The 72089-nt window shown below is 40.8% G+C and overlaps 1 protein-coding gene and 1 pseudogene across 2 annotated transcripts; one reads left to right on the plus strand and one right to left on the minus strand.

Moving 5' to 3' along the window:
- Positions 1 to 26150: 26150 nt before the first annotated feature.
- LOC308414686 (zinc finger X-linked protein ZXDB-like) lies at positions 26151 to 29883 on the plus strand (the record flags this gene model as incomplete). Its single annotated transcript, XM_080909925.1, is given in 2 exon segments — positions 26151 to 26343; positions 26346 to 29883. Coding segments are annotated over 2 exon segments (2871 nt in total). The 3' UTR covers positions 29024 to 29883.
- Positions 29884 to 32987: 3104 nt separating this feature from the next.
- LOC308415619 (uncharacterized protein NKAPD1-like) lies at positions 32988 to 33828 on the minus strand (annotated as a pseudogene). Its single transcript has one exon. The product of its transcript is annotated as an uncharacterized protein NKAPD1-like (transcript).
- Positions 33829 to 72089: the final 38261 nt, after the last annotated feature.

The following is a 72089-nucleotide window of genomic DNA, read 5'->3' on the forward strand; positions in this document are numbered from 1 at the left end:
AGAGATCGAGAGAGAGAGAGAGAGAGAGAGACAGAGAGAGAGAGCAAGTGAGAGAGAGAGAGTGAGAGAGAGAGCCAGAGAGAGGGGGTAAGGAGAGAGAGGGAGGGAGGGAGGGAGAGACAGATAGACACAGTGACAGAGAGACCCAGAGAGACAAGAAAGAGACAGAAAGACATAGACAGCGAGACAGAGAGACAGAGACATAACAGAGACATAGAGACACAGTGACAGGGAGAGAGACAGAGAAAGGGAGAGAATGAGTGATTGTATATGAGTAAAAATATGTGATTCTTGCTTTACTGAGTCTGGTTTATTTTCTTTAACATGATACTTGCCAGTTGTATCTTTTCTGGAAATCGCACATTTATTTCTTTATAGAAGAATACATTTGCATGTATAACGATATCACACTTCATTATCCATTCTTCCTTACATGAAGAACTAGGCTGATTCGATGGCTAGATATAAATAATTCTGTGGTTAATATGAGCACACTTGTCTGTCTGTCTGGTAAGGGGGTTTGTATACTCTTTGGTATGTTCTCGGGAGTGCTACAGCTGGATTTGATGGTACTCTTCCTCTTAGTGGAAATCCAAGACTCATGTCCAGAGAGACTGGCCTAGTTGACATTCCCATGAGTAGCACAGAAGCCTTCTTTCTCCAGCATTCCTGCTGTTGTTTTGTTACCTATTGTGCCTTACTGGCCAGGGTGAGATGGAGTCAAGGTGTGGTTTTGACATCTGCATCCCTGATGGCTACGCATGCTCAGTACTTTTTTATCTACTCAGGTCATTTATTCTTACCTACTGTAGAGTTGGTCGCTATCGTCATTTATGCATTTATTGATTGGAATATTTTGGACTTAGGGAGTCTAATTCTATCAGTTCTAATTGTAAATACAAACTCCTCTCAGATGCATAGCCAGCAAGGATACTTTTCCCCTTCTTGGAGTGTTTCTTGTCCCCATGTTAAGCAAGGCACTTTCCTGAGCAGGAAATGTATGATTTCATGTAACTCCCCTTTATCCACATTTGCTTTCATTTCTTGAAAACTTTGGAGTCTTTCTCAGGAATTCTTGTCTATATGGAGACCTTGAAATGTTTCTTTTAGAACATTCACAGTTTTGGGTCCTACTTTAAGTTCTTTAACCAGTTTGAACTGACTTTAGTACAGAGTGAGACATGGGGGAATCCACGTTCATTCTTCTACACGTTAAAATCCACTTTGACAGCACCATGTGTTGAGAGCTCTGTAGTCCCTGGAATGTTTATGGATTCTGACTCTGTACAAGTCAGCTGGCTGTAGCTTCATGAATCTATTTCTGGATATCTATCCTGTTCCATTCCTCTACATGCCCTAGGTTTTGATTGTTTTGTTGTGGTAATGGTGATGGTGGATGTGGTGGTTGTAGTGATGGTTTTTCACCAACTGTCCTCATTTTGTCACTAAGACTCTGGGGTGTAATACTGAGGTCAGCTCTAGTGATTCCTTCAGGATTCCTCACTTCAGGAACTCACCGTCTACTTTGAGTCTTTGTACCAGGGCATGTATCATAGACCTGTTTCATTTCCTTTGTGATTAATAATGCCACTGAGAATTTGAAGGGTATGACAATGTATGCTGACATTTGAAATGTAACCAATTTTACCATATGAACCCTGCCTATCTATAAACATGGAAGGTCTTCACAACTTCTAATGTCATGTCCAACACCACTCTCTATTTTCTCACACTCTCTCTCCCTGTCTCTCTCCCCCTCCCTCCCTGTCCCAATTCCCCTCCCTCTGTACATTCCTCCCTCCCCCCACAGGGTGTGTGTGTGTGTGTGTGTGTGTGTGTGTGTGTGTACTAACTGGGTTTGAACTCATACCTAACATGAGATGAGTGAGATCTTGATCACTCACCTATATCCTTCCTAATGCGTTTTTCCTTTTATTTTAGTCATTAAGTCTACCCACCTATCAAAACCTGGCATTGAACTTGGGTTCGACTCCTCTAGGCCTCAATAATCACAGAAATTGAAGTCTATACCATCCAACAATGCTCCACTATTTTTAATGCTGTCATGGTAGAGGTCTTTTTCCTTGGTTAAGATTATGTCTGGATGTGTGTTTGTGGAACGCAACCTACAGTCTTGGAACCAGCCTGGTTGCTTTGGGGATTTGCAGGGAACCCCTTAGTCAAAGCCTCACGTAGACACAGTCCCGGTGCTGGAGGCTTCATTTGGTGACAAGAGATGGCCTGCCTGTTGGTGTTCTGTCTCCTCCATAATTTGGCGATTTCATTTAGAATGACATATATATATGTATATACTTGAAGAGCTATTTATTGTATTAGTTTTCTAGACTGTGCCTCCAATGCACCTTAATTTCAGTGCCTGTCCCTGAGGAACCCCACAAAACAGGAGGCAAATGAGTGTAAGAGTCAGAAGTCAGGGGAATGACAGCAAGGACACGGGGCCCTCTTAATGGATAGGAGCAAACTCATAGGTATTCATATAGACCGAGGCAGCATACGCACTGTGCCTGCTTGGGTCAATACCAGGTCCTCTGCATATAAATGATGGCTTCCAGCTTAGTGTTTTATGGGATTCCTGAGTGTGTGCAAGAGTGGGTTTCTGACTGTCCCGCCTACTCTTGAGTCCTTTTCCCTCTTTTGGTTTTTCTTGTCCAACTTTAATGTGATAGTTTTTGTTTTACTTTATGACATTTCATTTTGCTATAATCTTTTAAACTGAATGAATGATTGAATGGACGAATAGGAAAACCTAATCACTAGGCTGCCTGTTAACAGTCAAACTGTCACTTATTCACGGGATAGACTGAGAAATCAATGAACCCCAATGGAGTAACTCTAGGTTTATGCAGGGCAGGTCGCATCCTCAGGAGTCCTTCACCAGTATACGGTGGACTCTACACATTGTTGTGTTGTGGTTTTGTGTTTCCTTTTGTTGTTGCTATTGTTGTTGTTCTGGGGTGGTTGTTTACTTCATTTTCATGTGTTTGTACATTTGTACTGGGATTATATTATCTTGGTTAGATTTATTTTTGGAGAAGGAAAGAAAAGATTCAGGTATAGAGAGGGAGAGAGGTTCTGGAAGGAGTTGAGGAGATAAATATAATAAATATAATAAATCCTAAATGTACGATCAACATATATTTAAATTTAAAAAATGCTTTTCAATAGTAAAAAATCTAACAATGCAAAGACAACCAAGGAAACAGAAAAGATTATAGCTAGGTGGTTTCTTTCATTTAATATTTATTTATTTATTTATTTTGAGATTATTTTAATGGGACTTATCCCTGACATCTTCCTGTTGTTTTGTTGACTGGTTATCAGTTCATCAGGTCTAAGCATTTTGAGGTAGAAACTTTATAGTTTTTGAAATAAAGGATTAGATTTACCTCCAGGAGGGATAATTTCATGTCCTCCTTTTCCAATTCTATTCATTTTCTCCTTCTTCCTGGCTTTCTTTTTTCTAGTAATAATTCAAGCACTGTACTGAGTAAGAGTTGTTCCTTGTCTCATTCCTGGTTGTAGAGGATATGTTTCCAGCTTTCCAGCAGCTAGTACAAAGTCTGTGGTAGGTAGCTTTTTCATGAAAGGTCTCTTCCCACTTCGAGACTTGTAATTTGTCAGACACATTTTCTGCATCTATTAGGATGGTTTCTGTCCTTGAGTCTATTTATACTGATGTCATTTTGGGAGATTTCAAAATATGATCTGCAGCTAAGGTCAGACAGTACCAATGGTCCAGAAGATGAGTCATTCAGAGTTACCTCTAAAGTAAAACCGGCTCATCAGGGCTTATTTTCAGGGTGCTGTGTTTTCCCACCATCACCCACAAGCCTCCAACCTACCAACAGCCTCTTATCAGAACCCTATTTCATGGGACTCCAATTCCACAGCAGAACATATACAAGACTAACTCCAATATCTTGTTTAGCATCTTAAGCAGTAGAAGTGACTAGAGGCTCATCTAACAGAAAGCAAAGAAAAAGGAAGACTTTGGTGATGTCCTTTTCACACATTCACCCTTCTCAGAGATTCTCCACTTTCGATCTTGGGAGATGCTGCTTGTTTTGCTACTGTTTGGTACATAGAACAGCAAAATGATGGCCTGACACAAGATGGAATATGGAATGACTGTAGGTAAAAGTGGAGGGGGACCTTCTATATGCATGTATTGTTTCACATTTACTGACACACTCACACACACACACACACACACATACAAAAACACTCACACCAGTGAAGCATCCTTACATCCCTATGTCTCAACTGGGTGTAGGATCTGATATACCACATGATTGGATTCAATTGACAAGAATTTAGTATTACTGTTGTTATTAGACTTTATTATTGTTATTAGTAGTACTGTTAGTAGTAGTAGTAGCAGTAACAGTAGCAGTAGCAGTAGCAGTAGCAGTAGCAGTAGTGGCACTAGTACTAGTACTGGTATTTGTACTTACTCATGAGGTAAATACGTTTCCAAACTATGTTTCTTTCCTAATGTAGTTTGACTATCAGGCTAATATTACTTCTCCTCTTTTTAGTCAATTTATTTAAACAGCTGACTTAGGCATCTGCAATGGTGACTTCAACGTCCCCTCCTGACTCAGTACTAATGGAAGTGATCTGCTGAACAATCTCAGAAGGACAATGTAGGTCAAGGAGTCGCTTGTGAGTCCTCATTGGAAAAGATCTCATGTCTTGGAACCTTCACCACAAGGTGTTTTACTGGTAGTGATGCTCAATGTCTTGGTAGGCATGCGCACTGGTCCTTTCACATTCAGATTCATTTCCTTAGCACCTCTGGTCAAGTCAGCACAAACGTGCGGCTGCTGAGCATGATTCAGATTCGGTGAATCGCCACTTCAGGTTCCAAAGGCTTCTTTCTGGTATTTTGAACTGCCATGGCTGAGGTTCAGCTTCCTGAGTGGTTCTCAACAGGAGCTAACAGAGGTGAGTCAGGACAGAGCAGACTGGAGGGAGCCCCACAGCAAGCACCACCAGGTCTCAGAGGGCACCAGTGTCACTTTTAAAAACTGACTGGTGGTGTTCCTTCCGATGCAATTCATGGACTGATCGCAGCAGCACTGTGCTTGGTCAGACCTCCTGTGTCCTGGTAGAATGCGGAAGTTATCCTATGTAGTCCTCGGTCTCTCAGGGCTGAAACATCTGGTCACTTTGTTCACCCCCTCGCTTGCCTCTGACCCGTGCCCATTGATCGTCCCCCCCTCCACGCTTTTTCACTTTGGTCAGACCAATGTATGTAGATATTTACCCAGTTCTTCCAGAGTGTTAGAGGGAAACAGTTAGGCCAACCTCAGATGTTGCAGAGGGGTGGCATTTGGGACTGAAACTATGAAAATATAGCACTTATGTATCAAATTCTCAAAGAAAATAATAAATGTTGGACAACACAATGATTCTGTCTAGCACTTAGCATGGCTCACCTTTAAAAAACAAAGACTTTCTCATGTCATTACGTTCCAGAATTTACACCTGTTTTTAACTCACATTCAACTGGCTTCCATCTTCAGGGTGCCAGCTGTTCACATTTTCCACAGACATAGTTCAGTGTTCAAATTCTGAGGGACTGTGTACTTCCATTCAGATTCACAGTTGGATATCCTTCTCCCACAGATTCAGCTACCTTCAATCTGTCTGTCTGTGTGTCTGTCTATTTACCTGCCTGCCTGCCCATGTCTGTTTGTCTACCTGTCTGTGCCTGTGTGTCTGTCTGTGTTTCTATCTATCTGCCCATCAATCCACATATCCGTTCATCTACCCATCCATCCATCCATCCATCCATCCATCCATCCATCCATCCATCCATCCATCTAGATTATCATATCTGCTGTCTATCTGTATGGTGCATGCTTCTGTTCATGTGTATGGGTTTGTCAGAGTGAACATGAGCAAGTCAGACTAAAACACACCATAGTTTATTCTCTTCTTGAATCATGTTGGTCCCCTAGGATCAAGCTGAGGTTATCATGTAAAAGCCTTTGTGGCCAAAACCTATACCTGCTGGGCCACCTTATTGACTCCAGCCTGCTATTCTGCCTGGACCCTCCTCAGTGTTTGCCTAACTGAATTTGCATTGACATCACTACCAGTCCTGTACACATTGCTCCCAGCCCAGTCACTCTCTTAGTCATTGGATCGAGGCCTCTTTGGAAATCTGGAGAATCATTTCTGAACCTGATGCTGTGTCCAGCAGAAAGCCTTGGGTGTAGTCTTTTTCTCCCATGAATAAAAGTTCCAGAAATAACAGCAGTTTTCGCAAACCCAAAAGCCTATTGACTGACTAGAATTTCCTAAATTGTGGAGAGCTTGGTGTGTTTCAGGTCCACAGGGCAATGAGTCTTCAGCTCAGGCTAACTTTAGCCCCCTTGATACATACAGCAGCCTGCTCAGTCTGTGACTGACCTCTCATCCTAGTGACTAACCGGTTTCTCTGAGCTGTCGTAAGCAAACCACTGGCTTGCACCAAGCTAAGGGCTACGGGTCTCAGCAGATAACATCTTAGGCCTAGTGCAGAGATTTCTCTGCTCTCTTGTAAACTGCCTCCATGATGTCTTCAAAGGTGTATTTGAAGAATGCCATGACTCACGACTATTCTTTCTTCTGGAATTATAAAAATTTTATGGACCTGTGTCCAGAATTGAACATGGAACTTGAAGTAACCTGATTATGTGTTCAAAGGCCATCATCACTCACATTTGGGTGACAAAAAAAAAAAAAACTAGCTCTTGTCGCCTGTGAGATGTGTTTCTGCATGTACATACATCCTTCTCCTGCAGCCTAGGTGGATACTGAGCGTGTCCACTTTTCTCCTCTTCTTACTGAGTGTCCCTTTAAAAATAACAATACTTCAGAGATAGTTTGTTTTACCCATTTGATTATTGTAATATGTATGTTTTATATTCTGAGTCATATTCTCCAAACTTTTCACTTCGATGGATATACTTTTCCTTCACTGTGGACTGTGAACATCTCATACTCACTGTCCTGCCTGCCACTTTGATGAGCAGTAGCCTTCCCGACCCACATGTGAACTAGAAGTACATCTAATAGGTGATCTTCAAGTAGAACTCGGGGGTAGGCTGCTGTTGTCGAGAGAGTCCAGTGTAAAGAGCAGCAAATGCAAATCTCACTGGATGTGTCCTGTACTCGAACCAGCTTACTGCTCAGATTATTCTGTTACCCAAACTTCCCCTCCCCATTTAGATTCACGAACTTTTATTCCCTCCCTTTAAAACATACCCTCCTATTCACCATCACCTATCTTGTTAGATCTTGGTGGGTGCAGGGTGGGTGGGGGTGGGTTCTGTTTTACCACATACAGGACAGACAAGACCAACATTTCCACTGGAGAGGGGGAACCCATGTTTTCTTCCTGGTCTGTCCTTCCTAGAGAATTTGGAGAAGCTGAGGAAGAGATATGCAGCCATGTCGACTGGTTTTGAAATGGAGGCCTTGTGCCTGCATGTCTGTGATTGACAGTTTGGCCACCAGTAGCTCCAGGTTCAATCAAGGCTGCTGCGGGTCACAGGTCAAAGCTTTTCTGACTACAAAGGTTAACATCTGGATTGCCAAATGTTTGCCCCAAGCCTTGCCTTCTGACCTGACCAAGAGCACACAGATAACCTCACAGAGAAGAGGGACCTAAAATGACCATATAAGGCCCAAGACCAAGTGACAATGCCTGACCCTAGTCTAGGGCCCAGGACCATGGAAGTGGAGGAGTGAGGCTGTTTTGGAAGAAAACAGTCAACGGACTAAAGGGTGGCTAGAGAGCTAGACCTGCTGTGGTTAAAGAGTGTGTTCCCTTCGTGTATCAAGAAAGAAGACTTGATCTCCTAGGTACACATGCACCATTCTGTTAAGTTTAATATATTCTCCAGACAGGAATGTGGTGAGATTATTCACAGACATCAAGGGCGTAAACTCAGTGTCTGTACACTTGCTCAAAGGGCCAATCACTGGGACACATTTACCATACTGACCTCACTGGCAGATAGTGGGGAAGTTCCCCATGGAAGGCAGAAACCCTGAGTCCCTGTGGTGTTTTCAGGTCCCAGATAGATGCTCTTAAGAGGACCCTGTCTAAAAACAAAACCGATCATTCGAGTTCCTCTCTGAAGATTAGTTCCACAGAAGATGGAGAGTTGGGAAATGGCAGGAACCTATACCTGGACAAGCCACATGGCCTTGGGGAGTTTTCATTAAGATGGTACAAGGAGAAATGGAAAACCTCCTGACAGTAAAAAAAAGTAAAACAAAGCTTTAAGGAAAACAAGACGTTAATGCAATAGAGAAAGGGCAGCTGCTGAAATGTTTTCCCCATAGAAGTGGATACAGCCTGTGTTTGGCTAATGTTTGTTGTATAGGAGTTGCCAAGGCCTCAGAGAAAGGAACTGTGTCCTAGACAGACAATTTGAAGCACCCTTTCTGCTTATCAGCATCCCTCAAAGGGCTAGAGAGAAAGACGCTTGAATCACCAGGAGCTACCAGAAATTGGCACCAGCTATGTGACTTCTGCTGGAGCCACATAGATTATTCGGGTGGGGACAAAGAACAGCAATGGCACCTTTAAGCTGCCTTTATATTCAAGTCCAGGAAGAACCAGATTTGGAACACTCGGGTTGTGTATGCAAAGATGCCAAGTGTAGTGTATCTGTTCAGGTCTGAGCCATATGGGCATCCCTTAGAATCTTCTTTGCCCAATATATCTGAACCACTCCTTTAGAAATGCAGGTTGTAGAAATGTAGCTCCACAAAACCTGGGTATAAATCTACTTGCTCATAACAAGGGAGAACAGCTGTGTGAATACCTAGCAGAGACAGAATGGCCCAGGGAGTGGGGCCTAAGGAGATGCTCCAGGTTGAAGTTATAGGTTTCTGACTTACCACTGCCAGAGTGACCTATGTACCAGGCCAGAGCAGGTAAGAGCATCTGAAGGATTAACTCCTACCACGATGACCTCTGGGATAAGTTCCTGTCAAATGAAAGATACAGAACTCTAAGATTTTAATCTGAGAGAAGTAGTCAAGGGATGGAATCGGCCTGTGTTTTCCTTAGCCTGCCCATGTCAATGTAAGGGGAAAATAAAACAACAAGAGTATCCAGGTCTTAGTGGGGCAGAAGCAAGAGGGGGAGCGATGTAGGGAGGAAAGGAGAGAAAGAGGGTGAAAGGAGGGAGAAAGACCATGCAATATGACAAAAGAATCCCAAGAAGGGAAAGAATACCCTTTCTCCTCTTGAGAAAACTAGCTTTGGAGTTGGCAGGGTGAATGACCAGGCCTTAGGAGCTAGCAGACCCTACATCCAGCCTCCATTCCAAGAATAATGAAGACGTCCCTTGGCCTCCATCCTGTCTAGCGCCTGGAAATCTATCCTCTGTGTCCTGTTTGTGATGTGCCTTCCCTCATTTACCATGGCCTACTACAAATTCGCATATGCTTTCAAGTTTAGCTGTTCCAAAGTGTCAGCTGCAGATGATACCAGGCTACTGCTGGAAAATCTCTAGAATCCTGTAACTAGATCATGTGAAACAAAATTAAGACACATCAGTCCTATAAAACTACAAGCAAAGAAAAACAACACAGGCTGCCATGGACTTTGGTGTTCTTAGTCTGACAAAATAGGGGATATGGTGATCCCACGAGGGGTCAGTGGCACTGGGAATTTTTATAGGTGCCACGGCCTTGGATCATGCCAAGTGGTCATATTAATCCAGAGAGCAATACAGTCACATGACCCTAACTATCTACATGAAGTCACTAAAAATGTAGTGCATTGCATGTGGCTGTCTCCATATTGATGACATCATGAACCAAGATCCCGCCAAGCAACTCAGTTGCCCCCACCTTGATGAGGTCACCTGCCATGATGGTGACAGACTACATGGATACTTCTAGTGAGCTCAGCTCATCGGAAACAGGGTCCCCCTTCTCCAACAGGACTCAAGGCCCTGTGGACTCACACATCTGAGAGAATAAATGTGTGCAGTCACCCCCTTCCTTCAAAATGACACTTGAGTTAGGGTAACATGGACTTAGAAGGAGATGGCACCCAGGCAGCCCAGCCATTTAGACAAATACTAAGAAATCCTGGGGCTGGAGTGATGGCTCAGTGGTTAAGGGTGCCGAGTGTTCCTCTAGAGGTCCTAAGTTCAATCCCAGCAACCACATGGTGGCTCACAACCATCTGGAACTGGATGTTCTTTATGCGCTCTCCTGTTGTGTCTGAAAATACCAACAGTGCACTCATATCAGTAAAATAAATCAATCATTGAAAGGAAGGAAGGAAGGAAGGAAGGAAGGAAGGAATCCAAGAAGCAGGACGTGATTTCATGGACATATTTCAAGAAAGAAGAGTCCATGTTGCCACACAGATTTTAACTGTGCGTGCCATGGGGAGTCATCAGGCTCTTCTTTTGACCTCCCTTCACCTCATGAGGAACAGCCTGTTACTGGGAAAAAAGATGGAGGAACGGGAAGGGATGGTGGGAGTGCTTCCTGCCCATAGCCGGGCCTATTGCTCTCGGACCAAATAGAGATCTGGAAGGAGAACAGCATCCTGGCACCATGTGGTTCCAAGCACGCACGGTGTACACCATGTCCAGACATATCTGTGCACTCCATGTTGTCTGAAGTGTAAGACACGCAAACTTCTTAAAACTATCAAGCCAATTTTAAGGATGTGATAGCTCCGTGTGGCACTTTAAAGAATGTAGGGGAAAAAACAGCTGCCTGGAACCATGTGGTATAACTAAACTAAGTAGCTGTTGGTCTTCTCCCCTTCCTGGAAATCTGATCCAAGGTCACCCAGATTCTCTGAGGGAACTGGATAAAGAGGAAGAGTTTGGGGGTGGGAAGAAAGAGAGAGAGAGAGAGAGAGAGAGAGAGAGAGAGAGAGAGAGAGAGAGAGAGAGAGAGAGAGAGAGAGAGAGAACAGATTGGGAAGTAACTTGAGGCACTGGGGTCTTTTATATCATACAGTTTCATCCTAGTTGGGGAAAGGTATAGTGAATGAACGGGTGAGCCTGTCAGCCAACCAGAGTAACTGGTTCATCTCTGGCTCAGGGCACTTCTTTTCTTTCTTCACTTCTTCTGTGACCGCATTTGGCCAAAATACTTCCAATTCAGGCTCTCAATCCACAGAAGCTCAGACATCCACAACCCTATATTACCTTAACCTGCCCTGTCCCTAAAGGAGACATCTCATACATCCAAATAGAGTTCATTTGAGTCTCTTGGTGCTGTGGAACAGTTAGTTTCTCTTGCTGTGATAAGATGCCACAGCCACAGCAACTCAGCAGTGTCAGAGTTTAATTTGGCTGAAGGTCCCAGATTATGGGATTTCCTGTTGGAGGTGCAAAGACACAGCTGCAGAAACAGCTGGAAGTGCAGGAAGCAGAGAGCACCCTGGGAGAGGCCTGGACTTTTGAAACCCCCAAGCCTTGCCTGCAGGGTCACAGGAGGTCCAGGATGTGCACATCACTGTGCTGGCTAGTGTTGTATGAACTTGATACAAGTTTGAGTCATCTCAGTGGAGGAAACCATAATTGAGGAAATGCCTCCATAAGAGAGGGCTGAGGGCAAGCCTACAGGGCATGTTCTTAACTCCTGATTAATGGGGGAGGGCCCAGTCCATGGTGGGTGGTACCAAACCTGGGCTGGTGGTCCTGGGTTCTAGAAGAAATCAGGCAGTGCACAGCAGATGGAATGAGCCAGTGAGTAGTACTCCTCCATGGCTACTGCATTCAAACATGCCTCAAGGTTCCTTCCTCGTGTGTTGGACTTCCTGCCCCGACTATACGAGATGATCTATTGTGATAAAGAAGTCAAAAAGCCTGTATCCTTAAGTTTTCAAACCTCAGTTTTAATGAAGGTTCATGAAGGCTTTTTGACCTGGCTTTTAGCCTACCACTCACCAAAGGTAGTGGAAAAGAAAGGGCTAAAGGGATAGTGGGCCTGCTTAGAAATGATTCTCTGGTACAAATCTTATCTGTGTTGTCAGGAAATCGGCAGTTCAGTTCATAGGAGCCAGCAGAGTCAGCTCATTCCATTTGCACACACTTAATGGATATGTCAACAGTCCAGCTCGGCAGAGTCAGGATAGTGAACAGGAATCAGCAGTGATGGCTAAGGCAGTACCTCCAAGAGGTAGGCAGGCCTCAGCCTTGCTAAGAGTCAGCAGGAGGGAATCAGAGCAGCAGACCCTCAGGGGAATTTCTCAGGTGTGTCTCTCCTAGTAAAGCACAGATCAGAAAGGCTTGAGACCAACAAGTATTGCATCATGAGCTCTACCACAAGCCTAGCCCAGCCTCTGTCATTGTCCATTGAGCCCTGTTTATATCCTTCCAAACATCCCCTGTCCTCCACTGGCCTGGCCTTAGCATGTCTTCTTCCTTTGGTGGGGGAGTCTTTTTCACCTGACATCACTGCCAATCCCTCTGAGTCCTTGGGATTGGCAAGAAAGCTCAGCACACCGGAAGTTGTTCGCTGGGTTTTTCTCCCTACAAAGTTTCAACAACAGGAGCTCAGATAAGCAAAGGGAGCAGACCCGTACATGTGTGTCATTAGCCAGACTCCCTCATCACATGTCCTTTCAAGAGCTTCCTTTAGCAGAACTCCCATTTACGTGTGTCTGCTTCAGTTCAATGTTCCTTCATGAGTCTGCCTTAGCCTGTGTTCACTTGAGGAAAACACACCTTCATGTGTTTGCCCCAGCAAGACACCATTCAACCAACTGTCCAAGGAACTCTTACACTTCCACTTCAAAAGGCAAACAAGACATTTCTTCAAATGGTTGCTTTTGGCCATGTTGCTTTATCAGGGCACTAGTAACCCCAACCAAGACAGACATTGGTTCCCAGGCCATACAGGGGGCTATCACTGTGACAGAGCCCACCGTGATGTTCCTGTGAAGATTGTGGAGGGACTTTGGAACTTTGGGCTAAACATGTCATTGCGTCTTCAGGATTAAAGTGGGAAAAATCTCGGAAGAATAAGGATTGTGAGAGGAGAAATTCTCATGTCCAAAAAAAGAACAGGGAAAAACATGGAGCAGAGACTGAAGGAAGATCCATCCCAGGACTGCCCCACCTGGGGGATCTGTCACGGCTGCAGACTTCAAACTGAACACTGTTTCACTTGCCAGGAAGCTCTTGCTGACAGGATCCTGGTGTGGCGGCTCCTTGGGAGGTTCAGCTAGCAACTGACCAATGCAGATGTGAATGCTGGAGCCAAGGGTCAGACTGAGCTCTGGGACCAGGGTCAGAGAGCAGGCAGAAGGACTGGGGGAGCAGAGGGGCATTGCAACCCCAGAGGAAGAACAGCAACAGCTGCAGGGACCTTCCAGTGCCCCCAGGGACTAGAACAGCAACCAAGGAGTGTACCAGGAGGGGTCCATCGCTCCAGATACACAGATACATAAGAATGGCCTTCTCTGTTAGCAACCTGTGGGAAAGCCTTTGTTCCTGTGAAGCTTTGATGCCCCAGTTGACAAGAATGCTGGAGGAGTGGGGCAGGAGAGGGTGGGTGGTGCAGCACCCTCAGAGAGGCAAAGGGGAGAGAAGAGAGGGATGTTGTGGATCAGGGGCTTTTGGAGGGGTTACTGTGAACTGGGATATCATTCAAGATGTAAATGAAAAGACTGATTAAGGAAAAAAGGAGACTTATGATTGGAATGTATAAGATGGCAGGCTGGCTCAGATAATTTCTGAGGGAATTCTGTGAATCCCTGAAAGATCTCTCTGGGCTCCTGTGACATTCAGTTAGGAATCTGGTGTTCTGGTCAGCCGAGGCTGAGGAATCAGCTATGATCAAGAAGAGCCCAACAACAGGGAGCTGAAATCTGATGGACAAGTCTGTCCTCTGGTCAATATGCAGGCGCTGTTTTCCAGAGGTGGCCAGGGTTTACTCATGCTGGCAGCCAATCTTGGTCATGCTTAAGAGTCTGCCATATGGGACTGGGCTTTGAAGGGATGAAGGGTCATGAAGAGCAGCTGAGCCTTGGCACTGTGAGAGGCCAGAAGAGTCAACTGGAAGGTGTAGCCACAGAAGCTATTGATACCCAATTATTGAGAGTGTCTTGCAGAGAGTTGAGGCTTGGCTCCCTGAAGAGAAAGCTGCCCAGATGCATCAGGAGAAGCCATCATTTTGGAGATTCCAGTGCCCTGAGATAACTGCAAAGGACAGCAACAGGCATGGAGCCAACCTCGGCCTGTGAGACAAGCTGGGTGCTGAACAGAGCCCTGGAGGCACCCTGTAGCTCCTCAGTGAGTCCCAGTAATCTGACACTGAGCTTCACACTGTTGGTGCTTGGTCTTGCTTTGTGAAGATTGTGGCTTTGCCCTGGTTCTTCCCTTTTGGGGTAAGAAAGTCTTTATCTGTTTAGTGACTCTACAGGAGATCACATACTTTGACATTTGGAGAGACTGGAGTTTTAGAGAGATTCTGAGTATTTTAGAGAGGCTTTGATTTTAAGTTTTTGGATGTTTCAAGACTGTGGGGGTTTAAATGTTGAAGTGTTTTATATTCTGGTGGTGGTGGTGTTGTGTGAACTTAGGGATGAACAAGATAGAAAATATTGTGTCTGTAGGGATAATCTCTCATGCACTGTTTAGTGCATACACTTGTCACTGAAGGTGTGAATGGCCAATAGCAATTCAGGAGAGTCTGGACAGGGATCTGGCAGAGAGAGGGAGTAAGTTAAACTGGGAAAGAGCCGGGCATGGGGAAATGCACCAGGACCTGAAGGAAGCCAGAAATATGACACTGAGGTGAGTTAACCAACCATGTGGCACACATAGATTGGTATAAATGAGCTAATATGTGCTAAGAGCTAAGTGGGGCACAAGCCTAGCATGAGGCCATAAGGATGGTAAATAACATTGAGTCTTGATTTCCTTATCCGAGAACTGGGGTGGGCATAGAAAAGACCTGAGGTTATGTACAACTGATAAGTTTTGTGTTTGTATATGGATTTCACAAGGGGCCAATTCTAGGGGATGCTTTTGTGTCAAATGGACACAAGCTAGAGTCATCTCGGAGGAGGAAAGGTCCTTGAGAAAATGTGTCACTTGAAATTTTTTAAAGTCTAATTTTTATTAATTACTTTATTTACATTTCTAATGTTGCCCCCTTCCATGTTTTCTCTCCTAGAAACTCCCACCTCACCCCTCTGGCATCACCCTTCTCTGGGGCATCAAACCTCCACAGACCGAGAAATCCCCTCCCATAGATGCCACATAAGGCCGTCCTCTGCTATATCCTCTGCTATAATGTATTTGTAGACACAGACCACCCTATCTAATTTTTTTTCATTTTATTTTTTGTCGGGTATTTTATGTATTTACATTTCAAATGCCTCCTTTCCCCCCTCTGTCAACCACCCAACTCATGCCCAAGTTTCCCTGAAGATGCTTCCACTCCCACCTGCCCACTTCCACCTCAGAGCTTTGTTGTTCCCCTACACTGGGGACGTGAGCCTACACAGGACTTAGAGCTTCTCTTCCCATTGATGCCAGACAAGGCCATCCTCTGCTACACATGAGGCAGGTGCCATGGTTCCCTCTATGTGTACTTTTTCTTGGCATTTTAGTCCCCGGGTGCTCTGGGGAGTGTGTTGTTTTGTTGATATCTTTGTTCTAATTTTAATGATGGCCCTTAAAGTTTTGAACATACCATTTAGCCCACCAGCCACCGAAGGTAGTAGAAAAGATACAGGAGAATTAGACCTGCTTATAAATGGTCCTTTGAATATCTACAGTGTGTGTTGTCTGGTAATTGACTGTTCAGTTTACAGGTCCAGAGGGACAGCTAGATCCATTCACAAACATGTCACATGTACACTAGGAGCACATTTCAGCAGAGTTGGGATATCAGACAGGCACCAGCAGCAGTGACACTACCTAGCAGACAGGCAGGCCTCAGCCTCCACAGGATTCAGCAGCAGGAGCGACCAACAGGAATGCCAGGACCAGTTTCCAATGTGCTTCTCGGGGAAGTGAAGATCGGCTAAGCCTGGAGACAAACAAGCTTTGGAGAGCTGACTGTATGGACAAGCCTCGTTATGTCTCAGTCACCGACCATCCAGTTCTCTCAATCCTGTATACAAATACCTCTTGTCCTCCACAGGTCTGTCCTTGGAAAGAGGGCAATAGGAGGGAGAGAAAAAGGGGGTGGGGTCAAGTATGGGAAGAGACAGGAGAGAAGGACAGAGGGTCAGGAAATGGAATCTGTAGTAGTGAGGGGCGGGGAACTGGGGGTAACCACTAGAATGTCCCAGATGCCAGGAATCCAGGGACTCCCAGGACCTAACAGGAATGTCATTAGACAAAATTCCCAATAAAGGGGAGATGGAATTTCTAGAGACCACTTCCAGTAGATTGGCATGGCTCCAAGTGGAGGGATGGGGACACCCAACATATCAAAACTTTTAACCCAGAATTGTTCCCACCTAAATGAAAGGCAAGGAAAAACAATGGACAGAACCTGAAGGAAAGGCCATCCAGAGACCACCCCACCTAAGGACCCATTCTATCTGCAGACACCAAACCCAGACACTATTGCTGATGCCAGGAAGCACTTGCTGGTATGGCTGTCCCTGAGAGGCTCTTCCAGAACCTGACTAAGACAGATGCAGATCCTAACAGCCACCCATCAGACTGAGCCCAGAGACCCCACTGGAAGAGCTAGGGGAAGGACCAAAGGAGCTGAAGATTATTGAAACCCCATAGGAGGAACAATATCAATTAATTGGACTCCCAAGAGTTCCTGGGTAATAAACTGTCAACCAAAGAGTACACAGGGAAGTGGGGGGAGGGGATCCATCAATCCAGGTGCATATGTATCAGTGAATGTCTTTATCTGGCATCGGTAGGACGGGAAACCCTTTTTCTTTGAAGGTTTGGTGCTGCAGTATAGGGGAATGTGGTAAATATTAAAAAGTGTTTAACCTTTTATCCCCTGCTTTGCAGGCTTTTGCATATGTCATCTGGCACAACATGTAAGTCTAACTTGGTGCTCTATGCTACCTCTATGCACTGGGGTGGGGTTCACTCCACCGACCCTGCAGCTTCTGTCCCAAGTGGATATGACAGCCCTGGCGTGTTCCTTTTCTCCACCGCCTGATACAAACATGACTCACATCAATTAAATTATCAAACAGGTTTAGAAGTTAAACTCTCAATCCACACACCCTCTACACAATAAACTTACAACCAGCAGACAAAGATATAAACTGCCCATCCAGAAAACATAAATTAGACTCACAGAAAATCTCAGAAATAATCATAACAAACTCTTCAAGCTAGAGATGTGCCAAGAGAAACATATGCATCAGCTTCCATGTTGCTTCCAGGATCTCTCCTCCTCTGGCTTCCTCTTCTGCTCCTCTATCCTCTTACCATGTCTACCTCTCCACTGTCTAATCCTACATCACCTTAAGATAATCCTACAGGGGAATGCCAGGGTGGGGAGCCAGGACTGAGTGGGTGGTTCAGGAGCATCCTCATAGAGGCAAAGGGTGTGGGGATTGCAGGACTGTGTTGTGGAGGGGAAACTGGGAAGGGGATATTCTTTGAAATGTAAACAAGTAAAATGCTTAATTAAAAATGATTAAGCCACTAACTTTACCAGCTTGGACTGGGGAAGAGGCTCAGGAGGCCCCTATCCGTGCAGAAATCCTATTAGCAGAAAATGGATGTTAAGGAGGGGCTTCTTCAGGCCTGTGGTTTAGAGTAGATTGCCCAGGTTCGAGTAGCTGGTTGCACAGCCATGTGCATTTTGACAATATTAACAGTACTAGTGTGTGGCATTAAAAAAAAAAAAAAAAAAAACAGAAGAAGACATGCAGGTGCTGGGGGATATATGTGCCTCTGGGAGCAGCTCCCCTGAGTGGCAGCAAGCTTTGAGTGTGGATACATTCAAGATACAGTGCGAATGTCTGTATGTGATATTTTCAAAACGTAATTCTAGAATCCATCCTTAAATTTGTTTTGGAGTTTTATACCCAATGCTACTCTTAAATGCAAGAGTTCCTGTTAAGAGGAGAGTCAGACGTTAAGGATATACCTATCCTTCAGTCCTGAAAAGGAATATCCTAAACCTCAGGAAGACCAACAGAGTCCACGGACCTTCATCCTTGGGCTCTCAGATTCTGAACCAACAACAGAAGAGCACACATGGGCAGGACGTAGGCCCTCCGTACATAGGGAACAGATGTGCAGCATGGCCTTCGTGGGGGTCCGGTACCACCGGTCAGGGGATCCCTCCAATGCTGTTGCCTGTATAATCTGTATCTTCTCCAAGCTGTGCTGCCCTGTCTGGCCAGAACAGCAGAGGAAGTGCTTAGCCTCACAGAGACTTAAATCCTTGTTGGGGGGGGGAAGATACTCAGGGGCCACACCCTCTTAGAGAAGGGGCAGGGAGATTGGGAAAGGAATGTTGAGGGGGGACAGTGAGCCGTTATAAAGTGAATAAGTAAAAGAATAAAATGAATTCAATATTTTTAGAATTACATTAAATATATTTTTAAAATATAAAGTGAATAAGTAAAAGAAAAAATTAAATTATAACGTCCTAATGAGAACTGCAAAGAAGCATTTTTTCATACCATTTGAAGATGAACTGCTGGCTTAAACAGGATTGAAATGAGCCCCAAATAGCCAAGAGCCCTTGATATCATCGTTGTCACCATCATCAAGTATCATGTTTGACACTTTGATTGTGTAGCAAGTATGACGATGACTGCTTTAACCTGCATTTGCAGTGCTCTAGTTCAAAAAGGTAAAATGTCATGGCATGTAGAGAGAGCACAGCATCCGCCATCCCACACATACGAAAGTATGGGGTCTGTGCTACAGATGGTACTGTAAGCCAAGTGGAGAGGTCTGGACTTCTGAGCATGAGGATTATGAGCTGAGGGAAGTAGATATGCTCATAAAGAGAGCTTTACTCTGTATCCTACGCAAATATTATACAGGATAACGACCTGGATGTGAGAGGCCAAAAGCATTTAGAGCTTAGAAGACCATGGAGGGACTAAGGGGTGTGCATTTCTTTCCTCCCTCGGCCCTCCATTCTATCTCCCTTCTTCTAGGGACCAAACCCCCGGGAGGGTGGTTGCTTGACAAGTGGGACACCACTTTTCTGGTCTGAGGAATTGTTTCTCTTTTTTGTGTGTGCTTACCTTCTAAATTCACCAGCAAGGCCTAGGATTCACTGATGGTCTTTTGCGCATTCCTTGCTCTTGTACTTCCTGCTCCTTTCTGTTATCCTTTCCTGGGCCTCCTGCTTTCCTGCCCCTCAGTCTCCAGCCTTACACCCTTTGCCCCACTAGTCTCCTTTCTGCTTTCAGGTCACAGGTGCCAACAATCACCTGCCCTACCTTCTTCAAGATTTCTCTTTTCTCCCTCTGAATCCTGCTTTTATTCTATAAATAACTTCTTAGTACAGGTATCTTCAAAAGAAAGAAAGACCCTAGGAACCAGGAACATTTTTAAACATGTGGCTGTACAATTACCAAGTTTTTTTCCTGTTCACACAATACAGTACACAGCACCTTAAATTCAAGCAACAAAGCCAGAATATAGGGACCGACAGTGTGCACATATGGGGACTGTCACATACATTTATAAGTAATTAAATCAGCAACTATGAAATGGGAAATGGACCCTAAAGTGCTTAAAGGAGTCCAATTTGTAACATGCCTTGTGTAGAAGAGAAAAGCTAAAAGTTTCATAAGCATGAGACTGGAGTAATAGTACCCCATGTGTTGACCCCCTACAGATTGAAAAGAAAAGAAATACTTTTACGTTTACTGTACATGAGGCAACAGGATTTCTCCATGTTGCAGGTGCAATTGAAGATGAGACAGAAGACAAGCTGGGCCAGCCTGAGCTACATAGTGACATCCTATCTCAGACAACAGCACCCCATATAGTATAATAGCCTAAGTTGCCATAGTTTTGTAAAGCTGTGGATATGCATAAGACACAGATTGGCCAGTGATTCTATCAGAGATATAATCCAGACAGGTCTTTACATGTGTCTTCCACAATTAAAATACAAAATTGTCCATAATTTAATAGCAAAAACGAAAGAAAGAAAGAAAACAACAGGAAAGCCACCACCAACATCACTATCTCCACCATCACCAATAAAAAACTCCCCAAGAACTCCACCACCCATTTACTGTAGAATAGCATGATGTCATAACAGTTCTATCAACTGATGCCTGAATGCTTGTCACCAACGGCAAGACATTATGTTCTACAGCCCTTGGATCCATCTGGCACATAATACATCTCCTAAGATGGAAAGCCCGATTAAGAAGCTTGCAGTATGGGTTCAATTTCAGAGCTCCATATAATCTGTATTGTTTAGGGATGTGAAACCTATAGCATTACATAGGGAGAACTGAGTAGCAGGCTGCATTTTCCAGACTTCATTACCAATTGCTTCAGTTGCCAGTTTTTACACCCATAGGACAAAGGGTGCCAATCTGTTTCATGCCCCACTTCTTGTATTTACTCCTGAACCAGGAAGTCAAAGCCCCAAACATATGAAAGACTTTTACCCAGTCTCTGGCTCATGGTAACCAATTCTGAGGTTGCAAGGACCTGAAGGGATTTGCAACTCATTAGGAACAATACCAACCAACCAGAGCTCCTAGGGAAGAAACCATTATCCAAAGAGTACATACATGGAAGGACCCATGGCTCAGCTGTATAGGTAGCAGAGGATGGCCTTATTGGGCGTCAATGGGAAGAGAAGCCCTTGGTCCTTCCATGGCTCCATGCCTTCGTGTAGGGTAGTGTCAGGGCTGCAAGAAAGTAGGGAGTGTATGGGTGGTGGGCACTTTAATAGAATCAGGGGGATGGCTCAAAACACACATTTCACAGTACAGAGCAATAGTGGGAGACTTCAACACCACGCTCTCATTGATAAACAGATCATGGATGCAGTAACTGTACAGAGACACAGTGAAACTAACCAAAGTTAAGACCCAAATGGATTTATCAGAATGTACCATCTTTTCAGCACCTCATGATACCTTCTCTGAAACTGACCACAAAACAGGCCTCAGCAGATACAAGAAGATAGAAAAAATACCATGCATCCTATCAGATCAAAATAGACAAATATTGGTCTTCAATAACAACCAAAACGACAGAATGCCCACATACATATGGAAGCTGAACAATGTCTCTAACTTGGTCAATGAAAAGTAAGGAAAGATATTAAAGTCTTTTTAGAATTTAATAAAAATGAAAGCACAACATACCCAAACTTATGGGACATAATAAAAGCAGTGCTAAGAAGAAAATGCTCAACTCTGAGTGCCTCAAAACAACAAACACAACAAACAAAAAACTGGAGAGAGCATAAGCTAGCAGCCTGACAGCACACCTAAAAGGCATAGAACAAAAAGAAGCAAATGCACCCAGAGGAGTAGATGACAGGAAATAATCAAACTCAGGGATGAAATCAACCTAGTGGAAACAAAAAGAACTATACAAAGACTCATCAAAGCCAGGAGCTGGGTCTTTGAGAAAATCAACAAGATAGATAAACCCTTGGCCAGACTATCCAGAGGGCATAGAGTCAGTAGTCAATTTAAGAAATCCAGAAATGAAAAGAGAGCCATAACAGGAGAAACAGAACAAATTCAAAAATATAACCATCAGATCCTACTACAAAAGCCTATAGTGAACAAAACTGGAAAGTCTGGATGAAATGAACAATTTTCCAGACAGATACCAGGCACCAAAGTTAAATCGGGATCAGATTCACCATCTAATCAGTCCCATAACCCCTGAAGAAATAGAAGCAGTCATCAAAATCTCCCACCACAAATGCCCAGGGTCAGAAGGGTTTAGTGCAGAATTCTATCAGACCCTCATAGAAGACCTAAAACCAGTACTCTCCAAGCCATTTCACAAAATAGAAACAGAAGGAACACTGCCCAATTCCTTCTATGAGGCCACCAATATGCTCATACCTAAACCACACAAAGACCCAACAAAGAAAGAGAACTCCCTATCAACTTGCCTTATGAATGTCGATGCAAAAATACTCCATAAAATTCTCACTAACCAAATCCAAGAACACATCAAAATAATCATCCAACATGATCGAGGAGGCTTCATCTCAGGGATGCAGGGATGGTTCGATATTCAGGAACCCATCAACGTCATCCACTATACAAACATACTCAAAAGAAAAATACCACATGATCATCTCATTAGATGCTGAGAAAGCATTTGACAAAAGTCCAAACCCTTTCATGCTAAAAGTCTTGGAAGCATCAGGAAGGCCAATACCTAAACACAATAAAAACAATATGCAGCAAACCAGTAGCTAACATACAAAGAAATGGAGAGAAACTTGAAGTAGTCACACTAAAATCAGGGACTAGACAAGGCTTCCCACTCTCTCTTACCTATTGTATATAGTAATCGAAGTCCTAGCCAGAGCAATTAGACAACAAATGGAGGTCAAAGGGATACAAATTGGAAAGGAAGAAATCAAACTATCATTATTTGCAGATGATATGATAGTATACTCACGTGACTCCAAAAATTCCACCACAGAACTCCTACAGCTGATAAACCACCTCAGCAAAGTGGCTGGATATAAAATTAACTCAAAGATCTCAGTAGCTTTCCTCTACTCAAAGGATAAACAGGCTGAGAATGAAATCAGGTAAACAAAAGGACCCCTTCTAAATAGCTATACATAGTATAAAATACCTGGGTGTGACTCTAACTCAGTGACTGAAAGATTAGTATGACAAGAACCCCAAGTCAATGGAGACAGAAATTGAAGCTCACAGAAGATGGAAAGAACTCCGATGCTCATGGACTGGCGGGATTCATAGAGTAAAAATGGCCATCTTGCCAAAAGCAATCTATAGATAGCATGCAATACCTACCAGAATTCCCATTCAATTCTTCATAGACTTAGAGCAATTTAGAATAACCAAAAACCGAGGATAGCAAAAACTATTCTCCACAGTAAAAGAAGTGCCGGGGAAATCACGATCCCCAACATCAAGCTCTGTTACAGAGCAATCGTGATAAATACTGTATGGTATTGGTACAGAGACAGGAAGGTAGATCAGTGGAATAGAATTGAAGACACAGAAATGAAGCCACGCACACATGGTTACTTGAATTGGACAAAGGAGCTAAAACCATGCAGTGGAAAAATGAGAGTGGTTTTCAACAAATGGTGGTGGTTGAACTGGCACTCAGCATGTAGAAGAATACAAATCCACCCCTTCTTTTTTTTTAATTGAACAACTTTATTTTAGAAAACAGAGATAAATGTACAAATTTTAAAAAATATTTTTTGCATAAAAGTATACGAATACACTTTTGTCAGTACTTGATTTTTTTTTAAGGTTTGATAGTATGCATTAAAATGTTACTAGTTACAATGAGCATAAAGTACATGTAAAGCAAGATGTAACCTGGAATTAGTCAAAGTTTTTTTGGTGTGTAAAGATGAAGCATAATGGTTTTTCTTTTATTTTTATTTTTATTTTTACTTCTTTTGGCCTTTTTTTCCTTGAACTTCATATAGTCTGTGAGTTGTTTCTGGGGTGTTCAGAGCTTTCTGGGGTTAGTATCCAATTATCAGTGACTGCATATTATGTCTGTTCTTTTGTGACTGGGTTATCTCACTCAGGATGATATTCTCTAGATGCAACCATTTTCTTAAGAATTTCATAATGTCATTGATTCTGATAGCTGAGTAGTAAGTACTCCATTGTGTAAATATACCACAATTTTTGTATCCATTCATCTACTGAAGGACATCTGGGTTCTTTCCAGCTTCTGGCTATTATCAATAGGGCTGCTATGAACATTGTGGTGCATGTGTCTTTGTTGTACGTTGGAGCAAATCCACCCATTCTTATCACCTTGTCCACAGCTGAAGTCCTAGTGGATCAAGGACCTCCACATAAAACCCGATACACTGAAACTAATAGAAGAGAAAGTAGGGAAAAGCCTGGAACACAGGGACACTGGGAAAAATTTCCTGAACAGAACACCAACGGCTTCTGCTCTAAGATCAAGAGTGGACAAATGGGACCTCATAAAACCGCAAAGCTTCTGTAAGGCAAAGGACACTGCCATTAGGAAAAAAGCAGCAGCCAACAGAATGGGAAAAGATCTGTACCAATCCTACATCTGACAGAGGATGTAATACCCAATACATACAGAAACCTCAAGAAGTTAGACTGCAGAGAATCAAATCACCCTATTAAAACAGGGGACAGCGCTAAACAGAGAATTCTCAACTGAGGAATATCAACAGGCTGGGAAGCACCTAAGGAAATGTTCAACATCCCTGTTCATCAGGGAGACACCAATCAAAACAACCCTGAGATTCCACCCCACACCAGTCAGAATGGCTAAGACCAAAAGCAGATGCTGGCGAGGATGTGGGGAAAGAGGAACACCCTCTCCACTGTTGGTGGGGTTGCAGGCTGGTTCGACCACTTTGAAAATCATTCTGGATGTTCCTCAGAAAACTGGACCTAGTACTACCTGAGGACCCAGATATACCACTCATAGGCATACAGCCAAAAGATACTCCAAACTATAACAAGGGCACATTCTCCACCACGTTCATAGCAGCCTTATTTATACTAGCCAGAAGCTGGAAAGAAACCAGGTGTCCTTCAACAGAGGAGTGGAGACAGAAAATGTGGTGCGTTTATACAATGGAGTACTACTCGGCTATTAGAAACAACGACTTCATGAAATTCTTTAGGCAAATGGATGGAACTAGAAGCTCTCATCCAGAGTGAGGTAACCCAGTCAAAAATAAACACACACCATTTGCACTCACTGCTAAGTGGATATTAGCCCAAAAGCTGCGATTATCCAAGATACAATTCAAGAAGCAGCAAGACCAAAGTTCAGATGCTTCAGTCCCTTTTGCAAGTGGCAACAAACGTATTCACAGGAGGAATTACAAAGAGAAACTTTGAAGCAGAGACTGAAGGAAAGGCAATCTAGAGACAGCCTCACCTGGAGATCCAGACCACATGCAGCCACCAAATGCAGAAAGTATTGCTGATGCCAAGAAGCCTATCCTGATATGCAGGAGCCTGATATAGCTGTCCCCTGATTGGCTCTGCCAGATCATGACAAATGCAGAGCTGGATGCTAACAGCCAACCATTGAACTGAGCACAGGGTCTCCAAAGGAGGAGTTAGAGAAAGAACTGAAGGAGCTGAAGGAGTTTGCCACCCCATAAGAACACCAGTACCAACCAACCAGAGCTCCCAGGGACTAAACTACTGTCCAAAGAGCACACATGGAGGGACCCATGGTTCCAGCTGCACATATAGCAGAGGATGGCCTTGTTGGGCATCGATGGAAGAGAAGCTCTTGATCCTGCCTAGGCTTGATGCCCAGGTGCAGGGGAATGCCAGGACAGCAAGGCAGGAGGGGGTGGGTCACCCATCCCCCTAGAAACGGGGATGGGATGGGATAGGGGCTTTCGCAAGGGGACACATGGAAAGGGGATAACATTTGAAATGTAAATAAATATATCCAGTCGAAAAGAAAGAAGTGGACACACACACACACACACACACACACACACACAGAGAGAGAGAGAGAGAGAGAGAGAGAGACCATCCACCCCAGAAATAAGAAGCAGGGGAGGGTGATAGGACAGGGGTTTTATGGCAGGGAAACCAGGAAAGGGGATAACATCTGAAATATAAATGAAATATATGCAATAAAAATTTTAAAATTGTAGAATTTACTTGGAATTCGCAGGCTTGTGTGTGCGTGCTGTGTGTGTGTGTGTGTGTGTGTGTGTGTGTGTGTGTGTGTGTGCGCGCGTGCCTCGGGTGTCTCCAGCAGACATGGTAACACCAAGGTAGATTATTAAATGCGGGCAACGTAAGTTCATCCTGTCCGAAGTTTTCTTCTGCAGCCAGCAGTAAACAGTTCCCAACACACTGCAAAGTGCCAGGGAACAAGCTCATGTCAGGGAGAGGTCGCGGTAGGTTTATTTGATACACAGGGTGAGGTAGGGATTGGAGTTGTTTTCAATTGGCTAGGTGGCTAGGTGCCTCAGCAGCGTTCTGGATGAACTGTCATTCTCCCTTTACTTGGGAAGACCTTGATTACTTTGTAACACACTCTGTGCAAGTTATTTACTCGCCTCAGACTCTGCCTCTGGGCTGTCTCTGGTGTTCCAGAGTCACGGTACCAGAATATTTAAATCACTGTGGCGTTAAATACGTTTTAATATCTGATAGGGCCAGTTTCTGCGCATTGCACTTTTTTTTCCTTTCAGGAACGTGTTCGGGCCCGCGGCAGGGGGCGGGGTCGCGCCTCCGCCTCGGCTCTGGTTCCAGCCGAGCCTCACCGACGCCGAGATGGAAATCCCAAGGCTGCTCCCGGCCCGCGGGACACCACAGGGCGGCGGCGGCGGCGCCGGCGGCTGCTGCCCCGCCGGTGGCGGCGGGGTCCACCGAGCCCCGGACTCTCTGGCTTGTCAGGCCCCCACGCGCCGCCTCCTACTGCTCCGGGGGGCCCAAGATGGCGGGCCGGGGCCGCGGAGCACAGAGGCCCAGAGGGCCTCACGGGGCCTGGGCCCGAGCCCGAACCGGTTGGCGCCGAGGCCGGATCACCGGAGCGGCGGCGGAGGCGGCGGCGGCGGCAGAGGCGGTGGCGGAGGAGGAGGAGGTGGTGGCGGAGGAGGAGGAGGCGGAGGAGGAGGAGGAGGAGGCGGCGGCGGCGGCGGCGGCGGCGGTGGCGACGACTTCTTCCTGTTGCTGCTTGACCCGGTGGGTGGCGATGTAGAAGCAGTGGGCACGGAGCAGGCCGGAGGGCCCGTGTGGAGGGAGGAGGCCGAGGCAGGCCCGGGGCCCGAGCGGCGCCAGAGCGGCGTAAACCCAGCGGGCCGGCCCGAGCCGGGCCCCCGCTGCCTGACGGCGGTCCCCGCTGCGTCCCCCCTTCCCGCGGCCGGCCCCGGCCCGGGCCCGGCGGCGGCCTTCGCGGGCACCATCACTATCCACAACCAGGACTTGCTGCTGCGCTTTGAGAACGGCGTCCTCACCCTGACCACGCCCCCGCTGCCCGCCTGGGAGCCGGGGGTCGCGCCGTTCCCGCAGCCGCAGCCGCAGCCGCAGCCGGGGGCACTGATCGCCCCGCAGGCCGCCGGGTTTCCGCCCGCCGCCGCCGCCGCCGCGGCGCAGCTGGGCGACTGCCCCGAGCTGCCACCGGACCTCCTGCTGGCGGAGCCGGCGGAACCCGCGGCCGGCCCGGCGCCTCCGGAGGAGGAGGCCGAGGCCCCGGCCGCCGCCCAGAGCCCCCGCGGGCCTCTGGTCCCGGGCCCGGGCGTGGTGCTGTACCTGTGCCCGGAGGCGCAGTGCGGACAGACCTTCGCCAAGAAGCACCAGCTGAAGGTGCACCTGCTGACGCACAGCAGCAGCCAGGGCCAGCGGCCCTTCAAGTGCCCCCTGAGCGGCTGCGGCTGGACCTTCACCACGTCCTACAAGCTCAAGAGACACCTGCAGTCGCACGACAAACTGCGGCCATTTGGCTGCCCGGTGGAGGGCTGTGGCAAGAGCTTCACCACCGTGTACAACCTCAAGGCGCACATGAAGGGGCACGAGCAGGAGAACTCCTTCAAATGCGAGGTGTGTGAGGAGAGTTTCCCCACCCAGGCCAAGCTCAGCACCCACCAGCGCAGCCACTTCGAGCCCGAGAGGCCTTACCAGTGTGCGTTTTCTGGCTGCAAGAAGACGTTCATTACCGTGAGTGCCCTGTTCTCTCATAACCGCGCCCATTTCAGGGAACAGGAACTCTTTGCCTGCTCTTTCCCTGGCTGCAGCAAGCAGTATGACAAGGCTTGCAGGCTCAAGATCCACCTGCGGAGCCACACCGGAGAGAGACCTTTCCTCTGTGACTTTGATGGCTGTGGCTGGAACTTCACCAGCATGTCCAAACTCTTAAGACACAAGAGGAAGCACGAGGACGACCGCAGGTTCACCTGTCCAGTAGAGGGCTGTGGGAAGTCCTTCACCAGGGCCGAGCACCTGAAAGGCCACAGCATCACCCACCTGGGCACGAAGCCTTTCGTGTGCCCCGTGGAAGGCTGCTGTGCCAGGTTCTCTGCTCGCAGCAGCCTCTACATCCACTCTAAGAAGCACTTGCAGGACGTGGGTGCTTGGAAAAGCCGTTGCCCGGTGCCCACCTGTAACAAACTCTTCACGTCCAAGCACAGCATGAAGACCCACATGGCCAAAAGGCACAACCTCAGCCAGGACCTCCTGGCCCAGCTGGAAGCTGCCAACTCTCTCACACCCAGCAGTGAACTCACCAGCCAGGGCCAGAACGATCTCAGTGGTGCCGAGCTAGTGTCTCTGTTCTCGGATGTGCCTGGCCACGGTTCTGCTGCGGTGCTGGACACTGCCTTGGTCAACTCTGGCATCTTGACTATCGACGTGGCCTCTGTGAACTCGACCCTCGCGGGAAGTCTTCCTGCGGATAACAGCAACAGCAACCATTCCTTGGGGCAAGCGGTGGACCCTCGGGCCTTGAGGGGGGCCCCCAGTGACCTTCCCCAGAGTCTGGATACCTCTCTCTTCTTCGGAACCTCCGTGGCTGGTTATCAGCACAGCCCCTTGGACATGGACGATGCCTCCGCTGGGAACATGGGGCTCTTTGGCTCCTTGGCTCTGAAAAACTCAACCCTGGAGCCCCAGGCTTTGACACCCAGCAGTAAGTTAACTGTGGACACGGAAGCTCTGACTCCCTCCAGCACCCTTTGTGAAAACAGTGTCTCTGAGCTACTGACCCCAGCCAAAGCCGATTGGAACGTGCACCCCGAGTCTGACTTCTTTGGGCACGAGGAAGAAACCCAGTTCGGATTCTCCCATACGACAGGAAGCCATGGTTCTCAGAAAGAGACAGATCTTATCACGGTGACTGGCACCCCGTTTTTGGTATGAACCGACTCTGACTCTGCCCGGTCCCTGCCACCCTATGGTTCACTTTTTTTTATCACACCCAAATGTGAGAATGTCCTGGTAGGAGTGCTTGTGTTGCCTGCCTGCGGTTGTTTCTTGCTGCCTTGCACAGGAACACGTCTGTGGACTACCAATTTAGGGATTTCAATTCTCATCTGGAGTCTGGAACTGATGAGTTCTCTGACTGTGAGCAAGTTTCTTAACCTAGCTGAGCCTTAATCCATTATTTATAAAAGAAGTCTTTTGTCTAGCTTGTTTCTCTTTCCTTTTCAACTGCATTTGCAGTTGGTTTTACTCCTTTTGTGTAATTTTTTTGAGTATTTCATAGTGGTTATATATGATTCTAATGTAATGGAAAGGACTTTTATCCCTTTGAACATTAAATGATCAGAGAAGAACTCCTGTTTTAACTTTTAACATTAGTCTTACCTCAGTTTTCCAGTAACCATTGTATCAGAAGAGTGTAAAAATGTTGAATAATATGTGGTTGTTGATCTTTCTTCAGTGTTTTTATGTTGTCTTTCTATAGGTTTTGTTTTTGTTTTGAAAAATATCAGGGATTTGATATATTACAAGATATTCTAAAATATTGCCTCGTTAACATTGAGCAAGTGGCCTTATCTTAGTCATTTAGTCTTGCCAAGCCTTACTTTGCTAGCTTTACAATGGTGAGAGAAATGCACATTATTCTCATGCATATTAGATCTTTTTATGCTTGGGATTGTTACTGAAGGGAAAATATTATATGTTTTGGCTTTTCTGAATCCTCTTTAGGTTTTTTGCCTCCTTGTCTCCCCTCCTAATGTTGTAGAGTACAGAAAGTAGCAAACACATATACAATAGTTTTCAGCCAATAAAAGTTTATAAGTATTAAGGATACATGGGAATTTATTCCTTCTACAATTTCTTCAGGAATTTTTCTCTACAGACTACTCATTTAACATTATTCACAGTTCCATTCCTCCAATGTCTGCTCTGGATCAAAGCCAGCTCTTGGCCTGACTCTACTATTCCAGTCGGATTTGAAAATGAACCAGAAGGTAAAATTCATTTCTATTCCTGGTGACCTCATTCATAACCCTCTCTGGAATGAGAGGTTTGCTATGTACTTTGAAATAGAAATACTGTCAATCTTAGCATGAGTGTAGCATTTTATGATTTATATAGAGATTTCATATCTAATATATTTGATCATCATAATCTTGATGAGAAAGGGTAAACATCATCTGATATTAAAACTTTCCTGATGTAAATTGATTTCATTTGGCAAATATTAATTATTTCTATATATGTAGTTCAAATCAAAGAGGTAATATTTCTACCTCTTCTATTCTGCTGTTCTCAATTCCATAATCATTTTGTTTATGAGCAATCCTTTTGTTCTGCCTAAGGATATTCTTGTTCCCTTCTGCCTTTCCTGCTCCCACTTTACTGTCATCCTTGATATATGCACTAGTCTGTCCTATGCCTCTACTTTTTTCTCTATTTTTTTACTTCTTTTTGTTCACCCTTTTCTCACATGATCTATTTTTAGTCACAATAATTACTACAGTCTGTATGCACCAAGATGGTATTTTCTATATTCAGATTACAAGTGTGTTTACAGGAGACAGATGTTAATGGGGACATCTATTCCTATATGATCTGATGAAAAGTACCTCTTTAAATTTGTTTACCATGTTTTCTACCAGAATATTGTTATTTTGAAATACTCAAATTCAATACTGTTTTTGTGAGGACACTTGAAGACAACTCTTTTTTATAGTACCTTGGCATTATATAATTTGCCACTTTGAAATACATTGTGTACTACTTTTATAATTTTTGAATTGGTTGAACCTATTCAATGAAAAGGCAAAAAGTACACATTAACTTTTAATTTAAAGTATTCCGAAGTTTACTATTTCCAAGCATCAAGAATATTATTGACTAAGCACTTTGGAAGGATTTTAAAGACTATGTTTGAAATGCATTTTTCTCATTTTATTTTACAAGGAGTGAATGCAAAGATCTGAGGTAAACACCGACTTTATAAGCATTTATTAAGATATATAACCATAAAGGTATTTTAAACTGCTACTTTGTTTCTTTTAAATTTCTTTCAACTAGAAACTATGCTAAAATATTCTTATCTATAGTCTGTAGAATTTCCAAAGGATACATTTTAATTTCTTGATGATAAAAAAATCTTGTTGTTGTCTTTTTGATTTCTCTCCATACCATTGCCCTAGCATGATGGAGGAATGACTGTAATTACAGGGACTACACACATAACAGCCATACTTCTGTTGATATAAATTTGACATTTTAAAAATGATGAGTCATGATTTCATTTATCTCCTTTGCCTTTTATATTTCTATAGTCTTTCTTCATTTATTAAGATTTTCTAATTTAATTGTGTTGATAACAAAATACTTTATAGGAAGGTTGTTTTCAAAGGGCCTTGTTTAGCCTATTGATTGTGTAAAAATATATTAATCTTGATATAACTTGATATTTCAGTTATTTAATATTATAATGTTAAATAACTGAAAGCCTTGAGTAGTATAAATAAAACTTGATGGATTCCCAGATTATCTGTCAGGAAATTTTCCATCCTGGAAAAGAAAAGGATTTAGTATCACAAGATACTTAGAATATTAATAGTTCTCTGTTTGGAGCTCTTCATAATACACTAGTGTTAAACATATTTAATAATGTAAAATATAACTTGTAGACATCACTTAAAATATGTCATAATTGAAATGTAAAACTGGACTAAATTGTATGTGTATATTGTTTTTGAAAAATACAGGTTCTTTTACTTTCTTTAAGGAAGACAGGATTTATTTATTCTCATAGTTCTGTATCATTGTCTATCATACTGGAGAAGTTACAGCAGCAGGAACTTGAGGGATGTGGTCACAGTAGATATATAATCAGGAACAGAAAGAACAACAAATGAGTGCGTGCTTTCACTTTCCACAGTCCGGGTTCTCCTCAGGAAGTGGCAACTCCAGCCACAACTAAGATGGACAACTTCAACAATTAACTGCATCAAAATAATCCTGAGGGCATCTTTCTGGTGATCCTACACCTTGTCAATTTGAGAGTGAATGCTAATATTCATTCCACAAAGTTCAGGGGTGAAAGATATAACTGTACTGCTTTATGATATACAAAGATAGAATTTTACTAGTGGTTAGGTTTGTGTAGTTGAAAAATGCTTCCAGAATCCTGATGATACTTTAAGCATAATATACTATTATAATGTTATAAGAGGCAGAAACCTAGAGATGTCAGTCTCACCAAATCTGATTTTGAAGAGAGTGTTTCTTTGATTCCAAATTACCCCTGAAATTGGTATAGAAGTACTTGCAATAGTGGATATAGATTGTCTATAAGAATATTTAAAACCTTCCAGATCTGTCCAATGATCCAGAAAGATATTTTAAGAATATATATTGCAGCCTCAATGAGCATGCGATATTCTTATTTATATTGAAAACTAAGACTAAGTCTGATATATTCATACTTTCAATTGCTCATGAGGTAGCTGGAATTATCCACTAGAAATATCTTCTAGAGTAAACAAAATGGTAATTGTTTTCCTCAAGTCACCGTCATTTTTCAATTTAAATTTTGTATGTATGTATGTATATATATATATATATATATATATAATTTTTAAATGATGTTTTTTTTTTTCAGCTTTCTGGGTTCTTTAATTTGCTGTATAGGTATTCTACCCTAGTGATTAATTGAAAAAAATAATCTCTTCAAGAAACCTTAACAAAATACCAGATTCCTATTAACAAAGGGGGGTGGAGATTAACAAGCCAAAATAGGAAAAAAGTTATCTGTGGCAGAATAACTCTGACCTTTGACCTCAGACTCTTGAAGGAGTCACCGGCAACCCCTCCCCCCCTTTTAAGTCCGTGGCAAGCAGGACTGCGGCTTTCCCACCTAGTCATCCTCTGAGCTCTCAGCAGACCTTGCATCGGTAGCCATCTTCCAGTTCCTGCGCTTGCTCGTCCTCTCCTGGACCTCAGGGTCAGGCACAGGAACATGGATGCTCTTCTCTTTTTCCTTTTGGTTTTCTTAGTGTCTCTTTCCCCGACTTCTTCAGAACTGCTAGATGCAGAATCATCTGTCTGAGAAGTATCACTTTCTTCCCCTAAGGGTAAAGATTTTTTAGGAAACTTTTTCCTGGATTTTTTCTTGCTCTTGTGTTGCTTCCTTTTCCTGGTATGAGAAGCCTGAGTCTCTTCTGAGAACTCACTTGAGGAATCTGCTATGTCCGTTTGTTTTTTTTTTTTTTTGCTTCTTTTTATGGGATTTCTTTGATTTGTTATGTTTTCGGGATTCATGAGCAGATGATTTTACCTGGGGAGACATTTTTTTCCCCATTGGTAATGTCTTGCTGATCACTACTGTCTGTTTCAAACTCTTTAGGATACAACATTTTATAACCACTGTGACCCCATCTGTCTGGCATATTGGATTCATATCATATAACTTCTTGCTCCAGAATTTAGCCTTAAGAAAATCATCTTCCAGGGCCCCAGAAATTTCATTCTTTGACCTCCAGTAGTCTCTCTGACTTTCTTCATCAAAACCATCACTTCTCATCCGGCTTGAGCTGCTGGGTACTGTGTTCCTTCTGGTCCCCTGGTAAGCATCCTCTATCTGCTTCTCTAGTTCTCTGATTTTCCACATGCCAGACTCCTCCTGAATCTTATTGTGAGCATCTGTATGCCAGATGACATTCCTCAGGAGGACTTTCCCCCAATGGAACCTGTGACATTATTTAATGGTGTGCTGTAGCCTCGAGTGATGGGGTGGGAGAAAAGGCCAATGATGCTCTTTTTTTTGAGATTATAAGTATATCATTTCCCCTTCCCTTTTGTTTCTTCAGACCCTCCCATTTAATCCTTCTTGCTTTTAAAACCATGGCTTCCCTTTTCTTTAATTGTTACATACATATATGTATTACTAAATACTTAAATTCAATCTTCTCAGTCTATTCAATGTTGCTTGTATATATGTTTTCAAAACTGAGTATTTGGTAATGGACAAACAGTTGGTGTTTTCTTTCTTCTGTTTTCCCAATTTCTTAGTTACCTGTCATTTTTTGTTTAGGGTTAAGTTCTCCTAAGCTCCCCCACCTTTCATGTTAGTATGTTTATTCTTCATACTTGTTTGGCTCATATTTAGGTAGACATGTTGGTGAGACTAGAAAACATAATCCCACAGTGAACTCCCTATTCTGACTTTTAATTTTTTTTTCTGGCCCCTTTTCCACAATGATCCCTGTGCATTAGGTAGAGGAGTTGTGTTGTAGATATGGGACAGGTTTCCACAACTCTGCATTTTTTTTTAAACAGAAAAGGGTTACACTGCCACTTTATTGTTATTCTTAGTTTTTATACCTTCTCAGAATTATTGATCACATGCTATTGGTTTTTTAGGTTTTTTTTTTAACCTGATAACTCCACTAAGGAGTTTTTTTTAATTTACAATCCAGTTGTTCCCTCCCTCCAAGTCCCCCAATGTAGTTCCTCATCCCATTCCTCTTCTCTCCCTAGCCCTGGCAGTCCCCAACCCACCCTGACAGGCCTCTCCACTCCCCGGGGCCTCAAGTCTCTCCAGGATTAGGTGCAGCTTCTCCAAATGAAGCCAAACCAGGCATTCCTCTATGGTATTTGTGCCAGGGGCCTTGGACCAGCTCTTGCATGTTGCCTGGTTGGCTTGGTGTCTGAGAGAGCTCAGGGGTCTAGGTTAGTTGAGATTGCAGGTCTTCATATAGGGTCATCCTCCTCTTTTGCTTCTTCCATCTTTCCCCTAACTCAACCACAGGGGTCCCCAACTTCTGTCCATTGGTTGGGTGTAAGTATCTGCATCTGACTCTTTCAGCTGCTTGTTGGGTCTCTCAGAGGACAGCCATGCTAGGCTCCTGTCTGTAACCACGCCATAGCATCAGTAATAGTGTCAGGCCTTGGGGTCTCCCCTTGAGATGGATCCCAAGTTGGGCCTGTCATTGGACTTCCTTTCCCTCAGGCTCTTCTCTATTTTATCCCTGCAGTTCTTTTAGACAGGAGCAATTCTGGGTCAGAATTTTTTACTCTGGGTTGGTAATACCATCCCTGTGTTTCTACTGGAGGTGGACTCTTTGAGTTCCTTCTCCAAAGTGTTGAGCATTTCATCAAAGGTCACTCTCATTGAGTCCTGAGAGTCTCTCACCTTTCAGGTCTCTGGTCTACTTCCATTCTAGAGGGTTTCCCTACTTACCATCTTCTGCGGTTGCATATTTCCATTTATTCTGCTGGCCCTCTAGGATTCTCTCCCTACTTCCCATACCTGACCCTGTTCCTCCTTTCCCCTCCCTGTTCCCTCTTGTGTCCAAATCCCTCCCTTCCTCTGCCTCCCTTGATTATTTTCTTACTCCTAGTAAGTGGGATTGGAACATCCCCACTTGTTAAACTTCTTAAATTCTGTGGGCTATATCCTAGGTATTGTGTACTTTTTAGCTAATATCCACTTATTAGTGAACACATACCATGCTTGGGTTTTTGGGTCTAAGATACCTCACTCAGGATGATATTTTCTAGTTCCATCCATTTGCCTGCAGAATTCATGATGCCCTCATTTTTAATAGCTGAGTAGTACTCCATTGTGTAAATGTACCACAATATTTGTATCCATTCTTCTTCTGAAGGACATCTGGGTTCTTTCTAGCTTCTGGCTATTATAAATAAGGCTGCTATGAACATCGTGGAGCACATGTCCCTCTGGTATGGTGGAGCATCAATTGGACATATGCCCAAGAGTGGTATAACTGGGTCTTGAGGTAGGTCTGTTTCCAGTTTTCTGAGGAACTACCACATTGATTTCCAGAGTGGTTGTACCTGTTTGTAATCCCACCATATTTAAAGACCTCATTTTTCATAGTTCCCCTTCACATCACTTGTACCCTGCTAGTTCCCAATTTTGAGACACCAGTTCTTTTTTTAACAACTGAGTAACATTTCATAGTATATGTGTACAACATTTCCATTATCCAAGTATCAGTTGAAGGGCATTTAGTTACTGTGAGTACAGCAACTATGCCTATAGATGATGAGGTGTCTTTAGAGTAGCATAGCAAGTTCACTGGCATATGCTAAGATGTGGTATAACTGAGCCACATGCTAGGTTTATTTTTAGCTCTATGAAACTTTTCTACACTGATTTCCAGAATGGCTGCACCAGTTTGCCATTCTACCAACAGGAAACAGAGGTGTTTCCCATTTACCGTACATCCCCTCTAGGATTGCTTGTTGGTTGTTTTGCTAACTTCTGCCATTTTGATTGTGATAATATGAAACTTCATAGTTGATATCCATTTCCCTAATTGCTAGAGACTATAAACATTTTAAAGATAGTTCCTAGCATTTTCCTTGTTTTTGACAACCTGTTCAGGTACACAGCCCCATTTTAAAAATTTGTTTCGCTGTCTCTCCCTCCCTCTCTCTCCCTCTGTGTATTTGTAGGATATTAATCCTATTGTTAATATATAGCTGGCAAAGATTCTCTTCTGTTCAATGAGCTTCTTCTTCACCCAGTTGACTGTGTCTTTAACTGTTCAGAAGCTTATTAGTTTCATGAAGTCCTGTTTATTAACTCTTGTTCATAATTCTTGGATACACAGATCCCTATTCAGAAAGTCCTTTCCTACACTATGACATGTAGGATACTGTCCATGTTTTCTTCTAGCAACTTCTGTGCTTCAGATTTAAAGTTTAGGTCTTTGATTTATTTGTAGTTAGTTTTAATTGAAAGTGATATATATATATATATATATATATATATATATATATATATATATATATATATATATATATATATCCAGTTTTCCAGCAACATTTGTTGAAGATGCTTTATATTCTCCAGCTTATGTGTTTGGAATAGTCGTTAAATATTAGGTGGCTGAAGTTTTATGTACCATTATGTTTAGGTCTTTGATTTCTTTCCATTGTATAATGTGGGTACATAGCACTATAAACTTCCCTAGAGGACTACTTTCAGTATGTTGCAAAGGTTTTGTTGTGTTTTCATTTTCATTTAGTTCCCAGAAATTTTTTTCTCTCTTGCTTTCTTCTTTGAGTTACAATCATTCCATGAGGAGGTGTTTTATCTTCATAAGTTTGATCTTCATAAGGGATTTATTGACTGTCAATTTTATTTATTTTTATTTTTTTAATTGAACAACTTTATTTTAAAAAACAGAGATAAATGTACAAATTTTAAGCATTTTTGCATAAAAGCATACGAATACATTTTTGTCAGTGCTTGGCTTTTTTTTTAAGGTTTGATAGTATGCATTAAAATCTTACTAGTTACAATGAGCATAAAGTACATGTAAAACAGGATGTAACCTGGAATTAGTCAAAGTTTTCTTGGTGTGTAAGGATTAAGCATAATGGTTTTTTCTTTTCTTTCTTTTTTTTCTTGAACTTCACAGTCTGTGAGTTGTTTCTGGAGTGTTCAGAGCTTTCTGGGGTTAGTATCCCACTATCAGTGACTGCATATTATGTTTGTTCTTTTGTAACTGGGTTATCTCACTCAGGATGATATTTTCTAGATGCATCCATTTTTTAAGAATTTCATAAAGTCATTGTTTCTGATAGCTGAGTAGTACTCCATTGTGTAAATGTACCACAATTTCTGTATGTATTCCTCTGTTGAAGGACATCTGGGTTCTTTCCAGCTTCTGGCTATTATAAGTAAGGCTGCTATGAACATTGTAGTGCATGTGTCTTTGTTGTATGTTGGAGCGTCTCTGGGGTAAATGCCCAGAAATGGAATAGCTGGGTCTTCAGGTAGTACTATGTCCAATTTTCTGAGGAACCACTAGACTGATTTCCAGAGTGGTTGTATCAGTTTACAACCCCACCAACAGTGGAGGAGTGTTCCTCTTTCTAGACATCCTCACCAGCATCTGCTGTCATCTGAGTTTTGGATCTTAGCCAATCTGACTGGTGTGAGGTAGAATCTCAGGGTTGTTTTGATTTGCATTTCCCTGATGGCTAATGATGTAGAGCACTTCCTTAGATGCTTCTCAGCCATTTGATATTCCTCAATTGAGAACTTTTTGTTTAGCTCGGTACCCCATTTTAAATAGGGTTGTTTGATTCTCTGGTGTCTAGCTTCTTGGGTTCTTTGTATACCTTGGATATTAGGCCCCTATCTGATATGGGGTTGGTAAAGATCTTTTCCCAATCTGCTGGCTGCCGTTTTGTTTTCTTACTGTCAGTTTTAAATTTTATTGCATTGTAGTCATATAGGATACATAAAGTTATTTTAGTCTTTTTAAATTTTCAAAGAAAGATTTGTTTTGTGTCCTAGGATGTGATCTATTTTACAGAAGTTTGTGTGTGCTACTGAGCAGAATGGTTTTTAGATGGAATGTCTTCTTAATTAACTGTTCCCTTGATTAGAATGAAGTGTCCAGTGTCCCCCTTTTTATTACAGACTGTGTGATATATCCTTTCAATTCTAGTATTTCCAACGAGCATTTCAAGGCCAGCCTCCAAAGAAGACATCTATAATGCACACTTTTTACAGAAAAGAATTCATACAATGTCTTCTTTTCAAGGCCAGCCTCCAAAGAAGACATCTATAATGCACACTTTTTATAGAAAAGAATTCATACAATGTCTTCTGAACATACTTTCACCCACTCTCAAGTTCTCTCAGATCCTCCACACTTTCTGACTTGCTCTTAAAAATAGATTTTATGGACCTGGAGATACTGCTCAGCTGTTAAAGAACACTTGTTGCTCTTTCAGTGTATCTAAGTTCAATTCCCAGCACTCACATGCTGGCTTACAACTTCTGGTATTTCCAGTTCTAAGCAATCTGGTCTCTTCTTCTGAACTCCATTGGCAGCAGGCACACATATGCTCTGTCTGTGTGTGTGTGTGTGTGTGTGTGTGTGTGTGTGTGTATCATGCATTCAAACACTCATAAGATTTTGAATATTTGTTTAATATAAAATGATGGGCTCATATAAACATATTTAATGTTTTTTATAAGTTTGTTAAAATAGAATTGCATCAATTTCTCCCTTCCCATTCTGACTTTCCAGCTCCTCTCAGGTACCCTTCCTCCACCCTTCCCATAGTCTCCCCTTCCACTCTCAAGCTAACAGCATCCTTTTCTTTATTATTCACACACACACACACACACACACACACACACACACACCTGCACACACCTGCACACAGGTACACACACACATTTCTAGGAGAGACTTTCACAGACGATTTCCTGGGTTTCTGGCTCTTACAGTCTTCTGCCCCCTCTTCTGTGATGTTCCTGCGCTGTAGACACAGAAGCTATAATGTAGATGTAGATAACTTAGGCTGGGTGCCCCATGATCCATTGATACCTGCATTTAGTCTAGTTGTAGTTTCCTCTGATAACCTCCATCTACTGTAAAGACACTTCTTTGCTGAAGGGTGGTAACTATACTTATCAGTGAGTATAAGGAATTATCCTTGCTTAGCAAAGTGGTAGTAGAAGATCCCTTTCTATGATCCAAGAAATACCAGCCCCAGAAACTTGGCTAGCTTTCCAGTACCAGGCATCATTTAACCTATCAAGTAGGCCTTAAGTCTAACTAGACAGTTGTAGGTTACATCCAAAATATGAGTGCCACTTATTGTAGCTTTACAGATGTTGGTCATTATTGAGGTTCATAGGTATTGTAACCTGGTGGACTATTTACTACTCTCCCTTGACAGATTACATAATATTTTCTGGTACCATGAAAACTGAGAAGGCTTTCTGCTTAGATCCAGCTCTAATCACTGAGTGCTGTGTTCCAAGTGTGTGGTATCTTCAGCAACAGGGACTTACCTTCAAACTCAGTGGTAACTAAGGATTACATCAATATTTTATATTGTTTTAGGAGTCACTTAGACTACCCTGACAACTTGTGTGAAAGGAAGTTTCCATACTTGATTGGGGGGGGGGGATTATCTTAGTCTATGGTTCTTGTGGGGAGCATTGTTAGCCCAAATTGTGTATGTTCTTTTAAACACACACACACACACACACACACACACACACACACACAAAGGGAGGGAGGGAGAGAGGGAGGGAGGGAGGGAAGGAGGGAGGGAGGGGGAGGGAAGGAATGAGAGAAGCTAAGGTCCTGTTCCCAATTGGTATGTCAATAAAGAAAGCAAGCCATGGGACAATTGGTGGAAAGGACAGGTGGGACTTCTGGGTCCCTGAAGTCAGAGAGATGCAAGGGAAGAGAATGGAGTTTTGCCATGCTTTGGAGGGAGAAGGAGCCAGAAGCCATGTTAGGTCCCTGGAGGAGCTGTGGCCTGTGTCCACTACTACAGGCAGGTGGTCAAGGATGTTTGGCAGGGGCTAGGTGGGACTAGCCACTGACGTTTGGGGCAGGTGTAAGGAGCAGAGATAAAGTATTATTAAGAGTATGCTTCTCCAGGTGGGAAGATAGTAGTGCCAAGCAATTCTGTTTTAAGGCAAGTTGAAAAGGAACAAACTGTGTGTGTGTGTGTGTGTGTGTGTTGTGTGGTCTGATGATTCAAGGGAAGACAGGTGAGGGCTGGTAGTGTGGTCACTTCCTGGAGCTAAAGATATGTAGCACATAAAACTACACTCAACACATACATACACACAAATATATGTATGTATATGTATGTGTATATGTATATACATATATATGTATTATGTATCATTTTAATTAAATATAAAACGGTTCCTTGAGACTTTGTCAAACAAACTTGGTGTTATTTGCCCCTTGACCTACTACTATCTGCTGTATTGACTTCCCTCTCTTCCATCTAGAGCCTTCTTTCTATTTTTTCATTTTTTACTTCATATCAACTTTAATCACAGATTTTACACTTAGGATTCTACCTTACATTATAGCAGCACAATGGAAAAGAAAAGGTGCTGACTCTTGGTGTCATTTACTCAAGAACGAGTCTCCTTTGATCAGAAGAATTCTGATCTCTTCTTATCTCTCAAACAAAGATCATCTTTTCTATTTCTGAACAGCACAGCAAATGTGGTATTGAAAAGGACTAAAAAAAAATTTCGTCCAAATCAGGCTCTTAGATCTCATGGGAGAGAAATTCATTTGAGGCCCTGTTTATTCCACACACTACACAAAGCAATAATCAAACATTATCAATCCACACCTACATGTTCCTTCAATATTTTCCTTTGAGATGGTACATTGTTTTCAACATGTTGCTGGTTTTAGAAATGTTCTTAGATATAACTACCATACCACACCTTGGCCTGAGACAAGGACATGCATGAGTCACAAAAGAAAACTAGAGAATATGGAACAGTAGAGCTGTATATTCAGTTGAGTTTGTAGGGGTTTATATCATTGCAGACTCCAAAGTATAATAAGATTGGTTCTAATGTTTGGCTTAAAGGTCTGTTACTTCTGAACAGGTTGAGTATATAGTATGTAAACAGAGTGAGTATATAGTTGTAAATGATCACACATCACATTATTAAGGTGATTACAGGTTACATGAAAGTTTGATTTGCAAAGGCAGCCTTCAAACAGCATTTCTTAGAAAAACAATGTCTACATCGCAAGTAATTTATACAGTTTATGTGGAGTGAAAAGTAGAATACTAAGAATATAGGAAATGAGTGATGGGAATTATATCTTAATTTTGGAGAGGCCATAGACATCCATATACTAAACATTTCACAGGAAATATTTTCAGGCATTATATTAATGTTTTAGAAGAAGATGGAGTAGGCGATTCATTTATATAGAGAAAAGCGTTGGTGTGTTCCTCCCAAGAATGAAAGCATAAGGAAAGATTGCAAACTGGAATTGACTGTGCAACATTTGGTAAAGCTGTTGCTTGGTGAATGCTGGATATTAGGGCTAGTGAAGATAACCCTGAAAAGGACAATCAAAATATGAATATATCAGAAAGTTAATAAGGTACATATAAACAATATATATTTGAAGGGGAAGTGATAGGAAAATCAATTAGAAGTCTATGAATTCCAGGGTAAAAAACTGGAATGGAATGGTGGCAGGAAGAGACAGAAATATTATTTGATGTTGATTAATAGAATGCTTAGGATAGAAAACTGAGTTTTCATAGCCCCAACAAACTATGTTTAGTCACTGGCTATACCCATCCCTGATATACCAATTAGAGACAAACAGTAGTAAAAACTCAGAATCCATTCTTAGAATCTAGGCATGAAATAGACTGTCAGGATCTTCTTTCAGGCTTTGTGTTCCATTCCTGTTTACATGAACAATTTACAGATATGATTGCATTATAAAAATCTAATATGCTCTATGTGGAAAAAGAATATTTTCACATGTCTATGGGGGAAAATCATCCCAGATAGAGAACTGAAATGAAAATTACACAGACAGTGACTCAGTAAATATAACTGTATTTTTCCTAGGCTAGGTCCAATTTTAGAATATATACTGTCAAATAGAGGAGTGATGTTTACATTAATTAATTCCAAATTTAACACTTGATATTTCCAAGCAACAGTTTCTCCCCTTAAAACCTTTTCATGTTTAATGGATATAACTATTATTTGACTATTGATAATATCCAATAGTAGGAATTAGATCAAGTGTCATGGAACAAGTTAACATTTTTTATTTGAGCCTTTTAGTGGTTTAAATAGGAATGCCCTCTATAAACTTATATGTTTCAGTGCCCATAACGAGTAGCACTATTAGGAGTTGTGGCCTTGTTGAAGGAAGTTTGTCACTGTTGAGAGTGGGCTTTGAGGTCTCCTATATGTTCAAGCTATGCCCACTATGGAGGATACTATAGTCTCTTTCTGCTGCCTTCAGATTAATATGTATGTAGGGCTAATGGGTGGGGGTTCCCAAGTCTGCTTTGCCACAGGGCTCAGGCTGCGCAGTGAGGCAGGATGTAGGAAGTTTGACAGCACTTACCCCATGCCATCACAGGGCAAGTGTCAGGCTGTAGGGAAGCCACAGGGTACCACTCTAGGTGTGGGGAAGCATAGTCTGAGGTGCAGGGACGTACAGCCAGAGCTGGCTTGGGGGTGTCCAGGCCTGCAGTGAGGCTGAAGCCATCTGGTAGTTCTCAGGATCTTGGACACCTAGGTGCCGCTGGATGCTGAAAAAGAGCTGAGAATGGACTTGATCTAGACCAGGACCAAGGGGGACAAAGGGGTATTCCCGCTGGTCCTGTGGGGTATAGTCTTTGGTTTGCTGGTAGTGGGCTATAGGCTTGGTGGTGGCCCTGGCTGGAAGTACAGAGAGGCTTTCTACAGGATATTAGAAGGTGGCTCTGTAGCCAAAGGGCTTCTCTTCAGCTTCTGAGGGCAGGTCCCAATGAAAAGATATAGTCCATGGTTTTAAGGCATTTATTGTCATGGAGGAAAGTAGATAAAATCATGCCACATTTTTCAAGGTGGGCCTGAGATTAAATACCTTTTGCAGGGAGGAGTGTCTTGGGAAGAAAAGCTAATTGGCTAAGCCTCTAGGTTTTTAGGAACCTCATTATAATGGAGATCTGTCTTCTACCTATGGAAGGGCTCAGGGTGTTGTCCTATGTGACTGATGGCCACAAATCAATGGAGGACTTAGCTAGTGATGGGGCCTGGTTTCAGGAGTAAAGCGAAACTCCTACCATCCCTTTCATTGGGTCATTGTGGTCTCAAGCCTCATCTCAACAAGGAACCAGGGTGCCTTTCACAGTCCTACAGATGTAGAAATCTCAGCAACTTCTCCAGCACCATGTCTGACCATGTGCTGCCATGCTTCTCACCATGACAGTGGACTAAACCTTTAAAACTGTAAGCCAGCCCCAACTAAATGTTTTCATTTGTAAGAGTTGCCATGGTCATAGTGTCTTTTCACAGCAATAAAAACCCTAATTAAGACAGGCCTCATTTTTCAAAATACTATTTTTTGGATAAGTAAAAATTCTAGCACTTATTTTCCTTTAGTTATTGTGTGTATACATGACAATTGAATAAAAGATATCTAGCGAGTTTATATCAACTTTGTAAATATCAGAAAAGGATTGTGAAAAGAATAAAAGTCAGAAGTCATTTGATAAAAAAGTTAGTTGCTGTTATCAAATCTGACTTTGTATTAGTCACTTTACAGATCTGACTTTATGGGTTATACCAGGCCTGACCTGAACAAACACAAATTTAAATTTGTTGTGGAGCCAAATATTTTGATTTTATATAAGAACTAAGTATCTTTGGGTGAAAGCATGATCTAGTTTTCCTTCAATTGTTGCAATAAACATTATTACCAAAACAAAATTGTAAGAGAAAAGGGTTTATTTGGCTTACAGGTTATAGTCCATCTTGAAGGGAAACCAGGGCAGGAACTCAAAGGAGAAGCCTAGAGGAGCTCAAGCAGAATCTTGAAAGAAACACTGCTTGCTGGCTTGCTCTCCACAGATTACTCAACTTTCTTCCTTATACATCCTGTGATCATCTTTCTAGAGTGACACTTCCATGGTGGAATGGACCACTTACACCAAGCATCAATCAAGAAAATGGGAAACTGACTTAACACATACCAGCCAGTTGTATAGAAGCAATTCTTCAACTGAAGTATCCTCTTCTTATATTACTCCAGTTTGTATCAAGCTGACAAAAAAAAAAAAAAAAAAAAAAAAACCAAAAAACTAACAGGTATGTATAAAACATAGTCGCAGTTTTAAAACATTATTGCAGTAAATATTAATTTGGGGATTTCTACCCTACCTTTGACCATTTAATTCCCAAATAAAAAACACAAAACCTTTATATTTATAATAAGCCTTAAAAAGCACTAGAAGTGAGCACATAACAACCCTCTATGCTACTTTGTCTACTTCTCTGTCAATGACCCTGAGATACAACTTGTCATGTTCCATCTGGGCTGCTCCTACTCCAATTGGCTGGCCCTTATGGCCATGCTCTTACAATCCACCTACCCTGAGGCGTTTTCTCCCTTCTCCTCTTAGTTTCTGTCTCAGACCCCAAACCCAGGAACCTACCTGCCTACCTCTCTTCTGCCCAGCTACAGGCTGCTGGCATCTTTATTCAACCAACAGTTTTAAATTGAGGAGTAAGGTTTGCACAACAAAAGCTGGTGTATGTGAGAATTCACTGGGTTAGAAGCAACTAGACCTCGGGATACAGAATTTAGCATTACAATATATAGCAACAAAACATGACAGGTATTTTCGGGTTACAGTTAGCAATAGTAACATCTACTAGATGTTATTGCAATATTGATCAACTGTTTCTAATACTGATTTTTGGAAAGTTTATGAAGACAGTAAGAAGGAAAGTTTCCAAGTTTAGAACCTGGCAATGAAATGCTTACATGCTGACAACTTGGATGAGTGTGATTATTTTACAGGATAATCTTAGAGTTTATTTTTTTTAACATTCTTTTTCCATTACATCTTAAAAGCAAACATACAAAGCAATGGATTTCATTATGGAATTTTCAACTTAGTCCTTTCAATGAGATGTTTTAAAACTATTTTCACTCTAATTATTCTTTTAAATATATTAAAATAAGTAGTAAAGTTTAATTTATGCCACTGCTATCAATTAGTTGAATTTTAAATTTCATTTAAATTTTCAGGATTTGTGGATCATTCAATAAATATTTAGATAACAACTTATATGTCATTGATTTTGAGCTATTATGTTTTAATCTTTTCTTGATTTTAATTTTGCCATATATTGAATTATAACTGGTTTTATGAACCATTCTTAAATACTTACAACTTATTACTTTTCACAATATTATTAAAGCAAAGCACACATTTTATCACTATACATCATAAGACAAGTGAGTGTATGCATTTGCATCCTCAGGAAATAGAATGCTAATAGAAACTTAAATTTATTTATGTCCTCCTCTAGTTACTACTATCATGAACTCAAAACTATAGACACAATTTCTTTGTTCACAATTTAATATTATTGAGATAATATTAGTAAGATGCATGGTTTTACATTGGTGTAGCAATACATCTCACACAATTTCATTACCTGAATGAGAGACCTACAGAAGACTGTGCCCACTACCACTAAGCCACTCTTAATTAATGGTTGCTAGGAGAGAGGAGCTGCCATTCCCCCAACTTCCTTAAACAACATTGCTAACCTTTCATTATCTTCCTTTTCCTTTATCACATTAGAGGCAGTTACCCATTATGCCCAAGCCACACTGGACATCACCAGTAGAATTAGATTTTTCAAAACGTACTTTAATAATGGTTCTTAAATGCTTTACCTTCCTTCTAGCCTGCCATCTACCAGAGATAGTGGAAAAAAAAAAGGTTAATAGGACAAAGTGGGATGTGGAGCTGTTAGAAATAGTTCTTTGGGGCAATTCTAATCTTTGCTGTCAGCAGTCCAGTCCTCTATCCCCAACACCAATCAGCAGCTGCAAGTTTCCAGCTACAAAACTGGAAGTGGGACTGGGGGAACTGGATCTCAGGAACAGTAGGAGAGGTGTGGGTCTTCCTTCATACTAATTGTTGCCCCGTGAAGACCTGCCCTTGGGTTAGCTGGGAAGTACCTGCTGAAGGTCTGGGACGTAGCAACCAGTTGAGGGAGGCAGAGTAGAGAGGGATAGTTTGTAGGATCCCCTGGAGATATGGACAGGGTTAAGGTTGGGCTGCATCTGATGTTCTTTTGTAGTGCTAGGAAAGATGCTGGGGGATTGGATCTTAGGGTTGAAAGGGGACAAATATCTATGGGCAGTCTACCTACTGGAAATATATTAAGGCTTTAGTTTTCATGGGTTTATTTTAAGTGCTCTTTATATGTTGTAGTTTCTTTCTGTTCCTTGGTGATTTGGATCTACCTTTCAGTACAAGGAACCCTTTTAGTATATGTGCTGCTGAAGTGAGCACTGAGAAACCCCTTTAAGTCTAAGACCAAGAAAAATAAATGAAAGCACGTTTTGCTATGACATATATTGCAATGGTTATTCTTGACTATATGTGGGACTAGAAACCCAAAATGGAGAACACACCTGTGTAGGCTTAGATTTTTTAAAAATCTACTTTAATAAGAGTTCTTAAGTGGTTCAACTTCCCTTCTAGTTCACTGGCCAAAAGTAGGAGAGAAAGATGGTTAATAGGACAAGGGAGATGTGGACCTGTTTAGAAGTAGTTTTTTGGGGCTATTCCAATCTTTATTGTTGGAATATCAGTATTCTAATCCAAAATATAAAGCATGATTCAGGAGCAGCAGTTCAATCTAGTCAACAAACACTAAACATGAATCAGTAGCAGCAGCTGCATCCAGAAGAAATTGCTAGGCTCCAAAGAATTGGCACAAGTCTGTAGAAGGGGCAATAAACAGCCAGAATACCATGAGAAGTTCTTTGGTGCATTTTTTCTTTATGAATTCCCAACAAACAAAGATCAGTGAAGACCAGCAAAGTGTTGCAAGGTGAACTAATGCAAAAGCATTGCTCACTGTCTGTCAGGTTCTACTTAATACTCTTGTCAAACATCATGGGTCCTCTCAAGTGTCTGCCTAAGCAAAATATCTTCTCATAAGACTGAAGTGTAAACTTAAGGATTCTTTGGAAAGTCAGTTGTGTTGGATGGTGTTCTGCTGGGGAAAATATGTGAAGGAGTGTTTTCCTGAAGTGGACACAGGTGGGCTAAGGCAGACTCACGAAGGGTTCACTGAAGCAGTCACAGGAGAGAGGATGTTCTGCTAGAGCAAGCACATGAAAGGACACGTGATGAGGGATTCTTTGCTAATGACACACATGAATTGGTTCACCTTACTTTGCTTAGTTGAGATGCATTTGTCCGGACTCTATAGAGTCCCATAGAACTTTTTCTTCTGGCTACCTCCTGTTGACTCCTGCCAAGGCTGAGACCCGACTGTCTTTGCTAGGTAGTGCCACCACTGCTGATTTATGTTTGCTGCCCCAAATCTACTGAACTAGAGTGCTGATATATCCATGAAATGTATGCAAGTGGATTGAGATACCTCTGCAAACCTTTAAACTGAACTGCCCATTTCCAGGAGTTGCTGGAAACACAGACAGGAGTTGCTCCAAAGAACCTTTCTAAGCAGGTCTACTTCCCCTATATCCTTTCTTTTCTCTGGTGAGTGGTGGGCTAAAGGGAGGTTAAAACATTTAAGAACCATCATTAAAAGTAGGATTTGAATAAAATAAAGTTACAGCATCAGGACTGGCAGCCTACCTGCAGATTGTTGGGCACCTGGAAGAGCCGAAGGAGTGTTCTCACTCCTGAGCCCAATGATGAGCCCATACTCCCTCTCCAATGACTATCCTGGGAGTGGTCAATCGGAACTCTCCAGGTGCAGGTAGTGGTACTGCCTGGGAACAGACACTTTTGGCCCAAAGCCAGAGCGGTCTCAGTTGCATCAGGACTGGGCACTGCCATCAGAACTCACAGCCGACCCAGAGAGCCGAACACCCTGGAGCATTCTCCCTCTGGAGACCATGGGCCCACAGACCCATAGGAGAGAAAAGATCCACTCAGACAAGAAAATATTACCTGGCATCATCTATAACAAGATGGCAAAAGGAAAGCACAAGAATCTAAGAAACAGAAACTAAGACAACCTGACAACATCAGAACCATGTTCTCCCACCATAGCAAATAGTGGCTATCCCAACTCACCAGAAAAACAAGATCTAGACTTAAAATCATACTACATGATGATAATAGAGGTCCCTTGAGAATCACATAAATAACACACTTAAAGAAGTACAGGAAATTCAGGAGAACACACTCAAACAAGTTGAAGCCCATAAAGAGGAAACACAAAGATCACTTGAAGAGCTACAGGAAAGCATAATCAAACCGGTGAAGGAACCATCACAAACAGAATACAAGAGATGTAAGAGAATCTCAGGGGCAGAAGATACCAGAGAAAACATTGACATGTCAGAGAAAATGCAAAAATCATAAAGCTTCTAACTCAAAACATCCAGGAAATCCATGACACACTGAGAAGACCAAACTTAAGGATAATAGGTGTAGAAGAGAGTGAAGACTCCCAACTAAAAGGCCCAATAAATATCTTCAACAAAATTATTGAAGAAAACTCCCCTAACCTAAAGAAAGAGATGACCACGAACATACCAGAAGCCTACAGAACCCCAAATAGATTGGACCAGAAAAGAAATTCTTTGACACATAATAGTCAAAGCAACAAATGTTCAAAACAAGGAAATCATACTAAAAGCAGTAAGGGGAAAGGGGCAGGTAACATATACAGGCAGACCGATCAGAATTATACCAGACTTTTCAACAGAGACTATGAAAGCTAGAAGATCCTGGACCAACATCATACAGACCCTAAGAGAACACAAATGTCAGCCTAGGTTGCTATATCCAGCAAAACTCTCAATTTCCATAGATGGAAAAACCAAGGTATTCCAGCAAAAAAGGAAATTTACACAATATCTGTCCACAAATCTAGCCCTACAAAGAATAATAGATGGAAATCTCCAGCACAAAGAGGGAAACTTCACCCTAGGTAAAGCAATAAATTATTCTTCTTTCAAAAAACACCAGAGAAGAAAAGCAAACAAACATAATTCTACCTCTAACAACAAAAATATCAGGAAACATCAATCACTATTCCTTAATATCTCTTAACATCAATGAACTCAATTCCCCAATAAAAAGACATAGACTATGAAACTGGATATATAAAGAGGATCCAGAATTTTGCTGCATACAGGAAACTCATCTCAGCAACAAAGACAGGCACTATCTCAGGGTAAAAGGTTGGAAAAAAACTTTCCAAACAAATGGTCCAAAGAAACAAGCTGGAATAGACATCCTAATATCGAATAAATAGATTTTCAACCAAAAGTCATCAAAAATATAAGAAAGGACACTTTTTATTCATCTAAGGAAAAATCTATCAAGATGATTTCTTCATCCTGAACATCTATATTCCAAATACAAGGGCACCCACATTAAAAAAATCTACTAAAGTTCAAAACACACATTTCACTGTACAGAATAATAGTGAAAGACTTCAACACCCAACTCTCAACAATGGACAGATCATGGAAGCAAACTGAACAGAAACAAAGTAAAGCTAACAGAAATTATGATCCAAATGGTTTTAACAGATATCTATAGAATATTTCATCCTAAAACAAAAGAATTTACCTTCTTTTCAGCACCTCACTGTACCTTCTCCAAACATGACCATATAGTTGGTCACAAAACAGTCCTCATCAAATATAAGAACATCGAAATAATCCAATGCATCCTATCATATCACCATGGACTAAGGCTGGTATTCAATAACAACAAAAAAGCTGAAATACACATGGAAGCTAAACCATGCTCTACTCAATGATAGCTTGATCAAGGAAGAAATAAAGAATGAAATCAAAGACTTTTTAAATTTAATGAAAATGAGGGCACAACGTACCCAAACTAATGTGATACAACAAAAGCAGTGCTAAGAGGGAAACTCACAGCTCTGAGTGCCTCCAAAAAGAAACTGGAGAGAGCATACCCTAACAGCTTGACAACACACCTGAAAGCTCTAGAACAAAAAGAAGCAGATACACCTAAGAGGAGTAGAGGGCAGGAAGAAATCAAACTCAGAGCAGAAATCAATCAAATAGAAACAAAAAGAACTATACAAAGAGTCACCAAAACCAAGAGCTGGCTCTTTGGGAAAATCAACAAGATCGATAAAACCTTAGCCAGACTAACTAGAGGGCACACAGAGAGTATCCAAATTAACAAAATCAGAAATGAAAGTGGAGACATAACAACAGAAACTGAGGAAATTCAAGAAATCATCAGGTCCTACTACAAAAGCCTATACTCAACAAAAATGGAAAATCTACATGAAATGGACAATTTTCTAAATATATATTAGGTACCAAAGTTAAATCAGGATTAGATAAACTATCTAAAGAGCCCCATAACCCCTAAATAAATAAAAGCAGTCATCAAAAGCCTCCAAACAACAACAACAACAAAAAAGCCCAGGACCAGATGGTTTAATGCAGACTTCTATCAGACCTTCATAGAAGACCTAATACCAATACTCTCCAAACTATTTCACAAAATAGAGACAGAGAATACTACCCAACTCATTCCCTGAAGCCATAATTACACTATTCTTAAACCACTCAAAGGCTGCCCACTCTCTCCCTACCTAGTCAATATAGTACTGGAAACACTACCCAGAGCAATCAGACATCAAATGAGGTCAAAGCATTACAAATTGGAAAGGAAGAAGCCAAAATATCACTATTTGCAAATGATATAATAGAATATTTGAGTGACCCAAAACATTCCACGAGAGAACTTTTACAGCTGATAAACAACTTTAGCAAAGTGACTAAATATAAAATTAACTTGAACAAATCAACCGCCTTCCTCTACTCAAAGGATAAACAGGCTGAGAAAAAAATTAGAGAATAGACACCCTTCACAATAGTCACAAAGACTATAAAATACCTTGGGGTGACCCTAAGCAAGAAAGTAAAGGATCTATATGACAAGAGCTTCAAGTCTCTGAAGAAGGAAAATAAAGAAAACATCATAATTTGGAAAGATCTCTCATGCTCATGGATTGGAAGGATCAACATTGTAAAAATGGCCATCTTGCCTAAGGTAATCTATAGATTCAATGCAACTCAATTCTTCATAGTTTGAAAGAGTAATTTGCAAATTCATTTTGAATAATAAAAACCCAGGATAGCAAAAACTATTCTCAACTATAAAAACTTCCAGGAGAATCACCATCCCTGAACTCAAGCTGTATTATCAACTGTATGGTATTGATACAGTGACAGGCAGGTAAATCAATGGAATACAGTCGAAGACCCAGAGATTAATCCACATACCTATGGTCACTTGATCTTTGACAAAGGAGCTAAAAACATTCTGTGGAAAAAGGACAGCCTCTTCAACAAATGGTGCTGGTTTCAACCAGTCAGCATGCAGAAGAATGCAAATTGACCCCTTCTTATCTCCTTGTACAAAGCTCAAGTGCAAGTAGATCAAAGACCTCCACACAAAATCAGGGTCACTGAAACTAATAGAACAGCCAGAGAATCAAACAACCCTATTAAAAAATGGGGTACAGAACTAAACAAAACGTTCTCAATTGAGGAATATCAAATGGCTGAGAAACTTCTAAGGAAGTGCTCGACATCCTTAGCCATCAGGGAAATGCAAATCAAAACAACCCTGAGATTCTACCTCACACAGTCTGAATGGCTAAGATCAAAAACTCATGTGACAGCAGGTGCTGGTGAGGATGTGGAGAAAGAGGAACACTCCTCCACTGTTGGTGGGGTTGTCAACTGGTACAACCACTCTGGAAATCAGTCTGGCGGTTTCTCAGAATATCGGACATAGTACTACTATTGTACAACCAAAGCAAGACAGAACATAATATTACTACATTACAAAATTAGATAAGATAAGCAAAATAAACCTATAATGTTAGAAATCAAGAGAATAGTCATTGAAGCCTGAGAGTCAGTGAAACTTGGAGAGTGAAATCAATAGATTTAGCTGAATGGCTGGCAATAACTTCTATTTATTAAGCAAGGCAACAGTTTATCACATTTGTGAAAATTCAATACTCATATTTATACAGTTTGGTCATTTATGTTTTACCACAAAATATATGCAGTGAAACGGTACTTAGACACAAAATAATTAAATTCTTTCATTTGCAGCAACAAGGATGAAACTGGCTGACCTTATGTTAAGCAAAATAAGCCACAGCAAAATAAATATCACATGTTCTTGTTTACACGTGGAAGCATAAAAGAACGTATAATGGTAGTCACTAAAGTTAGCAATATTAAGAGGGTGAAGGGAGACAAACTGGTCTAATATCTAGCACAGGAAAAACAAACCTAATGTTTTACAGCACATCAGAGTTACTTATTTTATAATAACTTAGTAGATATTTTATAAAACTTTAAAGGAGAAGAATTTGAAAGCTCACACTGCAAAGAAATGATTAATGTTTAGGAATATGAAAATGCTGATTATCCTAGGTTGATAATTATATTTTTATACATATAATTATATATTTCACACATTGTGCCCCCAAATATACATAATTATTATATCAGTAAAACTTGGGAAGGGAAGAGGGGAACAACTAAAATTAATGGTCATTTGAAAAATACTATAGAATCCTAATACAGTAGAAGCTTCCTAAAATACATACATATATGGAGGCTATCTAAATGAAATTGCCAAATAATGGGGGGGGGGAGTCCTGGTTGAACATCTTCTGTCACCAAATAAACCTTCCAGTACTGGGAATGAGTTACATCTAATTGAGTTATCGGCCAAAGAGGCCCCATTGAAATCCCAAACAACCATGCTGTTGCCAGGACTAGGTTGTTCTCCACAAATTGAAGAAAGACCCTCTTCTATTTACAATGGTGTCTTGCTTGTAAGATATGCTAGTCCAATGGTGGCATGAAGCATGTCGGAGTAAACAGCTAATTTCTGATTTGACTTAAGACTCACATGAGATGAAACTTGTCTTAGAGTTTCATTATTGTGAAGAGACAACATGACCAAGGCAGCTGTTCTAAGGGCAAACATTTAATTGGGGCTGGCTTACAGTTTCAGAGATTCAGTCCGTTATCATCATGGTGGGAAGTACTGCAATGTGCAGTCAGACATGGCACTGGAGAAGCCAAGAATTCTCCATCTTGATCTGCAGGCAGCAGAAGTAAACTATTTAATATAGGCAGCCAGGAGGAGGCTCTATCCCTTAGGCAGCTAGGGAAGGGGCTATCTCTTCCCTACTGGGAGGAGCTTGAGCACTAGTAGCTCTCAAACCCCACCTACACAGTGACACACTTCCTCCAACAAGGCCACAACTATTCCAACAAGGCCACGCCCCCTAATAGTGCTACTTCCCATGGGACAAGCATATTCATACCATCTCATAACCCATAGTCAAAGCTTCTTGGGTAACAAAGAACCTAAGACTAGACAGCCCAGGACCCTAGGGTAAAACCATTAAATCCCTCCCCTAGAATTCAGGGAACCCTGCTGACATGGAAATAGAAAGAGTATAAAAGGCAAAGGGGATAGATCTCACCAAGGAACCAAGGCCTTCTACATCAACATGAATTCAAAGAGACTATAGCAAAGTGCTCAAGGCCTGCAAGTGCCTGCACCAGGTCCCCTGAGTTTATGTCTTCTAGTTTATTGTTTTTATGGGATTCCTCAGTGAATGGATAAATGCATCTCTGATCCTCATGCTTTTTCTTGGGCTCTTTTCCTTTTGTTAGTTTGTCTTGTTCAATTTTGATGAGATGAATTCATGTTTCACATAAAAACCTGACTGCTACCTTGTAAAACTACAGGTTAATATGAAGAGTGAATTCTTTTGTTAAATTCTGAATATTCAAAATGTTTAGAAACATTTTAAATAAATAAAAAATTATATACATAATTAAAACAATATGTGACATATTCTGTGGTTGTTTAAAGTAAGACATACAAATGATTAAAGTGTGGCTTCAAAAATGTTAAAATATAAGCAGCTATAATACACACTGGTAAAAAATAAATTTTAAATAAAATGTTAATGTGTATTAGGTATGCACATCAAAAAGAATCAACAAAGTATAAATGTAACACACAATATGCACAGAGTATTTGTGTCAACTATATATTTGGCAGAATGGTAATATAAAACTATTCCTATGACCTAATAGGAAAATATTACAGAACAAACTAGACAAATAATCTAACTTTTAAAAGAGCATCAGAAATGGAAATGAATTTCTTCAAAGAAAACATTAATAAAACTAATAAAAAGAAAGTAGCAAACATCATTAATCATAGGGGAAAAATTAAAAAACCCACTGAGATATGACATTACAAGAATTACAGTATCAAAGTACCTAAAACAAAACAAAGATAAATATTATATGACAAAGGTAGATAAAAGGAAACCCTTGTCACTTTTAGTAAAAATATAAATTGGTATAACCACTATGGAAAACAACACAGAGGCTCCTCAAAAATTTAAAACAGACCTATCATATAATTCAGCAATCATACACTCGAACATATGTCAAAAAAACCCCAGGATTTCTGAAAGAAATATTCACACTCTCATTTTCATTGAACTATTATTTATAATGTCTAATACATTAAAGTTGTGTAAATGTTCACAGATGGATTAATGGATACAGAGAGGGTACATGTAACCAATTAAATGTCACTTGCCTGTGTAAATGAAGAAAATCCTGCTTTTTATGGTGACATGGCATGAGTTTTTACCCAACTGTGTTCACTTTTACCCACTCTTAGCTACACAGTGACCTCAGAATCTAATATTCTTTTAATTTGTAAGAAAATAGATCTTTGGTTATATTCTTACCTATAATAAGAATTATGCTTTGCTAGGTTCCTGTCTATAAGCATAGCAGAGTATCATCACTAGTGTCATGAGCTCCTCTCTTCCATCAGATGGGTCTCAAGTTGGACCAGTCATTGGTTGGCTATTCTCTCAATCGATGCTCCATCTTTATCCCTGCATATCTTGTAGGCAGGATACATTTTGGGTCAAAGGTTTTGTGGGTGGATTGGTGTCACTCTCTCTGTACTGGAAGTCCTGCCTGGCTACAGAAGGTGGCTAATTCATGCTCCATATCACCTGCTTCTAGGAATCTCAGCTAGGGTCATCCCCATATTCCCTCAGGAACCTCCCCTGTCCCAGGTTCCAGAGATGCCCCATCCCCAATATCATTAAACACAGGATTGTATCTTTGCTTTACTGTTACGTAGTTTTCAAAGTGGAACTATACAATAAAGTGCGTGAAAATTCAAACAAATTTTCAGAGTCATATTATTAAACAGTCCTTTACTGTTGGACTAATTTGTACTCAGTATATAGTCCTACCAGGAACACATCTACACTGTTGTCAGTTCATACCTGCTAACAGTGCGGTTGTCCTCTAACTGTATTTGTTAATTTAGTTAGTTAGCAAAAGGATGTTTTCATTTCAGACAGGAATGCATATTTGGTTATATATGCTTTTTGTAGCAGTTTAAAGTGTTTCCTTGGGTAGGAACTGTTTAAATATGTAGACAAGCATACTGTCTGAAATGAAAACATTCTTTTGATAACTAACAAAAACAGTCAAAGGACAATACTCACCACTATGTGTAGTTTGGTCTTCATGTGGGTACCCAGCAACTAGAATAGTGACTCTGACTCTGATGCCTGCCTTTGGATCCCTTACCCCCAGCTGGACTGCCTGATTGGGCATTATGTGGAGAGGATTCACTTAGTCCTGCTGCAACTTGATGTGCCAGGTCAGGGGAAATGCGGTGGGAGTGTGGAACTGAGAGAAGAGGGAGTGGCTGTTATTGGAATGTAAAATGAATAAATTAATTAATGAAAAAAGAATAATGTTTTAAAGAATTCTACTTACAAGTTACCAACCTCAGTACATTTCTTCATTGTATCTTGATGGTAGAATCACCTAAGGAAAGAGAGGCATAGTTATTCAATGGAAGGAGAAGCTTCACTCACATAGAAAACAAACAGCAGGAGCAGCAGTTTCACTTACATTCTGGCAGTTAAAATGGCAACTTGCCTATGGCACACTCTTTTCTTGCTACAGAAGGAAGACACAAAAGGGAAGAGAGATAATTGTGGATTAAGACATATAATTCTGTGAAGCACACATTTAAGCATAACAATGACACATTGAGCTTTCAACAACAACAAAAGATATTATTGCTCAAAGCAATAAGCCCAGCACACTCCCTAATAACATTTTATCTCTTGATAAGAAAATGTTGTAGTCCCAAGGTCCATATATATGCATATAAATTTCAAACAAAAGACTGTAGACATGAGATTGCCTTTACAGTAAATAATAAAATAATAACAATGAAGAGAGAAAAATTAAGATTACATTACAGGTTTTAATTATATCCACTGTAAACAGTAAAGAGAAATTCCTCTTAAAGACATTGTGAAAAGTATCATCTGTTCAGATAGTCAATTAAAGTATCAATCATCTAATTTGACTATACTTAGGAATTTCATATGCAGAAAATAATGGAATTGTTTCTTTCATGTAATCTGAGTGCATGTTAATGTAGGTAATATTAGAGAAATAGTCATTAAATATTTGAAGGAGAATGTTTAAAAAGTTTATCCATGGTCTTCTAAAAAATAAAAATAAGTAACTGCATTGTCCATATTTTTTCAATATTCATGGAGTAGGTGTTGGGATGGAGCTGGGCAGGGTGTGTATATGTATCAGATGCTGAATATGTATGTGGTCTACCATTGCTATATCCCCAGACCCTTTTCAAATCTCTGAACAACTATCACAGCACTTTTTGCTATTGGCTGATCATTAATATGCGAATGAAAAGTTGATGAAAAGTTTGCCACAAACTGGATGACATGTTATCTTTGAAATTTTAATTTAATTTATAATTAGCATACAAAGTACCAGGCTCCCTTATAGGTTTGGATTTTTCAAAACTTACTTTAATAAGGGTTTGTAAATGTTTCCCTTCTATCCTGCCTACCAAAGGTAAGGGGAAGGAAAGATTAATAGGAAACAGAGGTTGTGGACCTGTTAAGAAGCTGTTTTTTGAAGAGATCCCAATCATTTTCAGAATATCAGTGGTCCAGTCCAAAACATCAAACACAGACCAGTAACAGCAGTCCAGTCTAACTGGAAAACACCAAACATGAATCAGTATTGGCTGGTGGATCCAGAAGAAATGGTGAGGCTTCATCAGCATGAGTCCACAGAAGCAGCAAGAATTAGCTAGGATATCAGGAGAAGTTCTTCTATGATGTTACAAGTGATGGTCAGTGATGCAGTGCAAAGTAAACCAAAGTACAACCTGTGGCTATATTTCTATTCTTTCTAAACATCATGTATCTTTTTACATGCTTGCTTTAGCAAGACATCCTCTTACCTGTGCCTATTTCAGCAAAAAAATCCTTTTACATATTTGCTTCAGGAAGACATCCTCTCACCTGTCTGCTTTAGCAAAACATCCCATGACATAACTGAATCTCAAAAACAAACAAACAAACAAAACCCAGAAATTACCTTGTCATTCCCTTATGGGATTTTCATATGTAACTACTTTGGGTTGATCCTCACTCTCTGACCTACTTCTCTCTCAACCTCCTGCCTGCCCCCAACTCATACCCCCTCTCCCAATATTCCCTCTAATACTTTTATAACATTTATACTCTATTATCTTATTTAGAACCTTTATTAAAATTTCTTATTGTCCCCTCATGGATCCCTTTATGTTTTTCTGTGCTCTACATACACTTATTCTTGCACAAATACAAATAAAATAAAAGTTAGAAGTTCTTATCCACATGTCTTAGCCTGGGTTTTACTGCTCTGAACAGGCACCATGACCAAGACAATTTTTATGAAGGACAACATTTAATTGGGGCTGCCTTACAGTTCAGAGGTTCAGTCCATTATCATCATGGCAGGAAACACAGCAATGTCCAGGCAGACACGGTGCAGGAGGAGCTGAGAGTTCTATATCTTCATCAGAAGGCTGCTGGGAGAAGACTGACTCCCACATAGTTAGGAGGAGGGTCTCATTGACTACTCCCACAATGACACACTTCCTCCAACAAAGCCATGCTATTCCAACAAGGCCACACCTCCTAATAGTGCCACTCCCTGGGCCAAGCACATTCAAACCACCACAGCACATATGAGAAAGGGTATGCTGAAATACCCCACAAAGGGGGGGAGGGGGCTGTCAAAACCATTTTCAGAGGTTAGGCATGGCCTCCATGTTGACAGATGGGGCCACCCACCCATCTTCAAAATTTTAACCCAGAATTGTTCCTATCAAAAGGAAATAAAGGGACAAAGAGCAGAGAAGAAACTGAAGACCATGCAGAGACTGCCCCAACTGGGGATCCATCCCACATGTAGACCCCAAACCTAGATATTATTGCTGCTGTTAAGAAGTACATGCTGTCAGGAGCCTGATACAGCTGTCTCCTGAGAGGCTCTACCAGATCCTGACCAATACAGGAGGCCCTTGGTCCTGTGAAGGCTTAATGCTCCAGTGTAGAGGAATGCTAGGGTGGTAAGGTAGGGGAGCACCCTCATAGAAGCAGAGGGAGGGGAAATGGGATAGGGGGATAACATTTGTGATGTAAATAAAGAAAATAACCAATTTAAGAAAGAAATAATAAATTAAAAAAAAACATTCTTGATTCTCTAGCATAGTCACCACCCCAATTTTTCCATATTCCTATGGCTCAAAATTCCCCTCTGCATCTTGATATATGGGCTCAGTCATATAGTGGAGTAAATTTTTTAATCTTAAGATATACTTAAAGCAATTGAACAAATAGACACAAGCTTCTAGGGAAGATAGGGGTTCAGGCTTCCTCTTTAATTCTTTGATAAACTTTAAATCTATATATCACATTGTCTTATTGCTGTGAAGAGACACTATGAGCAAAGAAACTCTTATAAAGGACAACATTGAATTGGGGCTGGCTTAAAGTTTCAGAGATTCAGTTTATTTTCATCAAGGTGAGAGCATGGCAGTGTCCAGGCAGGCATGGGGTGGAGGAGCCAAGAGTTCTACATCTTTATCTGAAGGCAACAGCAGGAGGAAACTGTCTCACACTGGCCTGACTTGAGCATATATATGAGACTTCAAAGCCCCACCTCCACAGTGACATATTTCCTCCAAGAAGGCTACTTCTTAATAGTGCTAATTTCCATAGGCCAAGTATATTCTAACACTCATTTTATTAAAAAAAAATAACTGTTGGGGTGATGTTTTTGGTCATTGTGTAAAGATGTGTTTCTATTCTTTCTTGTCTGCCTAAGGCAACTTCTGATTGATTAAAATAAAACGTCTATGGCCTATAGCAAAAGGCAGAATAATAAGGTAGGAATTCCAGACAGATAGAGGTACTCTGAAAAAAGAGAGTGGCATGGGGGATTCAGCCAGCTGGACACAGAGGAAGAAGTAAGCCAGGAGGGAAGGAATGGTAACTAACCAGCTATATGGCAGAACTCACATTACTAATAAATGGGCCAATTGAGTTATGAGCTAGTAGAAAACATTGCCTAGCTTCAAGGCCAGAAATCTATAAATAAATGTAGTTTACTTGTCATTTCATGAAACAGGAACTGGTTTCAATGAACCATGATGCTTTCCTTATTTTTTAGTATAGAAAACTATATTTTTAACATAAGATTTGCTCAGATGAAGGTATAGAGAATAGTCTGTTCTTTGTTTTGTTTTCCTTTTATTGAAAATAGATTCTTTTCTCACATAATATATCCTGATTATGATTTTAGCCCCTGTACTGCTCCTAGTTCGTTCTCTCCTCCCCTCCCATCAAGATGCTTCCATTCTCTCTCTCATTAAAAAAAGAACAGGCTTCTAAGATATAACAACCAAACGTAATGAAAGGTAATAATATAAAGTAAGAATCATCACATTGAGGCTGAACAAAGCAAAGCATCAGAAGGAAAAGACCCCAAGAACATTGTAACTTTTAGTATTTTGTTGTTGTTCTGTGGCTTTAACATTTTAACAATGTAACACAGGGAGGTTCTTTTCTGGCCTTGACTTTTAGACAAGAGTTAGAGTCATTTTTCCTGTGATTTTTTTTTAACATTCTAACAACTTAACATAGCAAGGTTCTTTTCTGGCCTTGACTTTTAGACAAGAGTCAGAGACCTTCACAGTCTCAGAAATCCCATAAAATACTAAGCTGGAAGACATAATTTATATGCAGATGACCTAGTGCAGACCCATGTAGGCCCTGTGAATGCTCCTTCTATAAAGTTGGAATCCCTGAAAAGAGACCCTGATGCCATTACATGAAAACCTGAAGGTAAAGTCTAAGTTACAATGGAGATCAGAGAATAGTGGAGACACCAGGATCATCGATGTGTACTTGAAAAAGCTTTGAGATATACTGAAGAAACAAAACATAAGAATTTGGGGAGTAAAAGGAGCTGAGAAACAAACAAAAGGTACAGAGAGTCTATTTAGTGAAATTATTCCATCAAATATCTAAAGACCAGAAAATGATATGGATAAAAGTACTGGACACATTTTTACCTTAAAGTCAAGGCCAGAAAAGAACCTCTCTTTGTTACATTGTTAAAATGGTAAAACCACAGAACAACAACAAAAATATTAAAAGTCATAAGAGAAAATTGTTAGCTTATATACAAAGTGAAACTTATTAAAATAACAGTATCTTGACAGAAATGTCAAAAATCCAGAACAGTAAGAGATAATAAAATATAAACAATATGAGTAAATAAATACCAAATAGGATTAGTATATTCTGGTTTGTTTTCTTTGAGAATACTTTTACTAATTAATTAAGAAATTCATAAATGTGTTTTGAACCCATTTACTAACCTTCTCTCAGCTTCCAGGAGAGTTAAATTTAGAAATCAGTGGTGAAATATATACCTTCCAAGATAAGCACAAATTAGAGCAACTAATGATCACTCACCAAGTATTGTGGAAGATACTTAGATAATTCTACAAACAGGGAAAGAATATAGTCACAAACACAAGTAGTCAGAAAAGAATAAAATTTAGGAACAAATAGATAACAAACAAAAACCAAAAATCAAAGATGTTTAATATGGCAAACAAGCTCCTAAAATTAAAAAAAAAAAAAGGAAAAAGAGAAAGAAAAGATTTGAGACATGTAAACAATACTAACAGAATCTGACTATGTCTTGGTAATAACCCCCAAACTTCATTATGTTTGTTTTCCAACTAAAAGATACACACTAGATGACTGCATTGAAAGACCAGTTACAATTGTTTCTGATCTGCAAGAGACACAGCACATTAAAGTAAATCATGGCAAGAGATATACAAGCATGCATGTTGAAGACAATCAGGATTAGCAATATGAATATCTGATGAAGTAGATTTCACACCAGAATTACTCAGAAGAAATAACGTTCACTGAAAATTTAATCAAAGAACCAATTGATCAAGATGATGTAATGACAGATAGGTATATGAATAATCAGACAGACATATATGTACCATTTTTGATACAAATAATTTCATAAAGCACTACTAAGCATGAAATGGCAGGAGTAACAGAAGAAAATTCAATATCCTACTCAGAGCAATAGATACATTACCCAGGCCACACCCCCAAAAATCAACACAGAAACTTTATAGTCAAACTCAAGGATAACCAAATAAACTTTATACACAATTATAGAATATTTTACACAAAATGTGAAATATACATGCTTCTTAATGGCTCATTGAACTTTCTCTAAAACTGCTGCTTACTATTGGCCAAATTTTAACAAATACTAAAAGTATTAATTTTATATGTCTTATCATATAAAGGAATAAAAAACTAAAAGTCACTTGCATGAGAAATAATAGAAATTACATAAATCCATAAAGGTTGAATGATACATACATAAGTATATATCATTTATTAAAGATTTATTAAAGAAAATAGAAAGGATATTTAAAGTTACTTTGAATAAAATAAAAATGCAAATATAATCTACCTTAATATTTGAAATACAGGACAGTATTTTCAATGCAAACACTTACCATTAAAAATGCCCACATTAAAAACAATCAGATATGGCTAGAGAGATGGCTCAGAAATTAAGAGCACTGATTGTTCTTCCAGAGGACCTTGGTTCAATTCTCAGCAACCACACTGTCTCTAAATCCAACTCTAGAGGATGGCAGCTGACACTTTCTGTAAACTAAGTTCCAGAGGAACCAACACCCACACACAGACATATATGTAGGTAAAAATACAATGCATACAAAATAAAAATAAATAAATTTGGGCTGGAGAGATGGCTTAAGTGGTTAAGAGCACTGGCTGCTGTTCCAGAGGTCCTGAGTTCAAATCCCAGCAACCACATGGCAGTTCATAATTATCTACAATATGATTTGCTGCCCTCCTCTGGCACTCAAGTGTATATACTAATAGAGCAGATTAAATAAAATAAATCTAAAAATAGTGATCAAAAATAAATAAATTTTAAAAATAAGACAAAACTTAAAGTCTAATGTTATAGTTCAAATTCTCAGGAACATAGAAAAATGCTAAACACGAAATTAGTAGATAGAAAGAAATAATGATCAAAGGAGAAAATAATGAAATAAAGACTGACTAAATGAATAATTAAAAGGAATTAATGAAATAGAGTGACTTACTATAAAAGATAGACAAATTCTTTGTAGAACTAATGAAAATGAGAGTACCAAAATTATTAAAACTAGGGGTGAAAGAAGGACATTACAGCTATTATCTGTAAAATTCACTGGCTTTACTAAGTAATACTTTGAAAATGTGTATTCTAGCAAGTAGGAACATCTGGAAAAAAACCAACAAACTTCTAAATAGAATACTTAGCATAATACACAAATAATCAGACTTACAACAAACAAGGAAACTGAGGTATCAATAAAAAGCTGTATAGCTAAGAAAATGTGGATAGCTTCTTAAATTCTTTATTTATTTTGGATATTAGCCCTCTATTGCATGTGGGGCTGGTGAAGTTTTTTCTCCATCTGTAGGTTGCTGATTTGTATTATTGACTATATCCGTTGCCTTACAGAAGCTTTCTAGTTTTATAAGGTCCCATTTATCAATTCTTGATCTTAGAGTGAGAACCATTGGAGTTCTGTTTAGGGAATTTCCCCCTGTGCCAATGAGTTCAAGGCTCTTTCCCACTTTCTCTTCTATTAGATTGAGTGTATCTGGTTTTATGTTAAGGTCCTTGATAAACTTGTATTGAACTTTGTGCAAGGTGACAAATATGGGTCTATTTTTATTTTTCTACATATTGACAGCCAGTTAGACCAGAACCATTTATTGAGGATTCTTTCTCTTTTCCATTGTATATTTTTGGCTTCTTTGTCAAAGATCAAGTGTGTGTAAGTGTATGGTTTTATTTCTGGGTCTTCAATTTTATTCTATTGATCAATGTGTCTGTCTTTGCACCAATACAATACACTTTTTATCACTACTGCTCTGCAGCAGAGCTTGAAAATTGTGGTTTATTTACACAATGGAATACTACTCAGCTATTAAGAACGAGGATATCTAAGAATCTTTTCTGTTTTTGTCTGAATCCAGAGCTGATGCTGTGACACAGCTCTCTGTACCCAAATCCTGCCAGGAAAGAACTGGTCTCCCAGGAGTGCTGACACACAGGCCTATAGGAGGGTCAAGCAACTGTCAAAGACAGCAAGGCCAGCTAACACCAGAGATAACCAGAAGAAGAGAGGCAAGCCCAAGAACCTAAGCAACTTGGCATCATCTGAACCCAGTGCTCCTACCACAGCAAGCCCTGTATACCACAACACACCGGAAAATCAAGATTTGGATTTAAAATCATGTCTTATGATGAGGTTAAAGGATGGTAAGAAGGACATAAATAACTCCCTTAAAGAAATACAGGACATCACAGCTAAACAGGTAGAAGCCCTTAAAGAGGAAAAACAGAAATCCCTTAAAGAATTACATGAAAACACTAAAAAATGAGTGAAGGAATTGAACAAAGCCATCCAGGATCTAAAAATGGAAATAGAATAAACAAATAAATCATAAAGGGAGACAATCCTGGAGATAAAAAACCAAGAAAAGAGATCAGGAGCCATAGATATAAACATCACCAACAAAATACAAGAGATAGAAGAGAGAATCTCAGAGGCAGAAGATACCATAGAAAACATTGACATAACAGTCAAAGAAAATGCAAAACTCAAAAAATTCTTAACCTAAAATATCCAGGAAATCTGGGACACAATGAGAAAATCAAACCTGAGAATAATAGGTGTAAAAGAAAGCAAATATTCCCAAATTAAAGGGCCAGTAAATATCTTCAACAAAATTATAGAAGAAAACTACCCTAACCTAAAGAAAGAGATGCCCATAAACATACAAGAAGGCTACAGAGGACCAGAAAAGAAATTCCTCCTGTCACATAATAGTCAAAACACCAAATTTACAAAACAAATAAGGAATATTAAAAACACTAAGGGAAAAGGTCAAGTAAAATAGAAAGTCATACCTATGAGAATTATACCAGACTTCTCAACAGAGATTATGAAAGCTATAAGATCCTGGGGAGATGTCAAACAGAATGAAGACAGCATTTTCAATAAAATGGTGTTGATTCAACTGGCAGTCAGCATGCAGAAGAATGCTAAACAGATATGTACAAAGAACTTAAGAAATTAAACTCCATAGAATCAAATAATCCTATTAAAAATGGGGTACATACAAAGCTCAAGTGCAAGTGGATCAACTACCTCCACATAAAACCAGATACACTGAATCTAATACAACAGAAAGTGGGGAAGAGCTTAGAACACAAAGGCACAGGGAAATTTTCCTGAACAGAACATCAATGGCTTATGCTCTAGAATCAAGAATCGATAAATGGGACTTAATGAGATTGCAAAGTTTCTGTAAGACTAAGGACACTGTCAAGACAACAAAATGGCAGCCAACAAACTAGAAAAGGATCTTTATCAATCCCACATCTGATAGAGATCTAATATTCAATATATACAAAGAACTCAAGAAGTTAGATGTCAGAGAATCAAACAATCCTATTAAAAATGGGGTACAAAGCTAAAAAAGAATTCTTAACTGAGGAATATCGAATGGCTGAGAAGCACCTAAGGAAATGCTCAACATCCCTAGTCATCAGGGAAATGCAAATCAAAACAACCCTGAGATTCCACCCTGCACCAGTCAGAATGGCTAAGACCAAAAACTTAGGTGACAGCAGATGCTGGCAAGGATATGGAGAAAGAGGAACACTCCTCCATTGTTGGTGGGATTTCAGGCTGGTATAACTACTCTGGAAATCAGTCTGGAGGTTCCTTAGAAAACTGGACATAGTACAACCTGAAGACCTAGTTATTCCACTTCTGGGCATATACCCAATAGATGTTCCAACGTATAATAAGGACACATGTTCCACTATGTTCATAGCAGCCTTATTTATAATAGCCAGAGCTGGAAAAAAAACCTAGTTGTCCTTCAACAGAGGAATAGATACAGAAAATTTGGTGCATTTATGCAATGGAGTACTACTTAGCAATTAAAAAAATGACTTCATGAAATTCTTTAGGCAAATGGATGGAACTAGAAGCTAACACCCTGAGTGAGGTAACCCAGTCACCAAAAAAATAAAACCTCAAAACAAAAACCCCTACACATGCTATGCACTCATTGATAAGTGGATATTAGCCCAAATTTTGTTTTACCCAAGCAAGATATAATTCACAGACCACTTGAAGCTCAAGATGAAGGAAGACCAATGTGTGGATGTTTCAATCCTTCTTAGAAGAGGGAACAAAAAATATTCATAGGAGAAAACAGGGAGAAAAAGTTTGGAGCAGAGACTGAAGAAAAGGCCATCCAAAGACTACTCCACCTGGGGATCCATCCCACATGCAGACACCAAATCCAGACACTATTGCTGATAACAAGAAGTACATGCTGACAGGAGCCTGCTATATCTGTCTCCTGAGGGACTCTGTCAGATCATGACAAATACAGAGGCAGATGCTCACAGCCAACCATAGAACTGAGAACTGGATCCCCAATGGAGGAGTTAGAGAAAGGACTGAAGGAGCTGAAGGGGGTTGCAATTCCACAGGAAGAACAACATCAAACAACCAGATCCCCCAGAGCTCCCAGGGACTAAACCACCAACCAAAGAGCACACATAGAGGGACCCATGGCTCCAGCTGCATATGTAGCAAAGGATGGCCTTGTCATCCATCAATGGGAGGCAAAGGCCCTTAGTCCTATCAAGGCTGAATGATCCAGTGTAGGAGAATGTCAAGGTTGAGAGGTGGTAGGGGGTAGGTGGTTGGGTGAGAACCCTCATAGAAGCATGGGAAGGGAGGATGGCATAGGGTGTTTCTGGAGGGGAAACCAGGAAACTGCTCAACATTTTAAATGTAAATAAAAATGCAATTAAAAAGAAACAACAAAGACATCCTGAGTTTTCCAGGTAAATGAATGGAATTAGAAAGTATCACTGTGAGTGAGGTAACTCAGAAGCAAAAGGACATGCACAGTATGTACTCACTAATAAGTGGATATTAGCCAAAAAAGTACAGAATACCCACGATACAGTCCACAAAACTCAAAAATGTCAACAAGCTAAATGGCCTAAGTAAGGCCACCCTAGTCCCACTTGGAAGGGAGAAGTAAGCAACCACAAAGGGGGGGGGGTGGACCTGAGAGGAAAATGGTACAGGGTAGGAGGGGAACATGATCTGGTATTGTGTGGGGGGAAAGGACCGAAGTCCTGAGGGCGAGCAGAAAGAATGGAAACAGGCAACCTCAGGAGGTAGGAGGTTGAGAGGACCCTCCAGAATGTACTAAAGACCTAGGAGGTGAGAGACTCCCAGGACTCCAAGGGAGGGACCTTAGATAAAATGTCCTACAGTGGGGAGAGGGAACTTGTAGAGCCCACTTCCAGCAGAAAGAAAAGACATCAAGTGAGGGATAGGTCTGCCATCCCACAGTCAAAACTCTGACTCATAATTGTTCCTGCCTGAATGAGCTGCAGGGATGGAAATGGAGAAGAGCATGAGGAAAAGAAGGTCCAGTGACAGGCCCAAAGGAGGATTTAGCTCAAGGGGGGACACTATTGCTGAGGCTACGGAGTGCTCATCAAAAGGGAGCATGACTTCCCTCAGAAAGATCCAACAAGCAGCTGAAAGAGTTAGATTAAGATATTTGCACCCAACTAACGGACAGAAGCTGCTGCCCCCTGTGGTTGAATTGGGGAAAAGCTGGAAGAAGCAGAGGTGACCTTGTAGAAGGACCAACTGTCCCAATTAGCCTGGATTCCTGAGATCTCTCAGATACTGGACTACCAACCAAACATCATACACCAGCTGATATGAGCACCCACCCACACCCACACATACATACAGCAGAAGTCTTAGTTCAGTCAGAGAAGATGCACCTAGCCCTCAAGCAATTGGAGGCCCCATGGAGTTTAGAGGTTTGAGGGGATGGTGGGGTGGGGACATCTGTGTGAATATGGGGGAGAGGAGGTGGCAACAGGAAGGAGGTATGGGATGTGGAACAGTCAGAGAGAGGGTGGACTGGGAGGGGAATAAGATCTGGAGTGTTATAATAAAATAAAATAAAGAAAATTTACAGACAGACTGATTCAATGCTGAACTTTACCAGAAATTTGCATTTGCTCTTCAAATTATTACATAAAATAAAAAAGGGAAAGAAAGGATCATTAAATTTGTTAATGTCATCATTACTCTGATTCAAAACCAATAAAGAACACACTATCCCCACCACCAACAACAAACCATCTAACTTCTCTATTGACTACAGACACAACAGTTCTCAATAAATTTTGTGCAAACTGAATCAAACATCACATTTTACAACTACCCATAATGGGACTAGAGAGAAGGCTCAGTTAAGAGCATTTCCTAATCTTGCAGAGGACCTGAGTTTGGTTCCCAGCACTCAGGTAGGGTGGCTCACACTTCCTGTAATGCTAGTTTAAAGGTATCTGATTCTTTTTTCTAGCCTATTATGCATAGTCAGGATGTGAAAATAGTTATGTTTATGCACACACACATAATTTTATAATCTTTTAAAAATACTTAGGGTATTTACCTTCTAATCTGCCTAGCTCCCACCACATAGAAGAGCCCACCAGGCCCCAACCACTCAACCTGTACCTCCCAATCTGCCCAGCTTCCCGAATGAAAAAGAAGAGAAAGCTAGGCCCTAACGACTGCAGCCAGACTTCCTTTGTCGCTCCAGTCCTGGAGAGTACCAATAATACCTGGTAATGATACCTTGCGCCCCGAATACCCTGCCCTAGCTTCCATACTTTCTCCAGATCCTGGTGCTGACTGGCAAGCCCTACCCAGACAATCATCCCTAGGCCCACATTCTTTCCTATTCAATCAATTAACTCCAAATGCATAAATCTTGTCACAAGGACAGAAAACAAAAAGAAATCCACATAAAAATCTAAGACACGTCTCATCCAAAAATCACTAATCCCATAATAATGGAACCCAATGAGAATGGCCTTAAAGATTGTCCAAACAAGAAGTTTAAAACACTGTCAAAACTGGCTTCGGAAAACTCGAAGTTAAAAAAAAGAGATGAATGAAATGAGATAAGGAAACTAATACATGACATGAAAATATAATTAAATAAGACACAATTATTGAAGAAAAACTAAGATGAAATAATGCAAAAAGTGAAATAGTACGTACACACACACACACACACACACACACACACACACACACACACACACACAAACTCCCCATAAACAGAAAGAAAAACACTTGAGTACCACGAAAAGACCTAATTCTCAGAGTATAGGCATGGGAAAAGGAGAAGATTAATTGAATCAAAGGCACAGATTCTAATTTCAGAAAAATTACATTATAAAACTGTTCACACAGTTGGCCATCCTGGTTCCTACAGAGCTCAAAACTGAGATGATTAAAAAAAGAAGCTCTCCGTGGCACATTAAATTAAAACATTAAAAGCAGAATAAAACTGCAAGAAAAAAGTCAACTCACTTATAAAGGCAAAATAACACCTGGTTGATGATCTGAGAGAAATTTCAAACTCAAAGGGCATTGAAAATATGTTTCAAGTTCTCAAAGAACATTAATCTCAATCAATTACTCTCAATCAAGAATATTATATCCACCAGAGAACTCCTACAGCTGATAAACAAGTTCAGCAAAGTGGCTGGATATAAAATTAACTCAAACAAATCAGTAGCCTTCCTATATTCAAAGAACAAACATGTGGAGAAAGGAATTAGGAAAAGATACCCTTCACAATAGTCACAAAAACTATGAAATCCTTGGTGTGACTCTAACTAAGCAAGTGAAGGACCTGTATGACAAGAACTTCAAACCTCTAAAGAAGGAAATCGAGGAAGATCTCAGAAAATGGAAAGATCTCCCATGCTCATGGATTAGAAGGATCAACATTTTAAAAATGGCCATTCTACCAAAAGCAATCTACAGATTCAATGCAATCCCCATCAAAATTCCAACCCAGTTCTTCATTGAGTTGGAAAGATCAATGTGCAATTTTATCTGGAATAACAAAAGACCTAGAATAGCGAAATCCATCCTCAACAACAAGAAAACATCTGTGGGAATCACTATCCCTGACCTCAAGCTATATTACAAGGCAATTGTGCTGAAAACTGCATCGTACTGGTACAGAAATAGGCACATGGATCAATGAAATAGAATAGAAGATCCAGAAATGAGCCCTCATGTATATGGTCACCTGATTTGTGACAAAGGAGCTGTAAACATTCAACGGAAAAAGGACAGCCTATTCAACAAATGGTGTTGGTCCAACTGGCACTCAGCATGCAGAAGAATGAAAATAGACTCTTTCTTATCTCCTTGTACAAAGCTCAAGTGTAAGTGGATCAAAGATCTCCACATTAAACCAGATACACTGAAACTATTAGATGAGAAAGTAGGGAAAACCTTAGAACACATAGGCACAGGAGAAAATTTTTTAACAAAACACCAATGGCTCAAGCTCTAAGGTCAAAGATTAACAAACGGGACTTAATGAGATTGCAAAGTTTCTGTAAGGCTAAGGACATTGTCAAGAAAACAAAACGGCAGCGGACAGAATGGGAAAAGATCTTTACCAACTCCACATCAGATAGAGGCCTAATATCCAAGGTATACAAAGAACTCAAAAAGCTAGACACCAGAGAATCAAACAACCCTATTAAAAAATGGGGTACAGAACTAAACAAAACGTTCTCAATTGAGGAATATGAAATGGCTGAGAAACATCTAAGGAATTGCTCGACATCCTTAGCCATCAGGGAAATGCAAATCAAAACAACCCTGAGATTCCACCTCACACCTGTCAGATTGGCCAAGATCCAAAACTCAGATGACAGCAGATGCTGGCAAGGTTGTGGAGAAAGAGGAACACTTCTCCACTGTTGGTGGGGTTGTAAACTGATACAAGCACTCTGGAAATCAGTCTGGCGATTCCTCAGAAAATTGGACATAGTACTACCTGAAGATCCAGCTATTCCACTTCTGGGCATACACCCCAGAGACACACCAATATACAACAAAGATACATGCACCACAATGTTCATAGCAGCTCTATTTATAATAGCCAGAAGCTGGAAAGAACCCAGATGTCCTTCAGTAGATGAATGGATACAAAAATTGTGGTACATTTACACAATGGAGTACTACTCAGCTATCAGAAACAATGACTTAACCAAATTCTTCAGAAAATGGTTGCATCTAGAGAATATCATCCTGAGTGAGATAACCCAGTCACAAAAGAACAGACATAATATGCAGTCACTGATAGTGGGATGCTAACCCCAGAGGCTCGGACTGCCCCAGAAACAACTCACAGACTGTGTGAAGTTCAAGAAAAAAAGAAAACAAAACAAAAACAAAATAAATTATGCTCAATCCTTACACACCAAGAAAACGTTGACTAATTCCCTGTTACATCCTGTTTTACATGTGCTTTTTGCTCATTGTAACTAGTAAGTCCTTAATGCAGAGTATCAAACCTTAAAAAAAAGAAAAAAGAAAAAAAAGCCAAGCACTGACAAAAATGTATTTGTATACATTTATGCAAAAATGTTTAAAATTTTTTTCTTTTATCTTTGTTTTTAACATAAAGTTAAAAAAAGAAAAAATAAATAAATAAGTAAATAAACTTCAAGAAAAAGAATATTATATCCAGCAAAACTATTAAAATTAATAGAGAAATGAAACTGGGACTAGAGAGATGGCTCAGCCTTTAAAGGCTAGGCTCACAACCAAAAATATAAGAAATAAAATTGTCCACAAGAACAAATGAAAAGTATTTATGACCACTAAGCCAACTCTGTGGAGTATACCAAAAGTACTATTTGAGTCAAAAGAGAAT

This window comes from Micromys minutus (genome assembly GCF_963924665.1).
Source record: "Micromys minutus genome assembly, chromosome: X".
NCBI classification, from domain to species: domain Eukaryota; kingdom Metazoa; phylum Chordata; class Mammalia; order Rodentia; family Muridae; genus Micromys; species Micromys minutus.